Genomic DNA, 72089 nt, shown 5'->3' with positions numbered 1-72089 from the left:
GTTGATCCCATCCGGACTTGGGAACTTGTCTACCTTAATACCTTTCAGGGTATCTAAAACTTCCTCCATCTTTATGTCTACTTGACGCAGAGTACTCAGAGATGTATCCCTAACCTCAACATCCATCACATCCCTCTCCTTGGTGAATACAGATGTAAAGTACTCGCTAAGAATCTTATCATTGTCTCTGACTCCATGCATAACTTTCTTCCTTTGTCCTTGTGTGGGCCAAACATTTCTCTAGTTACCCTCTTGATCCTTATATATGAAAAGAGGTCTTTGGGATTTTCCTCAAAGCTGTTTGCTAACGATATCTCATGACCACTTTTAGCTCTCTTAAATCCTCAATATTTACTGTGAAATGTAGCTAGTGAAAAGAAAATAAACATTTGTTTGTGCGAGTGGGAACTCAGACCTTTTCAAAGCATTTTGTGCCAAAAAATATTTGAAAGCCGTCTCAGTGCAAATGAAATGCAAGAGAAGAAACCTCTTGGGAAGAGTAATTTTCAGCCACTGTCCCCCCGAAGTACTTCTGAGGTAGAAAAGTGTGAGGGATCGTACCAAAGGCACAACAGCAACTATGGGTGGTCTGAACATGCAAATAGTCTCAATTAATCAACTGGACAGTGATATTCTTGAATAAAGATTCATAGAATTCATGAGAGATTATTTCTGAGAGTAGGACGTCATGGAAACAACTAGACAATTGGGCGGCACGGTGGCTCAGTGTTTAGCACAGCACCAGGGTCCCAGGTTCGATTCCAGCCTCGAGGGACTGTCTGCGTGTAGTTTGCATATTCCCCTCCCTGTCTGCGTGGGTTTCCCCCCCACAGTCCAAAGATGTGCAGATCAGTTGAAGTGGCCATGCTGAATTGCTCATACGTTAGGTACATTACTCAGAGGGAAATGTTTCTTGGTGGTCTACTCTTTGGAGAGTCGGTGTGGGCCTGTTTCCATACTTTCGGGCATCTAATCTAATTTTGATTTGATATTATGTAACAAGGAAGGATTGGTGGATGAGCTTTGCCTTGGAAAGAGTGACCACAACGTACTGGAGTTTCACATTCAGATTGAAAGAGTAAAGACTGAGTCGTACATAAGAGATTTAGTGTTAGTCAATGATAATTATACTGGCCTAAGGAAGGAATTGCCTGTGGTAATCTTGGGGGTGGGGGTGGGGGGGAGGTGGGATACGGGGTTGGGGGTGAATAGAGAAAAGAACAGTCAAAGGCAGGACAACTGAAGAAAATTGGCACACAATTAGGGAGATGCTAAAGACCGAAGAGGAAATCATTACGAACAAAAATCATTCATAGCTCGATAAGGAAATAAAAGATAACATGAAGGAAAATCCCAGTGCATATCATACTGCACACTTTAGGCACACTGTGGAGGATTGGGCAGGTCAGTGGCCTTGCGGTGTTATCACTAAATTCTTATGTGTTAAACCCAGATAATATTCGAGTGACTTGGGTTCAAGTCCTGCAAGTGGCGGAGCTTAAATTTAAATCTGGAATTAAGAGACTGATGGTGGTTATGAATCGATTGCCAAGAAAAACTCACCTGGTTCACTAATGTCCTTTAGGGAAGGAAACTGCCATTCTACCATAGATTCACCACTCTCAGTCTGGAGTCTTTTCTCCTTATCTCCGTTCTGAAGATTTTCTATTGACTCCCAGGCTATGTCATTAAGCCCTTTCTCTCCTAACAGTGGAAGCATCTTCCCAACATCCAGTCTGACCAGGCAACCAGTATTCTGTATGCTTCAATTAGATCCACCTTCATCCTTATAAACTCCAGCGAGTATAGTCCCAGAGACCTCATATGTTAAGCTTTTCATTTGAAGGACCATTCTTATGAAGCCCCTCTGAACATACTTCGGGGCGGTACATCCTTCCTGAGTTATGGGGCCGAAGATGGTACACAATACACCAAATGTGGTCTGACCAGAGTCTGATAGAGCATCAGAAATCCATCGCTGGTGTAATATTCAAGTATTCTCAAAATAAATGCCATTACTCTATTTGCCTTTCTGACCAGATTAACCACCTGAAATAATAATCTTACGATGGACAATAATAAATTTACCATGGAGTTACAAAAATGAACAATGATTAAAGCATGCTGGGAAGTAGAACCCAACATTGACCAAAGTCTCTGTGCTCTTCCACATGCTGCAGAATCCAGACAGTCTGCAGCTCCCCAAAAATAGTTGCAAAGAAACCTGAAGCAACAGAAGTTGGACCTGAATGGGATAATGGAATGTCGCCCTTGGGCCAACAATGTGACAACACATGGTTGAGTCTGATTGATCAGAGTAAATGAACTTGATCATGTCATTGGCAGATCCTCCACACCCTCCCAAAAGGTGCGAAGACTCGGAAGGATAAGAATCATCGTAATGCTCCTCAGAGTGTGGTAACTCGAGAATAACCACTGAAAGAGAAGACACCTCCAAGACCATCAGAAGAACAAGACGACTTTACCAAGTGGAATCCGGTCAACGTCTAGTGGGGTGGTATGTGATCATCCAAAGTTAAGTTAAACCACACGATAATTTGTAGTGTTTTGCATTACGTTATAGTACGTTTTATTGTTCTAATATTAATTGTGTTCAATAAACAAACATTATTGTTTCTAAGAGTTGATTCAATTCTTTTGATGAATGTAAGATTTCAAACACATTGTGCGGCAGACACACCACATTCCTAACTACTGACTCAACTTGCACGATTACCTTGAGACAATCCTGGACTGGAACTCGCAACACTCTTTGTACTTCAGACTTCTGAATTTTCTCCCCAAGTATAAAATAGTCCATGCCTCTCTTCTTCCTACTAAAGTGCATCACCGCTCACTTTCTCAGGTTGTATTCCATCTGCCACTTGTTTGGCCACTCTCCTACCCTCTTTAAATCTTTCTGCAGCCTCCCTGCCTCCTCAATGATACCTGTCCCACTACCTATCTTTGGATTATCTAAAAGTCTCGCCGGAGTGCCCTCAGTTCCTTCATCTAGATTGTTCATGTACAAAGTAAAAAGTTTTGGTTCCCTTGCAGAACACCAGTTGTCATCGGCTGCTATCCAGTGAAGGATACTTTTATTCCCACTCTCTACCTTCTGCCAGACAGTCCAGCTTCTGTACACCTTGTCTCTGACACCATGGGGCATTATCTTACTCAACATCCTCCTGTGAAGCAACTTGTCAACGTCCTTCTTGAAGTGCAGACAGGTAACATCCATTAGCTCTCCTTGGTCTAACCTGCTTGTTACATCCTCAAACAATTCTAACAGAATCATGAGCATGACATTCCCTTGAAAAAACCATACTGACTTCACCCTCCTTTGCCGTGCACCGGCAATTATTCACAAATCTCATCCTTCACAATGGATTCGAGGAACTTACCCACGACTGGGGTTAGACTAATCAGTTTATAATTTTCATCCTTTGGCCTTATTCCCCTTTGAAACAGCGTGTCAGCGAGATCCAAGATGGCGGCGACCAAGTAGGTATGAGTCTGCAGAGCTGTGCACAAGTTTCAGGCAAAGTGGGGTACCCACCCTCACCTCACCTGTTAAATTGTTTAAAATAGTTTTTGCCAAGCAGCCTTGGCCATTCTACATCAAACGTTATAATTTGACGCTTTTGAGAATGATCAAAGGTAAAGGCTATCGCTGTTTACAACAGGCAAGGACCCCTGCCCACACCACCTCGCAGCAAGGTAGACGTCTGCGGCCGCCGCGGGGGACTCACCTGCAGAGGCGAGCCTGATTGCGGAGCTTGTTACACACTCCGAGAAAATATTGATGGGTCCATTGAAGAGACTCAGTCCAGGTGGGAGTCAGTCTCGGTCATGCTGCAGAAACATGACGGAGAGATCGAGAAACTCGGGCAGCATGTCTGAGATGCAGAGCAATGGACCACGGCCTCCGAGAATACTGCTGAGTTATCCATGGGTCAGCTCTGGGCTCTGGAACATCGAGTCCCGTCCGAAGAGGAATATATTGAAGACCTCGAAAGTCGAGGTCATCGGAAAAATATTCGATTACTGGGCCTTTCCGAACGGGAGGAGGAAGCCCAGCGTTTTGCTTTCCTGAAGCAATGGCTCCCATAGCTGCTGAAACTGGAGTCGGAGCTGGGGCAGGTGCGGGTTGAACGGGACCACTGGGTTGCTGTGCGCCGGCCCGGGTCGGACCAACGCCCCCACCCAGTCCTAGTTCAACTTCAACATTACAGGGAAAAGCAGATGCTGCTCGAGTCCTCCAGAGTGTTGGGGAAGGATCCCCATGTCATGATATACAAGGGCTCCCGGATAATGTGGTCTGAAAGAGGAAGGCATTTGATAAGGCGAAGATGGTGTGGTGGCGGGGTGGGGGTGGGGGGGTGAGGTGGGTTAGCTCCCACCCTTTTAACCTCTGTCTTGTAAGGTATTGGAATTTATTTACTCTACTTTGTAATGCCTGGACCGAGGGCATGGTTCTGGCTGGGAAACGTTACGGTGGGATTTTTGGAAGCTAGTCGTGCCCCTTGTGAACAAGGGGGAACGTCTCCTTTTAAATATGTTTTCTGCCATTTGTTTTTAGGAGTAGTTCTCAGTTGTTTTAATTTCACTGCTTAAAGAGTGTTTTTACGTGTGAATCGTTTTTGGTTTTTCGTCAATGTCTTTTGGGTGGGGTTATTCCTTCTGGGGGTTCTCGGGTTTGCTTGGACAATCATGTCTAGCCATTTGTTTAGGTGGTGCACCGGGAATGTCAAGGAGAGCTACTCACTAATCAAAAGGAAAAAGATATTATCAAGTCTTAAAAAAGAAAGAGTGGATGCAGCCTTTCTACAGGAGAAGCATTTACTTGATAAGGAGCATTCGAGAACGAAATAGGGTGAATTTGGCCAGGTGTTCTTTTCATCTTTGAGCTCAAAAAGTAGGGGAGTAGCCATTCTTATTCAGACGAATCTTCCCTTCTAAATGCTGAGCCAATAAAAAATGAGTCTAGATGGTATATAATGATTAAACACACTAATGTATGGAGAAGAATTTGGGATTTTGAATCTCTATCGGCCCCCGGCGCTCGCTTTTAAATTTGTGATGGAAGAGTTCTCCAAGCTGATGGCTCTCGGGGTGCACAACACAATTATAGGGCGAGATTGTAATTGTATCATCAACCTAGGGCGGGACAGAATACCTCAGATCTCTGCGGGCATAACTATGAGATCTGGGCAATTGGCGGATCTGAGTCGGGAGTTGGGGCTGGTAGATGTATGGAGGCGTCTTCGCCCTCAGGGTAGAGACTTTACTTTTTAATCTAACCCACACAAGTACCATACCAGAATCGATATGCATCTGTCCCCTCGACACTTTTGAACTCAATATTGCATTGTAAAGTAGGTAATATAACTATTTCTGACCATGCCACAGTATATATGGAGGTTAAAACCAGTAATGATGAGATAGGTTCCCGACATTGGTGTATGGACCCTTTCCTATTGACGGATAGTACGTTCATAAAATATTTCTCAAATGAATTTAAAACCTTTTGGATACCAACTCCAACATGGCCAGTAACCCTTCAGTGATGTGAGAGACTGGTAAGGACTATGTGCAAGGCCTGGTTATCTCATATTCTGAAACCCAGAAAAGACAAAAGGGAGAACAACAGCGTCTGCTCGAGGCTCACCTGAAGGCGGCTGAGACAGCGTACGTGGATAGACCCTCCCTTACTAAATTACAGCTGATCACAGCCCTTACCGTAACTTTGAATCTCACACTTACAAACAAAGCAAAAAGGGAGCTACTAATTGCAAAGCAGAGATTATTTGAATATGGTGACAAGCCTGTCAGGTATCTAGCATACCTTGCCAGAAAGAAAAACGCTCCCCAAGCCATTACGTCTTTAGAAAGAGTGTTGGTAACCTCACTTGTGATCGTAAGAAGATCACTGCAGCCTTTAGAAAGTTCTATTTCGAATTATATAGGTCACAGGGCTGTGAGGGTAAAACAAGGAAGATAGAGCCTTTATGTTTTTTAAAAAAACTTGCCCTCCTGGGCCTAATCTCAGAGCGGGTGTTGTTCTTGAATGACACCCTAGCAACTCAGGAAACGCAGGAGGCAGTGTGGCAGCTCCAGAGTGGCAAAGCGCCTGGAGCAGATGGATTCCAGGCTGAGTTTTATAAAGAATTGATTGGGGAATTAGTCGGGTCACTTATAATTATTCACATAGTCAGGGCTGCCTCTCGCCTACTCTGAGAGACGCAAATATTTCTCTCATTCTTAACAAGGAAAAGGCCCCAGATGACTGTTCTTCATATAGACCTATATCCTTGTTGAATGTGGATTTTAAAATTCTCTCAAAAGTGTCGTCATTAAGACTGGAGAGGGTTTTGCTATTTTTTATTAAAGAAGGCCAGATGGGGTTTATAAAGGGTAGCAGATCAACTAAAAGCATTAGAAGTGTTTTAAATATGGTACAAACCTGCCAGCAGGGAGCGATACTGGGATTAGCTACCTTCGGCGAGGCACAGAAGCCATTCGCTCAGGTAGAATGGCTATATCTCGTTTATATGCTGGAACAGTTTGGTGTTGGAGAGGTCTTTACTAAATGGGTTACAGTATTATATAATGATCCCAAAGCAGCGGTGATCACCAACAGTTTAAGTTCAGAAAGCTTTCGCGTTGGCAGAGATTGTCGTCAGGAATGCCCTCTCTCACCATTATTACTTACGCTAGTGATTGAGCCTTTGGCGGAATTTGTACAAGCTGACCATAATATAAAGGCTCCAAAGCTTGGATCCGGTAAGCACAAAATTACTCTCTATGCAGTTGATGTCCACCTTTCCTTAAATGATCCATTGACATCTGTGCCGCGCTTAATTCAAGTGATTAAATTATTTGGTATGTTCTCAGGTTATAAAATCAATTTGTGAAATCAGAGGCCATGCTGCTGGGAGTTCTTTCCGGTATATCCAATTTTCCGGATGAATCCCGTTTTGCTTTTCAGTGGTCACTGGGAGTTTTTCTTTACTTAGGTATCTTTAATAATCCAGCATTTCGTCAGCTATATAAAGTCAATTATACACATTTATTGGAGAAATTATGATAGGACCTTCAAAGCTGGGAAGATCTCCCGATATCCTGGCTCGATAGAATAGCTTTGGTCAACATGATTATCCTACCTGGCCTTTTATACGCTATGAAAATGCTCCTCTTGATGCTGCCGAGACAGGCATTGCGTAAGCTTTATGGTTAGTTCAGCTTCTTCATTTACAGTCATGGTCGGCCCATTATTAAATTAGAAAAGTTACAGCCTCCATAATTAAGGAGTGGGTTGGATTTCCCAGATTTCATGAGGTACCAATTGAGCTCTCTACTATGCTACATAGCTGGTTGAGTCTCTTGTGACCCACAATCAATCTGGTCAGATACTGAGGCGTCCCAAGCAAAATATCCCCTTATCAATCTACTATTTATGGACAAGGTGAGAGTTATTACGGATCATTGTAAAAATTCAACTGTATTAAACACAATCAAAGCCTGGACGTTAATGCGACAGGATGAAGATAAACTACAAAAATCCCCCTCCCCCCCCCCCAATACCCCTATAGTGGGACTGTTGGGATTCCAGCTATGGCTGACTGATGCTGTATTCAGAACCTGGGAGACCAGAGGAATCTCCTGTTTGGGAGACCTGTTCGATGGGGAGATCATGATGTCCTTCAAACAGCTGCGTCAGAAGATTGGGCTGCATAGCAAAGACCTTTTACGAAATTTTCAAATAAGAGACTTTATACAAAAGAAGACCATGTTGATAATTGATCCTTATAAATCGGATAGGGAAAGGAGAGTGCTTCAGCCGATGGATCTGCCCGTGGTCAGTATTCTCGACCACAAACTATTTAATAAGGTACCAAAGGACATGGAACCGTTATATAAAACATAGAGTCAAGAATTTGGGATGGAAATCTCCTGTGCGATGTGGGAGGACGTCTGGGACAACGCCAGGAAGACGCCTATCTGTAACTGAACTCAGGATATCCAATTCAAGATATTTCATTGGGCTCACATGGCACCTGAGTGAGTTGCAAAGTTCAAAGCAGGAGTATCTCCAATGTGTCCTACATGCAAAATAGAAGTTAGTACTCTCAAGGATTGTCTGAGGACATGCCGTAAGATCCGTGTGTATTCGGAGAGAGTAGCGAATGCCTTGGCAAAGGTTTTGGGTACTGAGATTGGGTGGGACACAACGCCTCTACTTTTGGGCTCCCCAAATTTCCCTTCTTCGGATGTATACGGGAGGAAATTATAGATTAGCCTTTTCTTTTGTCCGGGCAAAAACATTTTAGTGAATTGGATATCATAAGATCCCCGTAGACATTCAAATTGGCAGAGGCTAGTCATGGAATATATCCCCCTTGACTTCCTTACAAATATGGTGAACCAAAAGACGGAATTATTTTATGGAACATTGCACACCTTTTTGAACTACATTGACACAGATATATCAGCCATATTGTTCAGGACCTTTGCTTAGCCGAGGGGATGGTTCTGGCTGGATCAGGGGCTCCTGGGAGGAGGAATCCTGTGTGAATACGGGTTCTGTTATGACATAATATAATTTTTAAAACATATGCATCTAGTTATTCATTTACTTTTTTATTTTATTTTCTCATTTTGTTTAGTTTTAGTAATGTAGGATATCATATTTTACGGTTTGCTAATTTCGAGAATAGATTAGTAGTTTGTTTTTAAATTCTATGTTGGAGTTGTTATTATATTGTAAAGCAGAATACACTAGTTCGTACTATTTTTGTAATTTTGTAAAAATATTCAAAAATGTTCTTTTCATTAAAAACAAACAGGGTGTCACCTTCGCAATGTTCCCGTATTTTGGCACCCTCCCTGATTCCAATGATTTGTGGAATATCGCCATTAAAATCTCCACCAGCTTATTTACCCATTTAGTTTTTCGAGCAACTTCTCCTAATCAGCTCTGCCTCCTCACTTCCTTGAATTTTTCAGATATTATTCATGTCTTCCACCGTGAAATCTGACGTGAAATAATTGTTCAGTTTATCATTTATTATTTGTTCCACACTGCTATCATTCCAGCTTCATTTTCCAGAGTCCCAATATCCACTTCTGCTTCCTGTTTTTGCCCTTAATATATCTAAAGAGACTCTTTCAGTCATCCTTTATATCACTGGATAGCTTAACTTCATATTTAATCATCCCCCTCCTTATTTCTTATTTTGTTGCCCTCTGTTCTCTTTGTAAGCTTCCCAATCCTCTGGTTTTCCACTGTCATTTGCCATGTTATCTGCTTTCTCTTTTTCTTTTACCCGAGCCATACATTCCTCAGTCATCTGTGGATGCCTCATCCTCCCTGTACAATGCATCTACTACCTCGGGATGAATCTCTGCTGTGACTCTTAAATTGCTTCGAGAAACTCCCGCCATTACTGTTCCACTGTCTTTCCATGTCTTTGTTGGTGCCTTTGTACAGCTGTAATATTAATTCCAATTCTACTTTCTACCTCTCGAATTGAAGTTTAAGTTTAATCATATTAGGATCACTGCCTCCAAAGGATTCCTTCACCTTCAGCTTCCTTCTTAATTCTGCCTCATTGCTCAACTCTAAATCCGGTATTGTCCATTCCCTTGTTGCCTTCACCATAAGCTGCTCCAAAAAGCCATCTCGAAGACATTCCACAAATTCCTTTCTTTGCAAACCACCACCAGTCTGATTTTCCCAATCCACCAGCATATTGAAATCCTCCCACTCACTCTAACTTTGCCTTTCCTATATATATTTTCTATCTCCTGGTCTATCATGTGCCCCATCCACTGACTATGATTCAAAGGCCAGTACATCACTCCAACTATGGTTTTACACCTTTGTCGTTCCTCAATTCTACATACAGACATTCCACGCCATCTGACCCTACTTTGAGTAATGGGAACTGAGTGATGTGACTGAAAAACACTTTAGCTTTGTCTCAAATTTATAGTTTAGACATGGAATAAAATATTTCATTTTAAATTACTTTGAAATGTCGCCACAGTGCGTTTCTTTGACCAAATAGTCTGTCTGTATTAGGGAAGAATACAAACGTTTAAACTGTTAGAGAAGGAAGATAGGAAGAGGACACGACTAGATAAAGAGATATACGATGGAACAAATGAACAGGCAAGTAATAGTGTATGGAACATAGTAGGAAAAATGTGTCTGTGCTCAAAGATATTGGTGGGTTGAACAGAAACGCAATATATTATTTCAGTGGAGAAATTGGCTTTAGGCACTGAAGACCCGGGCACCTGGGTTACAAAATAAAAACTTTACGGGTTCATCAAATTTTTATGGAGGTAAGATAAATGTTGAAACTTTCTGAAACAGAATACATTTAAAAGTACGGGCGATTTTCTACAAATCTACAAGATAGTGGTGTAACCACATCTAGAGAGCGATGGCCACAATGATATGAAATGCAATCCATAGAAGATTCACTCAGCTGACTCCTGGGATTTATTTATGGAGGAAATCTTGAATTGACTGGACCTGGATCTTCTGGGCTTTAGGCGAACAACATGTGATCTTGTTTGACCCCAGAATATTCCAAGTTGTCTTTAAAGATGAATTCGAAACAATATTTCAGCTTCTGTGAGAGATTCCTATGAGTGGATGGATTATAAAACGGAAGAATATCTCTGTTAAGGAGATGGTGATTTGGTGTAATCATGTCATTGTGTTGAGTCTTTGTGCAATTCTCTTCCCACATAGCAATGGAGAATAAGTCATTAAATATTCCTAAGGCAGAGGCAGGCAGATTCTTGACTAAGGATAACGCACTACCATTGTAAGGGCAAAGAAGGAATGTGTGATTGAGGTCACAATCATATCATCCACGACCTTATCGCATGTCGGAGCTGTTTTTATTCCGTACTCGATGCTAGTTTCTACATTTCTGTTGTCTTTAGATACTGAAAAAAATTATGACACGATTGTCATGAACATGAAGACTTTTCCTTTCAGATTATCGGGCACAGCTTTCCATATGTGACTTTTAAACTGAACTCAAAAGCATTCAGGAAAGATTTATAATGTTGTCGAGAGGTCAAGAGCATAGTACAAAGGGAAAGCCACGCTTGAAACTGCTTTAGAATCAGATTATGTCCAATGACTGACTTTAATACAGTAGATTCCTTTCAGTTGTTCTTGGGAGATGTGTTTCATTACCAAGGCCAGCATTCTGTTGCCTGTGTTTAATTTCTATTCAGAAAATGGTGATAAACCCCAGGGGTTCTTGTGATGCAGGAACACTAACAGAAATGTTACAAAGAAAGAAACGGGGTTCTTAACAATTTGATAGTGAAGGGAGAATGATATTCCTTCAAATCCTGTGTGCCCTTGGAGATTGTATTCCTCACTATTTGATGCCCACAACCTATGGAAATAGTGAGACTTCATTCTCTGTTTCCATCAATTAAATGAATACACACATATAGCATAGAAACAGGCCTATCAGCCCAATACATCTATGACAGCCAGAAAACACCAAACTAAAGTATTTATAGTTTCAGGTCAGTGTCTGTGACCTGAGCTTTTGGTCTTTCGGTACATGCACGATATGGTTTCATAGAAATAGATCACATAACTTCAACGACAGCGATGTACTCATCGGATCAATAAGATGCCCTCATTGTTTAATAATTGTTGTAAAATCGAATTGTCTTTTTAGTTCATTTTGGGATTTTAATGGAGCTAGACCAGAATTAATTGCCCTTGAGTCGTTCCAGTCCAGTTGGGGTTGGTCCAGCACGTGGCTATTGAGAGGGAGTGCCAGCTACGCATCTCATGTGTTGGTTTAACAGTGAGTAAATATTACGGCTGGTGGATGGAGTGTTACACAAGATGCCATACTGTGATGAGAAGCTCGCTGGAAAACGAACTCTTTGTCAATATGTCATAAGGAATTTAGTATTCTTCAGAGAAATAGCAATCTTACACGAGAAGTCTATATAATAATGAAGCGAAGCCTGTTTCTATATTATGGGTGTCCTTAAAATAATGGGGTCAAATAGCTGAAATAATTCTGATGCCATCATTGGACAATTCTTGCACTGAGCATGTGAATTAACATGGATGTTTTCAGAGACGCCTGGACTGTCCTAGTTGGAGTAAGTACTGATACCACATGGGATGTTGCTGGTTTGTAATCTCGCCGCTTACTGAGCACAGTTCGATGGAACAAACCAACAAGTCTCTTTGGTTGCTGCCTCAGAATTCATCAGAACTTTCATGGCTGCCACCACAGGAAATCATGTAATAAAGACAAGGCCTATCGAGTCTGCACCATCCAATGCTGATACAAGTGCTTTATAAAGTTTGTGAGCTTTCCTTCCTTATCCACCCTCGCAGGCAATGCATTCTAGACACAAGCCATCGTCCAGATTCAAAACAGATTCAACAAATCCTTTGTTAGTGTCTTGCCTTTCAATTTAAACGTCCTTCTCCTTTATTTTTAACCCTTTGGCGAAGGGGAAAAGCTGCTGACTATTCACTCTGTTAGTTCCTCTCATGCTCGAGTACACCGCTAACAGGTTCAGTGTCCTCCCACAATGCACACAGGTTCAGTAGATGGACCATGCTAAATTATCCACCATGTGCTGCTGGGTGTGATAGGAATTGGAGACGCAGGGACAGGGTAGGGGGCGGGTTAGCCATGGGAAATGCAGGAATGGTGTATGAGGTGGTTCTGGGTGCTATGCTCTGCAGAGGGTCAGTGTGGACTCGATGGGCCAATGTCCTATAAAATAACAAAAAATAAAGATTAAATCAAACAAAATAAAATACTGAGATGCTGAAACAACAACAACAAAAAAAAGTGCTGGTGAAACGAAGCAGGTTTGGTAGCCTTTGTCGAGAGAAAATCGCAGTTATCATTTTGAGTCCACTCACCATGCATCAGATGTGGAAGCAGCTGGGAAAGACTGTAATGTGTGTTGGAGGATTGCATTGAATATGTGCAGAAATAGGGACGTAGAAAAAAATAAACCAAGGGACTGTGGATAATCAGCTTGTATGGAAATAAATTGTAAGAACATTTTCATTTATTGTTCACCTTTTCCTATATTTCTGAGTATCATGCCCATGTTGGTATATATCCAAGCCATTGTTTCAAGTGAGTTCTGTCCCATCTATCTCTCCATCCTCAGTGTGGTCATTTTCTTTTCTTCATTAATGGGACATGGGTGTTGGTGATTGGGCCAGCACTTTTTACTCTTTCCGAGTTGCATCTGAGAAGGTGCTGGGGAACTGCCTTTCGGAACCACTGCACTTCGACGTGCTGTAGACTGGCAGTGCTTCAGTCGGTCTGGTTACACTTCTTTGAGAACTTGTAGTGTTATAACTGACTGTCTGACTTGGCCAGTTCAAAGGGCACTTGAGAGTCTACCATTACTGAAGATCTGGAAACACATGTAGGCCAGACCAGTGAAGATAGTAAATTTCCTTCCCTGAAGGATACTATTGAGTCAGATGTTCTTAGTTTTTACAACCATCAATATTTAATTAGAATGTTAATTCCAAATGAACTCCCACCATCTGCTGTGGCGGGATTAAAGACCGGGTTTGTGTCATTACCATTGTGGAATATTTGTGGAAATCTCAGAATTTATAGTGTGGAGAAAATACCGCTAGACCATCACCTCCCCAGCATCTCCACCATCAGTGGCGGTGTTGCTGTTATCGTGTTGAGGTAAAGAAAATTGTGCAGTTACATTGTCAACTATTTCCATGGAGATCAGAACTGTTCATATTTCAGGGATGGCACAGAAATGTAACAATTTATCAGCCAGGAATAGAAACAGAGGAGAGGTAGGCATTTTATGCATTGATTGGTGTGCCATATATGTACGTATTGACTTGCACCTGACATTGGAAAGTCAGTATAGGTTGTCTGGATGGTTTTCTTGGATTTGTGTTGTCAGCTGCTGCATTCATTCAGGGGGACCGGACAGCCTGGCGTTCCTATTCTGTGCAAGGTACGGGGATAGATTTTACAGTGTTTCTGGGTCTTCGGAGACTCCGTAGGGTGGATCAGGGCACTACACTATCCTTTCTGAGATTTGCACAAATATTTCCCAATGGTGTACCTTTCCAATTCCCATCAACAATTTTGATTCAGGAACTTGCCAGGCAGGAATGGGGACCTTATCCATTATGCCAGAGTTCCATCCTCTCACGCATTTACGAGGTGACAGAGGTCATCTCTGTCCAGTGAGATGAACACATTGATTCTTTCAAGCAAAAGAAGCAAAAGAAAATCTTTTGGAAATATTAGAGAAGAGGGTGACTGCAAAAGTGGGGAACTTCAGAAAATGTAAAATTAGTAAAACTGAAGTACTGGAAAAAATTTATTGAGTTGAATGTTAGTACGCTGCTGGACCAGATGAGTGATGAATTTAGAGGGATATAGAGATAGGGTTGTAGAATTGAGCTTGCTGGATAACTCTTTTCGGAGCTGGTGCAGACACGATGGATCAATAGCATCCCTTTTTCTTGTCTTTTCCTTAATTATATGAGGGAGGTCAAAGTTCCATTTTCTTCAGTTACCCTGATACCATCATCTGTCAAATACTGCCTTGTTATCAAGGCCAGTCATTCTTTCTTAGTGTTCATATATTTCGTTGATGTCAACCGGTCGCGCTGAATGTGTGTGGTGTGTTTCCTTCTCACAGAGGGGAGTGACCGTCGGCACGAGAGGATTTTTTGATCACTATCTGGGTCCAGTATGGGGGAATTATTCACTTTATATCTAGGTCTACACCATGACCAATAAATGGAACCAAGAAACTTCTGTAAAGAGAGAGGAAGGGACTGTTTTACAGCAACACCCACTCTTTTCGGAAGAACGTTTTCCAATCCACACCAAATCATTCTGACTGTATTCAGGGGCTGAATGGTCACCTCGCTTTCTGTGCACCAGGTAGTAGGAGCAAGTGGTCTCCAACTGCTCTTGAGTAGCAGATTGAGAGGCTGAATAGAATGGGGCAAAATAGATCTGAGAAACAGGTGTGGGTCCCTGCTCAACAAGGAATTAAGTTGTGACTGATCAGATTGCGGTCCCAGTGCCACGTTCCCAACTGCAGATCATTATCTTTGAGTCACTTTCCCGTCAAATATTTAACTAAAACATCTTTGAGTAAATGCAAAAATGGTACCACGAACCTGTGGGCAGAGAATTCCCACTAAAATAGCCTTTTGAGAATTCCTCCTTATCCCTGTTCCTACCAAGGTTAGAGAGTCATTGTTTCTGTTTCTAGACCCATTCCTCCAGAGGTCACGACAAATTATCAATGTAACGAAGTGTGTGATATTGCAAAAGATATGTGTCTCAGACTGGGTCATGTTCAGCGTTAGGAACAAGTCAGGTAAGTTTCCTCAATTTAAAAAAAAAATCTCATCTAAAGCCAAAGCATCTTTACTCGAATTGCATAAATGGATACATAAATGCGATACAATTTGGACATTGACAGTATGTTAATCAACATGTATTTTCTATAAATCTGAGACATAGAAACACACACACACACACACACATACACACACACACACACATGTCTGGAGGCAGAACAGGAAAAAACTGAAACTCAACAGAACGTTTTCCAATACACGCCAAATCATGTCTGACTGCATTCAGGGGCTGAATGGTCACCTCGGTTTCTGTGCACCAGGTCGTAGGAGCAAAACGTTCCGAAGATCTTTGTCCAAATAACAGTTAATTTCATGAGAAAAGCAAAACTGAAAATGTTTCAATTGTTATTCTGCCCCTGAAATTATTCTATCTCACAGAAGCTGCTAACGCTGGAATTTCTCCTGGAATAATTTGATTTGGTTGAAATCCCTTTGCTGTAGTCAGTGGAGAGATCCCAATGAAGCCTCAGCAGGAACCCTCAAAGAGTGCTAAAGATGGCTGATTGGTATTCAGCTCTCATATGTCCCTGTAGAGAAGTACACGTAGAGATGGATCTATGGCTGTTTGCTTCTCCGACAGGTTATATTTTCTCCCTCTCTGATCGGAAACATGCATTAATGTGACCCGAACATCAACCTGGTTTATATCAGGTCTGGTTAAGCATTCCCCTGATTGCATGATTCCATCCCTGTTATCTGCTCCATTTTGAAATCATTTGTAGTTTATAATTTGAAGGCATGTTTATATGTGTTTGCATAATTCTGTACAATAAATTTATGTCTTCATAGTACCTGTATTAAAATGAGTATGTTGTTTTATAAAACTGAATCCTTAATTTTATTCTCTCATCCATTAGCTACGCCCCAATAAACTCTCCTCACGGGTTATATGGTTCAATATGAACATGTCTCATTCTCAGGCGTGAAGTGCTCTGACCTTTTAGAGGCCATGAGGGGCATGGAGGCGGGGAACAGCCAAGGTTATTTCCCAAGGCCGGAGAAGTCCAAATCAGAGGGTACAGATTTAAGGAGGGAAAAGCAAGATTATAAAGATACCTGAAGGGTAACATTTTTATGCAGTGGGTAATGTGTGTATGGAATGAGCTGGTAGCGTAAGTGGTGGAGGCTGGTACAATAACAACATTTAAGAGACAATGAATGGTGTATGAATAAGAAAGGTTTATAGCACTATGGGTCTAATGTTGGCAAACGGTACTCCATCAGATTGGAATATCTAGTCGGTGCAGATGAGCTGGACTGAAGAGTCTGTTTCCGTGCTGTATGACACTATGATTCCATCTGGCCTTCATTCTCGCAAAGAGTAAAGTGAAACATCTGTAAAGAGCTTCTAAAACAATTGCATATTTTTCTTTCAGTATAGTGTTTCATTACTACACACAATATATCCAATATAGTCTCAGCATTGTCTTGTACACATGCAGTAAAACATCCCGATGATTATACCCGGTAGCCTTTGCATGAAACAGCATCATTCGCTGCACTTTCCTAATCACTTGCTGCATCTGCTGACTAGCTTTATGTGGCTCATGTACCAGGCCGTCCAAATCCCTCTGTACCAATGAGCTCATCGATGTTTAACCATTTAAGTAGGTTACTGTTATTTTATCTTTTTAACACAATGCTGACTTCCCTTAACCCACATTATTCTGTTTTCTGCCAAATATTGCTCACTAACGTCCTCTGTGTATCCCATTGCAGAGTCTCCATGTCCAGTTAAATGACTATCTTGATGAATGAGCTAATTGAGCTCCAAGCCAATCAGTCCTCTCATCCAAGTCATTGGTATAGACTGTAACAAGATTATAATGTCACTCTGATCCCTGAGACACTCCACCAAGTTACAACCTTACAACCTGAAAATAATCATCTACCCCGAATGTTTATTCCCAGATAGTGAACCAGGTTTCCCCTGTTGCTGAGCAGAAGGCTGGAAAGGTTGGATGGCCTCATCTTACATTGTGTAATGTGCTTAGCGGGCTGCATGACTTCAATCTATTCCTGCATAACTCCTTTGAGGGCAGAATGGTCTCCTCCTGTCTCATTATCATGATGCTGACTGGCTGAATGAGATCTTTCTTTACCCCTGTAACATTATGGAGTGCTTGAGAGAACAACATATGGGTTAGGAGCAACAACTGGCAATTCAGCCCCTCGCACCTGCTGCACCATTCAGCATATGCATTGTTGACGTGATTGTAAATAAACATCACTTTCCTGTCTGTTCCTAATAAACATGGTTATCTTGTTCATCAAAGATCTATGGAACTCAACTTTGAGTGTTTTCAGTAACCCAGTCTTCACTGCTCCTTGCGCACAAGAACACCACAGATCTCACAACCCGAAAGAGAAACAAACATCCCTGTCTCAGTCAGAAATGGGAATGCCCTTATTCTAAAAATGTGTTCCCCTCAAATCAATCACCACTCTTTTGATATATAAGGAGTCGACAATCAGAAACAGGCATCAACCACCCAGCCCCTCAAACCTGTCCACATTCTCATTAACTCTCCTAAATCAAATACTCAGCCAATTCAGTCTCCACTGGCCTCGTGGAAAGACAATCCCATGCACCACAAGATCAAATGAGCAATGAACCCTGCAGCAGAATTCGACCATTCAGCCCATCTTGTCTGCCATGGCATTTGATCACGGCTAAAATATTTTGAATCCCATTCTCCTGCTTTCTCCGACTGACCATTGATAATTTATTAATAAAATAAGTATATATCTGTATTAAGGACAGTGTGTGCCTGTATGTGGGGCAATGTTCGTGTGTAAAAGTCTATATCTACGTGTGTATCTCTGTGTGTTATGTGTGTTTGTATCAGTATCTCAGTTTGTATGTACGTCTGTCTGAATCGCTGTGCAATGTTGTTTTTGAAGTAGATAGATTGAAATTGGAATCAAATTCTCTCTCCTCCACTCTCTCTGTCTGTCTCTGTTGTTCATAGATTTCATAGAATGTCTACAGTGTGCAAACAGGCCCTTTGACCCAACGAATCCACACTGACCCTTCGAAGAGTAACACACCCAGACCCATTTCCAAACCATCCTATATTTATCCCTGATTAATGCCTCTAACCGACACATCCATGAGCACTATGGATAATTTATCTTGACCAATTCACCTAATATCCACGTCGTTGGACTGTGGGTGGAAATCAGAGCACCCGGTGGAAACCCAGGCAAACACGGTGAGAATGTGAAACTCCACAAAAACTGTCGTCCGAGGGTGGAATCGAGCCTGGGTGCCTGGCACCATGAGGCACCAGTGCAAACCACTGAATTTTATGATTAGATTCTTACAATAACTCCCCCTGCTGGCCTCCCCGCACCACTGCATCAGTGACACAGTTTTTAACTCTGAGAAGATAATAAATCCTTTGCTGTGAATCTCTCAAATTGCATGGCCGTTTGATTTTTCAAGTAATATCTTTGGAAGCACAGAACAGTTTTGTCTGATACTAAGTGATGTTGTTCCTGCGTCATTACCAACACCACTGGGCCTTTTTCTGGACTTTTCAATACTTTCTGACGTAATTTTTAAGCAAAAAAAGTCACAGAATGAGAAATAAATTCACCTCATCCCCTGACAAAATGGTTCACTCAGGGGTGAGCATTTCCATTCGGACAGGCCCAAGTATATTTGCAACCATCCAGCTACCAGCATTGTGTTTGTGTGTTGGGGTGGGGTGGGGTGGTTTTGGGGGAGGTGTATGTGTTGATATTGCTGTCAGTTTGGTTGGTGATGTGAGATGCTGCCCTCTCTCCCACCCAGACCGAATCTTCGATGGTTATCACCCTCTGCCGCTGTTACTGCAGTAGGGTGCGGAGGCCTGTTGAGGGAGAGATTGTGTCATTTTAAACACTGCAGACAGTGTCAGACCTGCACCCATGTATAGATACTCACAGAGTCAAATGCAGATACACAGGTAAATTCGGCGTGGGGAGGTGTGGGGTTGGGGTTGCGGAGATGCATTTCGGGCACTCTACCTCTTCGCTCTTTCAATCCTATTCCGAGCTGTTTCTCCTTGAATAGGAGACGGTGTAGGTGGGGAGGGGAGGGGGTGGGAGTTGGTGACGTGTCCAGAGGGAGTCAGTCAACATTGTTTTATCCATACGGTTCTAGTAGTGAAGGAGCTATAGTAGAGGAGAAAGAGAGTGAAAGAGAGAGAGGGGGGAAGGTGCTGCATGCTATGTGGTGAGCCAGACCATGATCGCTGGGTCTGGCGGTGGGGCCTCCTCTGGGAGGAGAATGGTCCCCCTCTGTACTAGACAATCCAACAGGACCTCCGTGCCCCTGTCGACAAACCGTGGTGTAATTGCCCCTTATCTGCCATGCTCAGAGTAAATTGTGCAAAGCAGATCTCACCCGGGAAAGCTCAGCCATGTGCCTATTGGACTTTTAAAGATGGCAACAGTGCCAAAGATCACGAAATACCAAAGGGCATGCGGGTGATGGTGAGTATCTCCAACCTTGATGGGTGGGAGAATCGGGCTGGTATTGAAGGAGAGGGACACCATGGGATGGGGTGGGTAGCTAATGAGGTGAGTCCAATCAGATAGCAACAGGAAACTAGCTCAGCCTTGTGCAGACAATCCCTCTGTCACACTCAGTGAAAATGATACTGAAACAAATTATTGTTTGGTTCAACCCAAATGAGTCGAACCCTCTGCTGACCCCAATCCCAGTGACAACCCTGCAGCTGCTTGACCAATGCACTCCATCACAGAGAAGGAGCTAAACGTCACCTTATCCTTGGGAAATAAGGCAGTGGTGTGGGGGGTGGTTGAAATATCAGTGGGGGGGCACTTTATTTGCAAGTCATCATAATTCTATCAGTTTTAAAATAGAAATGGAAAGGGATGAAGCAGGTCTAAAATTTAAAGTTCTAAATTGTTGAAAACCAATTTTGATGATATTAACTAAGAATTTTCCAAAGTCGATTGGGACAGATATCCAAAGAGAAGGGGGGTTAGTTGACAAGTGAGAAGCCTTCAAAAATGAGATGTCAGGAGTACAGAGACATTTTGTCCCTGTTAGGGTGAAGAGTAAGGCTGGTACGTGTAAGGAATGCTGGAGGATTGGAGAAATTGAGGTTCTGTTCACGGAAAAAGGGAAGCATACGTCAGGTATTGACAGCAGAAATTGAGTTTTTTTTCTTACTTCATTCATACGATGAGGGCGTCCTTGGCTAGGCAAGCATCTATTACCATTCCCTAATTTCCCAGAGGGCAGTTAGAAGCCAACCACATTGCTGTGATACTGGAGTCACTTGTAGGCCAGGCCAGACAAGAATGGCAGTTTGTTTCCTGAAAGCATATCAGTGAACTAGATGGATTTTACCAACAATCGGAATGGTCATCATCAGCCTCTTAATTCTTGATTTAAAGTGAATCACTAGAAGAATCTGAAGGCAACTAGAGTACAGTTAAGAAGGAAATTGGGAGCATAAAAATGGGACATGTGATAACTTTGGCAAATAGAGTTAAGGAGAATCCAAATAATTTCTACAATTATGTCAAGGACAAAAGAGTAACTGTGGAGACAATAGGACATCCTTAAAGATCAGCAAGACTGCCCATGTGCAGGACCATAGGAAATGGGGAAGATACTGGACGAATATTTTGTATCAGTACTTACCGTGCAGGAGGATATGGAAGCTAGAGAACTTGGGAAATAAGTAGTGATATCTAGGAAAGTGTCTGCATTACAGAAGAGCTGCTGGAGGTCTTAAAACATGCAAAGGGAGGAAAATGTCCTGGCTTTTATTGGATGTACGCTAGAACTCTGTGGGAAGCTATGGGAGTGATTGCTGGGCCGCTTGCTAACATCAATAGCCACAGGTAAAGTTCTGGAAGACTGGAGGTTGGGGATCTTGGTGCCAATACTTAAAGGATTGATAAGGGCAATAAGGAAAAGCTAGTGACCCTGACGTCGGTGGTGGGTACGTTGTTGGAAGGGATTATGAATCATCGGATTTTCAGGTATTTTGAAAGGTACCGATAGATTATGGATAGTCAACATAACTTTGTGCAAGCAATATTGTGTCTCACTGATTTGACTGAGATTATTTTGAAGAAGCGATTAAAAAGATTAATTAAGATAGAATTTTGTACATTGACGATATGAACTTCAGGAAGGCGTTGAATAACTTTGTGGCTGGTCATCTGTTTAACAAGGTTGGTTCATATGAAAGTCATTTGGATGCAAAACTAGCTCAAAGGTAGGAGGCAGAGGGTGGTGGTAGAGAGTTGAAATGTCCTGGAAAAGGTTTGCAATGTTCCCCATGTTGTGCAGAAAGTCCAGTTTATGGAGTAATCCTCTAGCACGGCCTGCACAGCTCTCCATCTTAGCCATTACCTTACCCCAGTTTATGGTGTCTGGGCTGGTTCTCTGAAGCAGATTCAGAATTTGAGGCAACGGACCATTCCAGCAGATCTGGCAATGTTTTTATTATTTGTTTGCATTCTTGTGAATTGGCCCACTGTTGTCTCATTTATCCAGTTATTCCAATCTCCCATCTCCTTATCCATATTTTCAGCAAGTTATCAGTTGATAAGTTATTTGTTTTTTTCTGTATCTTTCCCTGGCCTTAGTTTTTGACTCCCTCCTGTATCGATTGCTGTCATTGTGAAGCTCAGAAACAGTGAAATGGTGTGTGTCAGGCTGTTGTTCATTTCCCGTTGTTTCCCATGTGGTTCTCCATGGACATCGGTGTTCCAGCCGCTTTGACTCATGTGTTTGAAATCTTGGTATGCGCCTGCTCACTGTTTGTCTCTCAGTTGATCGTGCAGTCAGTAACGCGAGGAAAATCCTGGAGTCTAATTTTAAAGGAACAGGCACCTAACTTGGAGCTGAGGGGCTTCTGACTGACTCCTGTTATTGAAAAGTTAGTGGAGGTGCTGGGGATGGTTTGCTGGAGGTTGTGCTGTGAGCTGCCTCAGACATTGAGGGAGATCTTAGGATTTGCTGACCCAACTCTGGGTCAGGGGGACTGTAGTTACTGGGTCTGTAACACGAATAACAAATGGAGCAGAGGCTGCAGAGAAGGAACACTCTGAAACCACGCAGTGAGTGTGTGTGTGTGTGGAAAGGGATGTGCTGTATCTGTCCGTGTTTTTGCCTGGACAAGCACTTAGTCTCACTCTCCCCGTTACATACACTGATGCACACTCTCCATATCTACTCCACACACATTCTCCCTCTCCCTCTCTCACATACACACACACACGCTCCATTCTGTCACACGCACGCATGTACACTCTCCCTCCCACACTTTGTAAATAAAACCAGTCTGACTCCAGATGAAGACGCAGATAGCGTCCAAACAAGGTGTCACGCTTAGAATACATTGTCTGACCGCAAGTGTTACTTCATTTACTTGAAGGTATTTCCAGGACTGACTTGAAATAAATTCTGTGATTTGCATATTAATCAATCAAATTTTCTCATCCCTTATTATTAGAGACTGGTTTGATCCTGTATCTCTCAAAATTATACCTTCTTGCCCTTCTCCCCCTGTTATTTCTGAGGAGCCGTTACTCACAGAATTGAATTCTTCATATACATCAGGTAATAAATCCACATCCAGCCCCTGCCTAGGCTGTGTACTCTCCTGCAGCTCCTCAGTTCGTGTTGGGGTCTGCTTTAAAACTTTCATTAATGTCACTGGCTTAGCTTCTTTTAGCAAATCTTTTCCCACAGCGCCTTTCATAACGATCGGCACTGTGACCATACGTATCCCTCCTTATAGTAGTGAAAACATCATTTTCCTAGTGCCCTTCTGAAACCACTGACACTGTAATTATCTGTGTTCCACTCCATTACAGTGAAAACACCTGAGACCTTTCACCTCCTTTCCACTCTCTTGGGCATCTTCTTTAACCTGTGGTAATCTCTTATTCTCTAGTCATTCTTTTATAGTGTAGCATCTCCCCTTCTCCCAAATTCTAACCCTCACAGGACGAAATTCTGTCTGGAACCTTGTCTTATGCAGCAACATGTATTCATCTGCTAATTCTCCTGCCCTTCTCAATTCCTGAACTTTCTGTTCCTCCACGTGAATTCTTATCATTTCTGGAAGTGATTTTTTTTATCTCCTCCAGCGGAAAAATCTCCCTTAGAGCCTCATAGGTCTTAGCTATCTTTAAAGCCTGCATCCATCTATCATAATGCCTATATTTAATTCTTTCGAACTTAACATAAGGCTGACATGGTTCCTTCCTTAATTTTCTGAACTGCTATATATATGCTTCCAGTACCAATCCGTAAGCACTTAAAATAGCTTGTTTGACGTCTTCATAATCTTCTGAACCCTCATCGGTCAGCGCAGCACATACCTCACTAGCCCTGCCTACCAGCTTAGTCCTAACTAGCATTACCCATAGATCCTTGGACCACGCCACCTGCCGAGCCAAATTTTCAAATGAAATAAAGAAGGGTTCAACACGTGGCAGAGTTTTGACACAGTTGTATATATCACTTACACCCCTTTTAATCTCCAACCTATTAACTTGACTTTGCTGACTAAATTGCAATTTTTCAAGTTCGAATTCTCTCTCTCTTTGCTCAGCTTAGAAATTTCCTTCTCTTTTTCTCCCTCTGCCTTTTCTGTTTGATCCACTAAGAACCTTCCCCTCTCTTTCTTCTCTCTCTTACTGTCTCCCTTTGTTTATCTTTAAACTGCATTTTCTTCAATTGTAATTTAAGTTTTTGTTTTCTAAATCTCCTGCACTTGTCTGTTTCTCTGACGCACCTTAGTGTCTCAGTAATTTCCTGACAATTTCTGTTTTACTCTTGTTCTTGGTTAAACCCAAAGCTAAGTTATTTGCTACTTCTAAAAGTTTGGCCTTTATCTTTCCTTCTAAACACCCTCGGCAAATGTGAGAATCATCTTCAAACCCCAGAACCTCTTTAACATTTCTAAGAGCCATTTCTCTCACTTTTAATTTTTCCAAATACAAGTCACCGAAATTAAACAAACTGTCTCCCCGACGTTTTATTTAAAGCTCTCGAACAATCATGTGCGAATAATTAAATCTACTGTGTGTTTTTCACAGCCCAAACCTCTCTAAATCTGCCCAAATCTCTGACTGGTTCTGTCGAAACCTGTTCAAATCGCAAATGAAAACCCGCAAAACCGTTACAACACAGGGAGAATCTTTCTCCTAATTTAAACCAGACACAGAGAAAAAGTTCACCTCATGTTGGAATCTGTTACATTTCGAGAGGCAATCATCTATTTACCGAGGTCACTATTTAAAGTAAAACTATTTCCTTCAGTTCAGTCGAACAGAGAATATTAAAATGAACAACTATTTAGAACTCCTTCAGTTAAACCTATCTTATACCTACCACACTACAATACTGGTCTGATGAAACAAAACACCACGATTAAAATTTACAAAAAAAACAGTCGGCCTTTTCAATTCTCCTTTGTCGATTTTGCTATGCAGATTTTTTTTTCTTTAGGTCGGCTTTGATGATGTTCTGTTGTAGAAACCTCTTGTAGACAGGTCAAATTTAGAAAGCTCTTCAGCCAGCAGTCTATCTTTGGCAGTTCTCCCCCTAAATGTTCAAGATGAGTGGTTTTAAAGCCCTAAAGATTGGATCATTTAATTGATTTTGAAGTCATAAAATACATTATATTTCAAATTCGATTGGACTTCAGTGTATTTGGGTATAATTTAAACTGACTGGCCCAATTTGAATTTGATTTTATTCCATGACAACTCATCCTCACTGTCGATTTCACAGTCAAATTTATATTTAACTCCTTTCAGAACAATGTGCACCTCTGCACCTTCATAACAATATCTTTTGTTTTCCGTAAATTTGATGATCTTAGTAAGTTCACATAATAGCATAATCTGTTCCATAAAAAGACCCCTTTAGTGTCATCCTTCTTTATCTAAATTTTTTCCAGTTATGATTCCAGTTACTAACAATGTTACTGGTATTCTTCAACAAATTAATACATTGTGTGTGTGTGTGTGTGTGTGTGTGTGTGTGTGTGTGTGTGTGTGTGTTTTGTGATTAATCTGCTATAATTAAACTGACATGAAAGAATGAGATGGTATCACATTACCATAAGATGAAATAAATGAGCAACGTTTCCGAGCTTTCTGATATTAAAAATCTAATTTATTCAGGATTGGAAAGTGAGCACATGACGTTCATGTACAGAGCAGAGTAATTTAATGAACATTTACTGGAATTATTGAAAAAAACAGATATTTAGTTTTCTCCGGAAAGATTAAATTCAGCATTTTTCAAGTCTGGGTTGCACATGTTCTTTTCAATATGCAATCGTCATCAGTGACAAAATCAAAAGTTGCTGGAAATGCTCAGTAGTTCTGGCAGTATCTGTTGTGAGAAAGCAAATTCAACATAGTGCAGCGAAATAGGCCTGGGATGTTTACTTTTCGCCAGTAGTGTTCAGTAATGTGCCGGTTAGATGCATTAGTCAGGGGTAAATGCAGAGTACCAGGGTAGGGGGATGGGTCTGGGTACGTTACTCTTTGGAGGGTCAGCGTGGACATGCTGTGTGAAACGGCCTGCTTCCCCACCGTAGGGATTCTTTGATTCTATGAATTTTTCATACAAAGCATGGTTAGTGCCAGGATCAAGAATGTATCAGAGCATGTTCAGGCATAGTGAACAACCAGTGGTCATGGTACACATTGGTACCAATGACATAGGTAAGAAGAGTGAAAGGTCCTGTAAAAAAAAAAGGTCGGGGAGCTCTGAGTGGGTTTAAAAGCAGGATCTCCAGGACTGTAATCTTGAGATTGCTCCCAGTGCCAACTGGAAGTGAGACAAGGAAGAGGAAAATAGTCGAGTTGAGTATCTGGCTAAAGACCTGGTCTGGGAGGAGGCTTTCTGATTTTTTGATGATTCAGATACCTTCTGGGACAGGTGGGAACTGTACGAAAAATACAGGGTTCACCTTAACTGGAGGGGCCCCAACATCCTGTAACTCGAGTAGACTTAACTGAATAATATAGGATGCTGGAAACCAGAGCAGCGGGTCAGAAACTGAGCAGAAAGTAGAGTATCGTAGAGTAAACAGGCAGAGCCAGTTTAATGATCATGCTGAAGGAAGGAACCATAACAATTTAAAAATGTGAATTGAAAGCTGGAGTAAATGATAGGCTCACTATTGTTGGGGATCAATAAATAAAGATGGAGAGCCTGTGCACAAAAATATTAAAAGAGAAAAACAAATCAACGGTATTTGGTGCCCCGATCAAGATGTCTCAGAGAATGTTCAGGGCACCCTGAAGGGGGATGGTGAACAGCCAGTGATCGTGGAACACATTGGTACCAGTGACAGAGGTAAGAAGAGTAAAAGGTCCTGCAAAGAATATTCAGGTAGCTCGGAGTGAGTTTAAAAGCAAGATCTACAGGATCGTAATTTTGGGATTTTTTCACTGTGCCACCTGGAATTAACACAAGGAAGAGGAATATAGCCGAGTTGAATATGTGGAAAATTAACTGTGTGCAGTATTTGGAGTAAAATTAATGAGCTGACAGCTCAAACAGAGATCAATAAGTATGGCCTCGTGAGGATTACAGAAATGTGGTTGCAGGAAGGTCAGGACTGGTGTGTTAAATGTCCAAGGGAACTCAGTATTCAGACAAGAAGGAACAGCTAGTAGAGTGTCTATATTGGTTAAGGATAATGTCAAGGCTGGATTACGAACTGATATTAGCACGTGGGATGATAATGATTAATCAATCTGTTTCAAAATAATGCACATGGAAAGAAACCCATTGGTAGAAGCAATTCCAGCCCACAAGCTCCCACCCCGGCAAACGACTTTTAAAGTAGTGAATAGCTTGAAGCAGGGAATATTGATGGCTTGAGACAAGGGCACAAGAATAATCAAGGATAATGTGAACATTCATATTTACTGGACCAATCAATTTGGCAAGGGAAGCCTCAAAGAATGGTTCATCAAATGTATGAAGGATAATTTCTTCAAGTAAAATGTCATCGAATCAAACAAAGAACTGGCTTTAGTATTACCTAATGAGGAAGGCGTGATAAATTATATTGTCGTACTGAACTATTTTAGAAGTAGTCAACCCAGTATGCTCGAGTTTCACATTCAAATTGAAACAGGAAAGACAGAGTCACATATGAGAGGTTTAGTGTTGGACAATGATAATTTTACTGGTCTGAGGAAGGGGTTGGCTCGAGTGGACTTGGCAAAACATTAAAGGGCAGAACAGTTGAAGAACAGTGGCAACTACTTAGGGAGATAATCAAAACCTCTCAATTGAAGTGTAATCCTGAGTGGAACAGGAATTGTTAAAAAGGTGAAATGTGATCCATGTCTTAACAAGGAAATTAACAATAACATGAAGGTGATAGCCTGGTTGTATTATCGCCGACGACTAATCCAGATAATGTTCTGGGGACACGGCTTCAAATGCCACCATGGTAGATGGTGGAAGATACATTCAACATAAACCTGGGATTAAGAGTCTATCAACGATAATGAATCCACTGCTCATTACTGGATACACCCATCTGTTTCATGACTCTCATTTCGGGACAGAAACCACAATCCTTACCTGGTCTGACCTACATGTGACATCAAACCCACACAAATTTGGTTGACGCTTAACTGCCCTCTGGGCCATTAGGGATGGACAATGAGTGCTGTCTAACCCAGCGACACCATCATCCTGTGAATGACTTAAAGAATAACGCTTACATTGTCAGCAAATGGTTACTAAAAACAAAATCAAAATGGCTACGAAGGAAAACGAGCAGAAATCATAAGAATTGATTAATAACACTTCTGCGAGTAGACAAAAAGGAAAAGAATGCTGTACCGAAATGTTGGTATTTTGGAGGATGAAAACGGCAAGGTAAAATGGGAAACTCAAAAGTGGCAGAGGCAAAACCAACATTTCCTATTTTCACTGTGGAAGATAATTTCTTCCCAAAATGTACAACAATTGCTAAGGATTTTGATGGAAGTACAATGATGAGGAAGAAGATATTAAATATATTGATGGGATTAAGGTCAGGTCAGGCCCTCGGCCTGCTGTCTATCATTTCAAGGAAACAAAAGAAGAGGTACTGGATGCATTAGTTATGATTTTCAAAACATTCCTGGATTCTAGAACAGTGCCGAAGTATTGGAAAATTAATAATGTGGCACTCGCATTCAAAACAGGAGATAGGCAAACAAATCACAAACTATAGACAAATTAGTTTAACCTCTTTCGTGGGGAAGTTTCTTCAACAACCATAAAGTAGGAAATAACTGAACACTTGGAAACACAAAAAAAATCAATTTACCAGTGTCAGCAAGGTTGTGCTTGACAAATCTGTTGGAGTTCTTTAAGAATGTAACCAACAATGTGAATAATTGGGATGCAGTAACTGCTGTACATCTAAACTTCAGACGGCATTTGACAAGATGGTGCATAAATGACTGATCTAGAAGGTTAGATTCCAGGGCTTAAGTGTAGAGTTTTGAATTGGGTAGAGAATTGGTTGACTAATAGAAAGCAAAGCATTAGGGTAAATCGCCTTTTCTGGCCAAGTGAAACTACTGTGGTGCTGCAGCGTTCAGTTTTTGGACCTCAATTGTTTGCAATCTGCCCAAATGACCTGGAAGGAGAGACTGAGTGCAGTAACTAAATTCACAGATGGCATAAAACGAGGCAGTAAATCAGGCTGTAATGAGGAGCTAAAGAGTTTACAGATGAATATTGATAATTTTGTAAAATGAGTCAGATTGATATATCTGTCCGATGGTGTTTAGTGTGGATAAGTGCTTACTTGAATTTCGTACCGCCAGAATTAATGTCTATGTTCTTGTGTTGCTCCATCTACAGTTCTTTGGATTTTATTCATCGTTGGTGGATAAGGTTACAGGAATCGTGGGGTTTGGTTGAGGGAGATGCAGGTTGCTCTGTGTGTGGGGAACATTACATTAATGTGGAGAAAATATCGCAGTCAGGCCTTGTTGATTACCACAGCAGGCCTGGCAACCAGATGGACTATCCTCATTCTTAATAAACCAAATCACACTGTTACAGCCAGACAGACAATCCATAATTAATATGCCCATTTCATAATAAAGGGACAAATGGCCATTTAGATCGCAAGTAAAGATTTGGCAAGTCCTTTTAGATTTAACGGCTATTTGAAACTGCAGTCTGAGAAGTGGGTGACGGGACAACAAAACACTTTAGCATTGTTGCAACTTTATAGTTTAGATATTGAGTAAAAAATATTACATTATCAACATTGTTGGAAAATGTCAATTATCTCCGTCTTATGAACAATATTTTGAATGCTTTTGGGAGACTACAAGCATTGAAATGGTTAGAAAAAGAAAATGTGAAGAGGATATAAGTAATTTAAAGAGTTCTGAGCATGTTAAGGGAACGGGTAAATATTGGACTTTGGATCATAGATGGGAAAATGTGCTGTTTTTATGAACATTAGCGAGTTGAATGGAAAAACAGTATTTTTCGGGAGGCAATATAAATCTTGAAATATTTTAAAACCAAACACGTATAGAAATAGGAAGTTTTCTCTACAGTTTACACATTAATGATGAGACCAGTTTTACTTTATAGTTACGGTGTGTCTCCTTATTATTGAGCCTCGGAGTAAGGGGAAAAGCTGTTCTCTCTTCACCCTGTCTATTATCCCCACCCATGTTGTTAAACACCTCCATCGGGAGCACACCTGATCCTCCTTTGGTTAAAATTAAAATCAAAAAATCGACCCTCCCTTTAGTTTGAGTACTCTCTTGTATTCTTACTTCTGAAATGTATCACGTTTATCAGTGTAAAATTTCATCAGCGATTGATCTGGCCATCTGAACAGTAGGTTTATACACTCCTGCACCCTCGCACGTTATTTCTGACTGTGAGTCACCATCTCATCCTTGTGTCATCAACAACATTATTTATCATTTCCCCCAAACTCCATCCCTCCAATTCTTACCATCATCTTTTATGAGCTTCACTATATAGCCTTGATTTTCTTCGTGCTCTTCAGATGTAGTTCACAGGAAAAGAATTGAGAATTCCATTCTCTTGTTTTTTTCCTATTTCGATGAATTTACAGCGTGATGCAGTTGAGGTTTTTTTTTTCTTATTTTGGACAAATTTTATTTTGGACATGGAGCTCAATTCCCGTTTTATACTAAACGCCTCTGTATGTTTATTCATAAGGCTTGCATTTAATTAATATTGGATTAGGTTTAGGTGGTTTTCATTGCAACATTTGTGTTTTATGTGGACCTGGATAATGTTCTTTCTATCCTTCCCTCCAACATTCAGAGCTGAATGAACTTTCCATCTGTACAATGGATACAGATTTATGATTTTGTTTGAAAGAGCTAGAGAGTTGATGATAAAGATTCAATTAAATTCTACATATATTGCCTCACGGCAGGAGATCAAATTATATCGTAAGTTGCCTTGAATTGAAAACAAATTATTAAAACATAAGCCCACTTTTCTTCATATTGTAAAAACAGGTCCAAAAAATGGTCTTAGAGCAGCATGGATCTTACAGCTGCTCTTGGGATTTCAGGCAGTCAAACATTTCATGTAGTTTTTTTTTGTAGTTGATATAGTTATCATAGTTTATTAAGGTAACATTCCAAAGCAAACAAAAAAATCAAAACAACTCATGACTTTCTTTCAAACGAATATTTTTTAAATATCTTTTTAAGGTTGTTTACGAAAAAAGAAATGACTATTTATATTTTAAATTTTTTTTATTACACAGCAATAGATGTTTTAGTTTTGAAAAGTTACTATTTTTTAAAAAAACAAAGGAGATGTCCCTTCCTTCCAGAGAGTATTACACATGCTCAGGTCCGGAGAAGACTTTTCTTCTCAGAATTTGTTGAAGAGGAATACTTTTAGTGACTTAATTAGTTGAATGGTTAGTTTTATTAAATTTTTGTATGTTTGAAACGTATAAGTATATATTTTTCCATTATCTGTAGGCAATGAAATGTAACATAATGTGTAGTAAAAGGAAATCCTGCTTTTAAGGTCACATTTAAGGGACAGAGAGGATGGCTGATAGATTTAGGAAAAAAACTCCAGCAATTCAGTCAGATAGATGGATGTCAGTCAGAAAAGATAGGAATATAGTTCAAAATTCTCTTGTGGCTACACCTCTATCAAAATGATTTTCAGTTTTTAGAACTACTGAGGGGAATTTTGTCTCTGAGGATCTGAGGAAAATGGAACAGCCATCAGTTATTGGACACTTGGAATGATTCTTATGTTCACCAGCGTTTGACAAGGTTTAGTAGAATTATTGCTACAATGAACTCTTCTGTCAGGGGCATCAACAGGAGAATCTATAGCAGTGACAATAGATTTAGGACGATTTGTTGCTTTCCCTGTGCTAGGATTAAGAACGTCTCTAAACTTTTCAAGCGCATTGTTAAAGGTGAAATTCAGTATCCAGAAATTATCGCACATAGCGGTAGGAGTGATATTTTAGGAAAAGGTTAAAGCAGTACGGAATTAATTTAAGAGGGGAAGTCGAAGATTAGAAATAAAACCTGAAATGTAGTTATTCTTGATTTACTCCCAATCCCTAAACCCAACCAGCAAGGAACACAAGGTTAAAGGAGAAAAATCAATGGCTGATGAACTATTATGTTGTTGCGGGATTTCGATTTTTGGGAAATAGGAATCTATTTTAGAATAGAAAATACCTGTTCAGAAAAGAATTGTCTAATGTAAACTGGGAAGCAACCAATATCTTAGCAGAGAGATTTGCTCATTCTATGTATGGAGACGTTATATGGATAGAGACAGCAAGGGGGATATTCCAAGTAGCATAACAAATTGTAGGATGAATGTAGAAGTTTATGAATATGAGGATAGCATGTCAATTAGAAAAGAAAGACGAGAGTGTCAAGAGTATACAGGGGTTCTGAAGCAATCAATTGCATTTATTTAAATGTAAGGTGTCTTACAGGGAAGGCTCATGAACTCAGAGCATGTTTAAGAACATGGGACTGGGGCATCATATTTATTACAGAAAGTTGGTTGAGAGATGTTCAATTCGAGAGTGTAGTGCTGGGAAAGCATAGCAGGACAGGCAGCATGTGGGAAGCAGGAAAATCAACGTTTTGGCAAAAGCTCCACATCAGGAATGAGCTGATGAAGGACTTTTGCCTGCAACGGCGATTTTTCTGCTCCTCAGGTGCTGCCTGACCTGCTTAATTTTCCAGCCCCACATTCTCTACTCCAATCTCCAGCATTTGCAGTCCTCACTTTCACCTGAGAGATGTTCAAGACTGACAATTCAACATTCCAGGTGTTAAGTGTCACAGAAAGGATAGAAAAATCATTCCTTTGGCTTTGAGGGGAGGTCTGCGCATTTTGATTAAGGAATAAATTAATGCTGCAACTGAGAAAGATATTTCTGAAAAATCATCCAGTTAAAATATACGGGTAGCATTAAAAACAAGACAGCAACGATCTGTTTGAAGAGATTGCACTAAATGCTCATTTGTGATAAATCGTCCAGTGAAAATATATTGGTAGAACTTAAAAATAAGAAAGGAAAGAGCACGTTAATGGTATTGTACCAAGTGTTCTCCAACAGTAAGAAAGAAATTGAAAAACAAACATGTAGTCAGATCTCGGATATATGTAAGCTTAATAAAGTTGTAATACAGGGGGATTTTAATTTTCTAAAAATTGATTGGAACTACCACAGCATTATAGGGTTGGATGGTGAAAAATTTGTCAAACGTGCTCACGAAAATTTTCTTCATCAATATGTAAACGATCCCCAGGAGATGGGGAATAAAATTCCATTCCTGGTTCACTAGACAGCAATAAACAAACAAAATTGAGTGCACCTCATATTTTACTACTTTCTCCTTTATCAATTTTAATGGTTCAAACACTAATTAAAATAGATTGAATTTGCTCTATTAATTTGGTGCATCCCTGATCATAAAAAGCGCAAATGGAGCGTCCTTAACCGAATCATCTGGATAATCCTGATCATAAGCCCTCAACATGATCTATATTGTTTAATGTTATCTTTGTCGTGCTCGCTTTAATTTTGGATGGTACGCAGTAGATTTGAATTGCTTTATCACAAAGACATTATGGTTAATAATTTATATATGTTCTTTGTCTGTATGCTTCTGGCACAAGATCATATGCAAATGTCCCCTCCTCATTCACCCCAAATCCCTCCTCTGATAGTGTTGTGAATACCTCATCAGCTCTACCTACAAGTTTTGTTTGGGTCAACAAAACCCACATTGTCACTGGCCACTGAAAATATTTAGCCACTTTCTCTAAGTGTCCATCTCTGAAGCTCAAATGCTCTCCATTTTCCTTTATCACCTGCTAAAGCTATTTGTTATTTTACTCTTTCCTCTGCTAAACCTATTCGTTATCTTTCTTCCTAGTCTGATTGTAGTCCTAGCTCAAACTGCTTCATTTCTGCTTCTAACTCAAGCTGCTTCATTCGCAATTGAAGTTTAGTCATCTCGACAGATCCTGATGGAGTTTCCAGCAAATTGGAATGCTGAGTTACTGCTACAATCATCTCATCTTTCCTCACATTCGGAGGTAGTTACAATTCCCTTCGGCTACTAATTCTCGCTGCTTGGACTTAAGTGCATTTTGTAAAACGCCCCAGCTCACTTTTTCCAACTTCCAAAGAAGCTTGGTTACTGCAAGAACCATCGCTATCTGAAGCTCTGTTTACTCCACAAATAAGAGGCACTAACACCTGCCACTCGCTATCTAAATACTGCAAAGGGCCCCCAGTCTGTTATGGGATACACCGAGCCCTCAAAACATTTTAAGCAGGTATCCCAGACCATAACTTTGCTGCTTGTTGAAGGTTAGTGTGTAGCTGATCTTCCCAGAATGAATTAGTTGGTGAGACTGTCGAGTTTTAAACACATAACATTTATTTACCAATTTACCAAATGAAACACAAGGAACTGAAAATATAATACCTGAATAACGTATCGTATCTGAAACCAGCAGGCTATTCCGATTAAAGGATGCTGTTCCAGAATACTTGCAACAATCCCAATAAACAAACCCCTTAGCACAAAGTGTAAAACTGACACAACCGCTGACAGGTTACAAGGTCAGAAGCGCAGAAGGAGGCAGAGAGCGTCCAGTGACCCTGACTCAACTAACCCCAGAACTGATTCAACCTGTCCAGCTAGGGAGTTGGCCAGGTCCTCTTGATTATGCAGGTTTCTTTTTAAAGTCATTAAAGGCTTCTAGATGAGGCATTATCTGTTAGGTATAAACAAAAGGACAACAACGAACCTATCAAAATGCTGACATATTACAATCTTGGGTCATTTAGAGTCTCTTTTAAGAAATCAAGGACGATCAAGGACTGGTTTTGCGACAGCATTCCACATTTGGCTTTGGACTGAATTCCAAATATGTTAGTCTTACTTCCTTGAAGTCAATAAACTGTATTATTTTGTTCGTGAGTTTATAGAAAACAATGCTTAATCGTATTGTGTGTTGAAGATTAACATTATCATATTAGAGCAATGAGAGGAATGTCCAGACAGATCTGCGCTTCCTGTTCATGTTCAGGGCAAAAATGGCCACTGAACATTTGTTGCTAGGCACCTGTTCAAGTCGTGGCAAAATCAGCATGTTAACAATATCTAGATTGTGTTTATTTTGGGTGGTCATGGTGGAGCGTTCAGGCAGTTATAGTACTGCAAATGGACAACACAGCCGAAGCATCGAGCCTGCGACAAGAAAACATCCATCATTTTCCCTCACAACTAACTTCACGACAGTAATTGCTGATGGAAGATGTGACCATTAGCCAGCGATGTCATCATTCAATTCAATCCAATTGTTATTGTGAACTGAAGGTAGCATACTGAAAGGAGTTAACTGGATCTGTTTCTTCAGTGAATGCGATTATGCACGGTGGCACAGTGGTTAGCACTGCTGCCTCACAGCGCCGGAGACCCGGGTTCAATTCCCGACTCAGGCGACTGACTGTGTGGAGTTTGCACGTTCTCCCCGTATCAGCGTGGGTTTCCTCCGGGTGCTCCGGTTTCCTCCCACAGTCCAAAGATGTGCAGGTTAGGTGAATTGACCATGTTAAATTGTCCATAGTGTTAGGTAAGGGGTAAATGTAGGGGTATGGGTGGGTTTCGCTTCGGCGGGTCGGTGTGGACTTGTTGGGCCGAAGGGCCTGTTTCCACACTGTAAATCTAATCTAATCTAATCTAAATGTCAGTCTCCATGGATCCTAATTATATCACTGGATGGCTTTCCTCTTCCATATGTAAAGGGCTTCTTGCAATGATTATCCCATTATAGCTGCGGATCCACAACCTCCAACACTAACAGGGATCAACTGTAGCAGAGACAGGGAGAGGAGAGATCCGAATCCGAGAACCATAGACTGGAATGTTCCAACAATGGATCCTAATCTGAGAACAAGAGACTGGAATGTTCCAACAATGGATCAGAATCTGAGAACAGTAGACTGGAATGTCGCACCAGCGGTTCAGAATCTCAGAGAAATCGAATGGAATTCTGGAACAATGGACAGGAGTTTATCTTACGGTCTTTACCTTGTTTCCTGGTTTTGGCACATATTACCATATCGGATAATAGGCGTACTGCTGATTATTCAGGCTGGTTACTATCCCATGCTCGCTATTGTTGGCGTTCCTGGTAAATCTCCCCATCTCTATCAATTTATTAATCCCACAAGCCATGGCGAACTTCAATGATATTTCTGTTATCTATATTTAGTAAACATCGAAACTTTTGTCTTCAGTATCAAATGCGAATCCATTCATTCTCAAAAAATTTCAGAGCTGCCCACACCCCCGCCCTCACAAACATCTGAGAAGAAGATTGTTCACAATCCCGAAGTACCTATTTTCCCCGAATTGATTTATGTCTTGGTATTCTCTCCATCACCAAAGCTACCCAGGACCAGCTCCATTATATTCCCAGACCCCATCTTGACGTCAGTGCCGGTGATAAATAAATCATTATCTATACCTTGGTTAAATTCAGACTTTATGCTTCCAGATCTTTTCTAATCACTTTTTCCATTACAAATGTTTCCATCACAATCTTGTTCTTGTCTGTAAAGTAAATTCATGACAGGGACACTGAATCAGAGTAGTAATGTCGCTGGCCACGTAATTCAGTGGCCCAGGGTACTACATTCAAGACACTGTTTCAAATCCTATTTCACAGAATGACAGAACATAAATTCAGATGACAGGAACAGGAAATAAAAGTGAATTTTACTAATATAATCCCATCACTAATTCCTCAATAAGTTTATCTTTCACTGTTGTCCTTTGTTAAAGTTATCCAGCATTATTATCTGGTCTGGATTAAGACTTAATCAGACCAACTGCCTTTAGGAATGGCCTCACAGTAAAAGGCATTTAGTGAGGTGAACAAGTGCTGCCCTTGCCAGTGATGCAGACATCCCATGTAAAAACAACATGAAAAGTTGATAAAAAAAAACAAAGAATGTTGCTAGAGATCAGAAACAAAAAGAACGAGAAAGTGCCAGAGGAACTGAAGAGATTTGACAACCTCATCTTGACAGAAAAATAGAAGTGACATTTCGAGTTCAACGACATTACATCAAAACTGAACGCAACGAGGAAATTGTGTGACTGGTGTTGGTGACAGGAATGTCTGTTGTGAAAGGGAGAAGGAGGGAGTTGAATAGATAAAGAAAGAGAGAATTAGAGAGGAAGAAACAAACAAAGGGATTGTTGATGAACAGTTTGAATGGAAATAAAAATCCATATTAATCTTATTTATTTTTCTCCTGTTCCCGTATTATTGAACTTCATGCCCTTGTAAAGTATACATCCAAGTCCCAGTTTGAATTGAGTTATGTCCCTTTGTCTCTCTTCTGTGAATGTGATCATCTTCCTTTGTTCATAAATAGGATGCTGGGACAGTAATTGATTTCCTTTCCTTAATGTCCTCAGAAGGTATTTGTCAGCTGCCTTCCTGATGCACTGCAGTCCATGGGCTGTAAGTAGTCAGTGCTGAGATCCGCCCGGTTTCATTTCATGGCAGACTTTGATGTAACAGAGTGGCTGGCTTGGCCATTTCAAATTGCAATTGTGTGTAAACCACAGTGCTGTGGATCTGGAGTCACATGTAAGACCAAAAGGTGAAGATGGTAGATTTTCGTCCCTGAAGGACATGAGTGTGCCAGGTCGTACAAATACAGTGGTTTAATTGTTTCATTTGATTTTCAATTCCTGATCCATTATTGAATTCAAATTCCAACATTTGCCGTGCAGAGATTCAAATCCGGGGTCTGGGTCATCATCTGTGTCCCTGGGTTAATATTCCAGAGATAACACAGCTAGGCCATCACCTCCTCAGCATCTTCAACCATCTCCATGGCAATAGTTTTGTGCTGTCGGCGTGGCTGTGCTTAAAGCGTAGCACTTTGCAAGGCAATTAAATGATTTGGCAAAACATTTTGTATTTATGAGAAGGCGATATGATGGGAAGTGCTCTTCGTGAAAAGGAGCTGGATGTCCTTGGTCATGAGCCATTGACAGAAGTCATACGGAGCAGTACGTATTCAGCACAGTAAACGTGAGCTGTCCTTTTTTGAAAAATGATGAAAGTATAAGAGTGAAGACACTTTAGTGAATTTGTAGAGTGATATTGAGACAGTATTTGGGGCACTGTAAACAGATTTTCTCTCCTTTTTAAGGAATGATCTCCTTGCCACAATGAGACAGTGTAACGTTACACAAGACTAATCCATGCGGTGACGGTACCATGGGGAGATTGTGAAGGAAATGAGTGTTTAACTTGTAATGCGACAAAAGAATAAGATGTGATTGCAATAAAACTTGAGTGTTATTAACCAACATTCATTATTTCCAAAACCAAACATTGATATCGTGAAATATAACGTGTTTTCCGCAATACATATTTTCACATTTGGACAATTTATGATTGGAAACGTTAAGAACCATCGGGGTCAAATGCAGGGAATGGAGTTAGCATGGATGAACATTTTAGTAGGAATGGGCCAGTTTGGGCTAAAGGGCCTGTTGAACTCTATTACTCTATGATAGTTTACATATCTGTGTGGAGCTCCCATGTTGGTTGCTTGTCCATGCTCTGAACAAACTCTCACCGTCTGAATGTACGGCTGGAGTGAGACCCTGCACTGAGCATCATGTTGTTCACAAACCTGTCAGCAGCCACACACTGATAGACTTCTGACATCCGTGCAGAAGATTAGTCTGTCTTCTCAGAGATGGAAGATGCTTTCTTGAGACATCGCACAAACCATCCAGTGTGTCTCCTTACCATCAGGAAACCATGTTAATGTAACGCACGTGAACCATTATCAAGGGAGCTAGGAGGAACAACATGGAGCAGTCTGTCTTTGCAGTCTCTACTTCGTTGGTTTGTCGTTTTGTAGCATCAATGACATCCTCCTATTTCAGACTCCATCCACCTGGACACCGCGTGCTGGCCTATTACCGGCCCTCGATGTCCTCATATCCAACTGCCGCCAAGACATTAACCATCCAACCTGTCTACCCCTTCCTCCACTCCAACCTCTCATCCTCACAACGCACAGCCCTCCACAGCCCTTGCTCCAATCCAAACCTCACCATCAAGCCAGTACATAAAGGTAGTTTGGCGCATTGACATTTACACTGCTGAAGCCAGACGCAAACTCGAAGACACCTACTCCTACTGCTCACTCGACCATGTCCGCACGCCCCAAAAACAAACCATCATCTCCCAGACCACACAGAACCTCATCACCTCAGGAGGAGATCTCCCACCCACAGCTTCCAACCTCATAGTCCGTGAACCCCGCACTGCCCGATTCTACCTCCTTCCCAAGATCCACAAGCCTGATCACCCTGGCCGACCCATGTCTCAGCATGCTCCTGCCCCACTGAACTCATCTCTACCTACCTCGACACTGTCCTATCCGCCCTAGTCCAGAAACTCCCCACATACGTTCGAGACACCACCCACGCCCTCCACCTTCTCCAAGACTTCCGTTTCCACAGCCCCCAACGCCTCATCTTCATCATGGATATCAAATCACTGTACACCTCTATCCGCCATGACCCGGGCCTCCAAGCCCTCCGTTTTTTCCTCTCCCGACGTCCCCAACAGTACCCTTCCACCGGCACTCTCATTCGTTTGGCTGAACTGGTCCTCACCCTTACCAATTTTTCCTTCGAATCCTCCCACTTCCTCCAGACCAAAGGGGTAGCAATGGGCACCCGTATAGGACCCAGCTATGCCTGTCTCTTTGTTGGCTACTTAGAACAGTCCATCTTCCGTAATTACACCGGCACCACTCCCCACCTCTCCCTCCGCTACATTGATGACTGCATTGGCGCCACTTCATGCTCTCGCGAGGAGGTTGAGCAATTCATCAACTTAACCAAAACATTCTACCCCGACCTTAAATTTACCTGGACCATCTCTGACACCTCCCTCCCGTTCCTGAACCTCTCCATCTCCATAAATGACGACTGACATGACAATGACATTTTTACCAAGTCCCATAGCTACCTGAACATTTCCACAGGACCCCCTTTCCCAAACCAACCTAGTCCCATAGCCCTACCTGCTGCAAAAAATCCACTGCGCATTCCCAATTCCTCCTCCGCCGTATCTGCTCCCAGGAGGACCAGTTCCACCACAGAACACACCAGATGACCTCCTTCTTTAAAGACCGCAATTTTCCTTCCCACGTGGCTAAAGATGCTCTCATACGCATGTCTTCCGCATCCCACACCTCCACCCTCAAACTCCATTCCTCTGACCGTAACAAGGACAGAACCGCCCGGTGCTCACCTTCCACCCTACTAACCTACACATACACCAAATCATCCGACGACATTTCCGCCACCACCAAACGGACCCCACCACTGGGGATATATTTCCCTCCTCAGCCATTTCCACTTTCCGCAAAGACTGTTCCCTCCGTGGCTACCTGGTCAGGTCTACATCCCCAACAACCCACCCTCCCTTTTGGCACACTCCCCTGCCACCTGCGCCCACACTTTCTATCTCATCTCCATCCAAGGCCCTAAAGGAACCTTGCATATCCATCAAAGTTTTATATGCACATCCACATATATCATTTATTGCATCCGTTGCTCCCGAGGCGATCTCCTCGACATTGGGGAGACTAGAAGCCTCCTAGCAGAGCGCTTTAGGGAACATTCCGGGACACCCGCATCAATCAACCACACCGCCCCGTGGCCCAACATTCTAACTCCCCCTCCCACTCTGCCGAGGACATGCAGGTCCTGGGTGCCGCTCCCTCACCACCAGACGCCTGGAGGAAGAACACCACATCTTCTGCCTCAGAATACTTCAACCCGAGAGCTTCAATTTGGTCTTCACTAGTTTCCTGATTTCCCCTTCCCCTACTGCACCCCAGTGCCAACTTTCCAGCTCAGTACCGTCCCCAAGACCTGGCCTACCTGCCTATCCTCCATTCCACCTAACCACTCCACCCCCTTCTCTGACCTTGAACCTTCATTCCCACCCGCATTCCCCCATTGGACTCTTCGCTATCTTCTCCCACTCTCTTCCCTGACCTATCACCTCCATCCCCACCCCCCATTTAACTATTGCACTGTATGCTACCTTCTCCCCACCTCCAGCCCCCTCTCATTTATCTCTGCACTCTGCAGGGACCTCTTTCTTCCTGATGAAGGGCTTTTGCCTGGAACGTCGATTTTCCTGCTCCTCATATGCTGCCTGAGCTGCCCTGCTTTTCCAGCGCCACTCTAATCTAGACACTGCTTTCCAGCATCAGCAGATTTTGTTTTTACCCCATGAATGCACAAATTGTGAAGGAGACTGAATAAACGTGAACCTCTTGGGAATCAGTTGTAAACTACCCACTGGTTGGGCCATTCTGAACACAATGTGGCTGGTGAAGATCAATACTCCCAGTCCCAGGATATCTCTGTAGGCGATCTTCCGGGTAGCTTCCTCGGCACGAATACCTTCCACTGCTTCAGCAATTTCTGATCCTCCATAGTTCGATCATAAGTCAGGATGCTCAGAAAAGATCGCATAAAGCATCAAAATCTGGACAACATTCAAGCTCGTGCTCTTAATATGTCACAGTACTACTGGAACCTGAACATTTCCACAGGACTAAAGATGAGGAACTCATGCGGCATCTAAAGCTGGTTTCACGAAAATACGAGAAAGCCATTCAGCTCATCGCAGCTATTGGATAAGAAGAGGCACAGATCGTTCACTCTCTCTGAACTTTTACACAAGATGAGATTTTGGTTTTAAAATGCAAATGTTGGAATGCAGGAGGTTAAAAGAACACAACAAACCAGGCAGCATCAGGAGAAGAAGTCCACACCTTGGGTATAACCTTTATTCAGGACTGGGGGTGCTTGTACAGATAAAGAGGCGAGGTGGGGGATTTGGAGGAGGCGGCATGGTGAGGTGGGGAACTCAGGTAAAGGATACCACCTAGATGCTCAATGGTAGGAATGAATCCAGTTGACAGCTGGACGCTATGTCCATAACTTTTGCTCATATCAATAGGCCAAGGTATATGTGTGGGTACTGTTTCATTCTCTCAGAGGGTAGCGACTGTTGGGGCTTCTCTATCCCAGACAGCCACACCTCTGAAATGATTTAGGGAACAGGGAGATGTTAATGGATTTTGACACATCACGGAGTTGAGGGCTACAAAGAATTGGACATGAAAGAGAAATTGCGTTCGGGAGAGATCAGCCCGGACCTTAAGGAGGGAATGGCAGGCTTGAGGGGCTATATAGCCTGGTGTTATTCCAGTATACCCCATAGTCCAGTCACTTTTTTGTCTCTTCCATTTCCTGTATTACTGACTACAAGTAGCTGAATAGTCAGATCTAAACTGGGTCTAGTTCTATTGACTCAAGGGGCTGATTGGTCTCCTCCTGTAACTGTATAACATGCGTCAGGGGCTGAGAAGCTTCATCCTGTTCAGGTGTGACTGAAATACACTTTCTCCAAGGGTCTACCAACCTTCGAGAAAGTGATCACTGCAGATGCTGGAGATCAGAGCCGAAAAGTGTGGCAGTGGAAATGCCCAGCAGGTCAGGCAGCATCCGAGAAGCAGGAGTATTGATGTTTTGTACATTCCTTATGATGGAATTATGCCGGAAATGTCGATTCTCCTGCCCCGTCGAATGCTGCCTTACCTGCTGTGCTTTTCCATCAGCACAAGTTTGGACGTCTACCGGCCTGCCCTACTCGACCTTCCTGGTCACGTCAGCAAAAAGTTTTAGGAAATTCGTCACGCATGAACTTCCATTCAAAACGCCTTGCCTACTATTCCTAATCAAACCCTGTCTTCCGAATGCATGCACATCTTCTCCCTCAGAATCTTCTCAAGTAATAAACCTACCACAGATGTTAAGATGAATGGTCTGTCTTGCCCAGGCTTTATTTTTCAGTCCTTCTTTAATAAAGGCACAACATTTGATATCCTTCAGTCTTCTGGGATCTCACCTGTGGTAACTGATGATCAAAGTTATCAGCCAGGGCCCCCGCAAATTCTTCTCTAGCCCCTTGCAGTGTTCTTGGATGTATCTGGTGAGGCCCATGAGATTTCTCCAACTTCAAACATTGTAGTACATCCAATATCTCCTCTACTGTGATATGGACTGCCCACAAGTAATCACCACTAATTTCCCCAAATTCCCATTTATTCATGTATTTCTCCATTGTAAATATAGAGGAGAAATATTGTTGAGGACATCGCCTATCCCTTATGGTACTACACATACATGTCCACTTTGGTCTTTGAGGGGTCCTATTCTCTCTCTAGTTAATGCTTTTCCTTTAATATACTTAAAGCACCTCTTTGGATTCACCCTGATCTTCTCTGGCAAAGTTATCTCATACACCCTATTCGTCCTCCTGATTTCCTTCTTCAGTGAACTCCGATATCCCCTGTACACCTCCAGGGATTTCCTTGATTCCAGCTGCCTCTACCTGAGCCATGCCTCCACATTTTGTTTGGTCAAAGCCTAAACATCTCTTGCTATACAGGGTTCCTCATTCCTGTCAACTTTCCTTTCACCCCCACAGGAACATATAGATCTTAAACTCCCACTTGCTGGAGCTCCCTTTTCTTGCAAACAGGCTACTCTAATCAACCCCTACAAACTCCTGTCTGAGTTCATCAAAATTAACCTTGTCCCAATTTAGGACTTGAATCTTTGGACCAATTTATTTCTCTCTCCATAACTATTTTAAAATTAATAGAAGTATGTTCACTGGTCACAAAGTGCACATCTACTGTCACCTCATTCACCTGTCCTGACCTATGTTTTAAGAGTAGGTCAAATTTTGCCCCTTCCCGGTTAAGACCATCTATATACTGCTTGAGGAAAGTTTCCTGACGCACTTACTTGATTCCATCCCATCGAATGGCTCAATGCTCTGTCAGTTCTAGTCTGTATTATAAAAATTAAAACTCCTATTATGACAACCCGAATTGTCCTGCACGTCTTCCCAATCTCTCTAGATATTTTTGTTCCTGTAATTCCTGTTGATTATTTGGAGGCCTATAGTACAAACCCATTAATGTCACCATCCCCTTCTTTTTCTTAGTTCCACCCACAAAGCCTAATTGGATGATTCACCAGTTATTTTATCTCTGATCACTGCTGTGGTACTCCCCTAAATCAGCAATGCAACCCCATTCCCTCTTGGTACATGGGCGGTACCACCTCACTAAAGCTCTTATCTACGAAGTTCACAGCATTTTGGATGATCCGGATTGCAGCCAGGTGCTGCTCCTGAACACGGTCTCCCAGGAGCTGCAGCTGGTTGCACTGCCCATACGTATAGTCATCAGGGACGGTGGAAATCTCCCTGAGCTCCCACATTCCGCAGGAGGAGCATGCAACTGCCCTAACTGCCATTTCAACTGCTGTCAGACTAGCGTTAAAAAGACTTTACTTGAGCTTACCTGCAACTTTGCTGAGTTGCTGCTCACTGAAGCCTCTGGAACCAAAGTATTATTACCTACTCTGCAACTAACAGCACGTCAATAGACCACTCCACATTTTGTTTTAGAGGGAGACAATACAAATAGGAAGATAGCTAATGATCCGCATCCATGAACACCAACTAGTCACGAAACGACACGACCAGCTATCCATAGTAGCCACACACACAGGTGACAAGCAACATGACTTCGACTGGGACAACACTACTATTATAGGACAAGCCAAACAGAGAACAGCCAGGGAATTCCTAGAGGCATGGCACTCATCCACAGATTCTATCAATAAGCACATCGACCTGGACCCAATATACCGACCACTGCAACGGACAACTGGAACTGACAACCGGAAGCGGTCGATACAAATCACTGTAAATGCCGGAGGACACATCACAGAAGAGCTTCACAGGAGACTCCCAAGCACTGAGACAGGGGACGAAACGTCTGAAACACAAATTCCCAGCTCGGTAAACAGAACCACAACAACGAGAAGCCGAGCTACAAATCGTCTCACAAACTTTGAACATGTAAAATATTTATGTTCTGAGCAATAATTAGACTACATAATGATGCTGCCCTTGCAATACTTGCATTTTAAATGCTTATACTGCACCAAATAATCAGATATTCGCGAGCATTTACAATGGGAAATAATCGGATACTGACTTTCATTCACATCAGACACATGATAGAGTGCAAAAACTTTAAAGTACAAGAGGTGGCCATTGGCCACTGTGTGTGCATCAGTTCCAGGAGTGTCTCCCAAGCCCCTCTCATTTGCCAGACATATTTCTGCAGCCTGTTAAATTCACATTTCCAAATACATACCCAGCTAGAGTCATAGAGATGTACAGCATGGAAACAGACCCTTCGGTCCAACCTGTCCATGCCAACAAGTTATCCCAACCCAATCTAGTCCCATCTGCCAGCAACCAGTCCATATCCATCCAAACCTGTCCGATTCATATACCCATCCAAAAGCCTCTTACATGTTGCAATTATACCAGCCTCCACCAAACATCTTCTGGCAGCTCATTCCATTCACGTACCACCCTCTGTGTGAAAAAAGTCCCTTAGGTGTCTTTTATATCTTGCCCCACTCACCTTAATCCTATATCTCCCAGTTCTGGACTCCCTGACCCCAGGGAAAACACTTTGTCCATTTGTCCTATCCATGCCCGTCATAATTTTGAAAATCTCTATAAGGTTACCCCTCAGCCTCCGACGGTCCAGAGAAAACAGGCCCAGCCTGTTCAGCCTCTCCCTCTAGCTCAGATACTCCAACCATGGCCACATCCTTGCAAATATTTTCTAAACCCTTTTAAGTTTCACAACATCTTTCCGATAGGAAGGAGATCAAAATTGCACGCAATATTCCAAGTATCACCAATATCCTGTACAGCCGCAACATGACCTCCCAACTCCTGTACTCAATACTCTGACCAATAAAGGAAAGCATACCAAATGCCTTCTTCACTACCCTATTTACCTGCGACTCCACTTTCAAGGAGCTATGAACCTGCACTCCAAGGTCTCTTTGTTCAGCAACACACCCTAGGACCTTACCACTAAGTGTATATAATTCCTGCTAAGATTTGCTTTCCCAAAATGCAGCACCTTGCATTTATCTGAATTAAACTCCATCTGCCATCTCACAGCCCATTGCCCATCTGGTCCAGATCCTGCTGTAATCTGAGGTAACCCTCTTCGCTGTCCAAAACACCTCCAATTTTTGTGTCATCTGCAACTTACTAACTGTACCTCGTATGCTCGCATCCAAATCATTTATGTAAATGACAAAAAGTAGATGGGCCAGCGCCGATCCTTGTGGCACTCCACTGGTCACAGGCTTTCAGTCTGATAAACAACCCTCCACCACCAACCTCTGTCTTCTACCTTTGAGCCAGTTCTGCATCCAAATACTACTCTCCCTGTATTCCATGAAATATAACCTTGCTAATCAGACTACCACGGGGAACCTTGTTTAACGTCTTACTGAAGTCCATATAGATCACATCTACTATTCTGCCCTCATCAGTCTTCGTTGTTAATTCTTCAAAAAACTCAATCAAGTCCGTGAGACATGATTTCTCACGCACAAAGCCATGTTGACTATCCTGCATCACTGCTGAAAATGTGTTGCTGGAAAAGCGCAGCAGGTCAGGCAGCATCCAAGCAACAGGAGATTCGACGTTTCAGGTATAAACCCTTCTTCAGGCATAAGCCCTGAAGAAGGGCTTATGCCCGAAACGTCGAATCTCTTGTTCCTTGGATGCTGCCTAGCCTGCTGCGCTTTTCCAGCAACGCATTTTCAGCTCTGATCTACAGCATCTGCGGTCCTCAATTTCTCCTCCTATTCCGCATCAGTCCTTGTCTTTCCAAGTACATGTACATCCTGTCCCTCAGGATTCCCTCCAACAACTTGCCCACCACAGAGGTCTGGCTCATCCACAACTCTCCCAGGCAGTCCATTCCAAATCCTAACGACTCTTTCTGTAAAGAAGATTTTCCTTATCTCACTCCTGGCTCGCTTGCTGATAATCTTGAAATTAGAACTCCTTGATGCTGTAATGCCAACTAACGGAAACGGAGTACTCCCGTTTTATATCTTTTCATACTTATGAGCACCGCAATAAGTTCACATATTTGTCTTTTCTGCTCCAGGAAGAATAAGCCTTGCATGAACTGTAACAAGCACTACTTCGGAAAAACAGGCAGAAAACTAGACATCCGGATACGTGAACAACATCTAGCCAGAAAAAAAGACATAACCTACTCTCACTCGTATCCTTACATACAGATGAGAAAGTATACCATTTCGACTGCATCTGCACATCGATCTGGGACAAGCCAAACAGAGAGACGCACGAGAATTCCTAGAGGCATAGCATTCCAATCTGAACTCTATCAACGAACACATCAATTTTGATTCCATCTAACACTTTGAGAAAAAGAACCGGACATAAAATCACCAATACTGGAAATTACATCACTGACTAAAGGAAACCTAAATACATAAATAGCAAGTGGGACATAACACCAGCACTTCACCAGAGGCTCACTGATAATGCTCCCTAGTATAGTGATGAACTATCTGTGAATGAACTCTCCAGCTCAGCGAGCAAACTGACATCCAGAAGAAACACAATTTCTCTCATCCTCCGAGTAATGTGGTGTCTGTATGTCTGTCTTCTGAATGTGTGTGCGTGGTGGGGGGATGAGAGAGAGAGAGAGAGAGACAGACAGACAGACAGACAGACCAATCCTCTGTAATGTCTGGATTACTCCAAGTGCCATGTGGAAAAGATGGAAGGATGGGGAAGACAGTATAGCTTAATATGTTGTTAACATGATACTTCAGTGGTGAGTGTTTCAGATTGTTGGATCATTGGAATCTCTTCCAAGACAAGTGGGGACCTGGATAAAAAAGACAGTTTGTATCTTAAGTGGACGAGCACCAACATCCTTGTATGGAGGTTTGCTATTGCGAGTCATATGGATTTGAATAAACCAGGAGAGTGAGAACCAAAGCAGCAGATCAGGAACTGAGTAGAAGGTCGAGGTGAATAGGACATCAGACACGGCAAGTCTAATGACCATGCCGAGAGAAGGAATCATATCAGTCCAAAATGTGAGTTGGGAGTTGGAATAAATTATCGAGATGAGGTGCAGGTTTTTCAGAGATTCGTCAGTAAGGATGGAGAGGGCGGGGGATGTGAGGGAGTGAGGTGTGTGAGATCAGGGAGATAGTGCACAAGAAAATGCTAAAGTGGAAAAAGTTTGTGGGGGTGAATTGTGTGAGAAACAACTGGCAAAAAGCACAGGAAAACTTGATGTTTGTCAAAGTGAATACCTGGGAAATAATTTATTATGCTTCAGAGAAATAACACCCTTCTTGCTAGAGGTCTGCATTATAATGGAGGAAAAGCTGTGTTCAAGTTATGGCTGTGACTATAATAATGGTAGCAAACAGCCAGAAAAATATCAGTGCTGTTGTTGGACAATGCTTGCAAAGACCATGTGAATTACCCTGGATGTTCCCAGAGATGGCTGGGCTGACTTTGGTTGAGTAAGTGCTGAAGCTGCATGAGATGATGCTGGTTTGTATTATAGCCACTTATTGAGTACAGTCAATGGAACAAAACAGCAACTGCCATTGCTTATTGTTTCAGAGTATAACAGAGTGCTCATGGCTGCCACCGCAAAGAATCCTGCAATGAAAAACAGGCCTATCACGTCAGTGCCAGCAAGTGCATATCCAAAGACTTTTTAAACGTTTGTGTGGTTACCTGCCTCAACCTACCTCCTAGACAACGCATTCCAGATTCATACTACCCTCTCAGTTCGAAAGACATTCCACATATCCTCTCTCAATCCCCTGCCTTTCGCTTTAAAAGTGTATCCCTTTGTTTTTGATTCTTTAACTAAGGAAAAAATCTGTTGTCTGTTCATCCTCTCCATACCCTTTATGCTCTTGTACACCTGAACCAGGTTCCCTACTCAACCTTCCCTGCTGCAAAGAAAAAACGAGCAAATTTAGCCCTCCTCTTTCATACATACTTTTGAGTACTCACTTGTCTTGTTACTTCTGACTTGCATCTTCCCAATTTATCGGTGTTAAATTTCATCAGGCCATTGATCTGGATATCTGAATAATCTGTTTCTATCTTCCTGTAGCCTAACACTTTCCTCCTGACTGTGATCCACCCAGGTCATCTTTGTATCATCCATAACATTGGTCATCATTCCACTGCTCCCCACCTTCCACATTCTCACAATCGTCATTTCTGAATATCACAAACAAACTCTGATTTCCTCCCTGTTCTCCAGATGTTATTCAGAGGGTAATTTGACAATTCCAGTCTCTTGCTTTTCCTATTTTATTCATTTTATGAGTGATGTATTTAGCACATTTTACGAGGGAGCCACAAGTGCCATTTTCGACACAGAGTTGAATTCACCTTTTACACTCTGCCCCTCTGCATGTTTTATTTAGAAACATTGTAAATAATTTAGGATAAACTAGGGTTTGGCACCTTGCAATGGAAGGTTAGTATTTTGTGTGGAACTGTTCTTTGTAACATTCCCTGCTGAAGAAAATTTTTAATCTGCAGGATGGACATGTAATCATTCATTGTTTGTTTAAATCAGCGAGTGTGATGAGCATAAATATTCAAATAAATTCTATGTTATGGGCAAACTGCAGAAGATCAAATCATATTCTCATATCCACCATGAGTGGAAGCAAATATATACTGCAAATAAAATCAAAAATATTGAAACAGCACCGTAGGGGACAAAGAAAAATGTCGTCTGCACTTGATGGAGATATAGAAATATATAGTACATGTCCAACCTGAATCAAGTGGACAAGAATCAAGTGATAGAAGAGAAAGTACAAGGAATCCTTTCTACATTTTGAATGGAAACCAGAACCCGATTTTCTTGTACAGCGATGTTTTCTCATCCAATCCCGCTTCCTCAAAAACAGGCTTTTTCCTGTCACTAAAACTTCATCTGCCATTCTTCCTTCTCCGTCCTACTCCTTCCTTACTCTCCTACTCCCCTTGCACTACCCCTTCTGCTGCTACATACTCTTCCACTGATGATCTCCCTTCACACACTTCTTCTGCCACTCCCACTGTAAGTTACACCATTTCCCCGATTACTCACACTTTCTCTGGCCATCCCTTCCCCTTTTTGCTTTCCAACTGTGATAATGGGAGCCGCTGACATCTGTGCTGCTATTTGTCATCAGTCAATGATGAGATTGAGATGATCAATGTCCAATAGGAACAGACAATAGTGCGTTTCTGTCATTGTCTGATGCACCGTGAACAGGCTGGTTTTGATCCTCATGGTACAGAGTGGAGTTTCTTTCTGTCTCTCTGTCACAGCATTGAACCAAACATCTTTATCACAAATAAGACAAACCTCTCCTCAGAATCAGAAATCCATGCATCAGTTTTCCCTTAAAAAATGTGAGTAGAGTGAGCACATTGTTCAAATAGGCCGTGTACTATGCTTTGTTTTTTTATTCATTTCACTGATTTTCCAATGTCAGTTAATTTGAGGTCAGAGTAACTTGCGTTACATCAAAGTAGTATTTGACTCATGTGACATCAGGGATCCTGAGTAAATTGTGGTCAATGGGAATCGCGGGAAATTCTGCACTGGTAATTTCGTCACTGAACAACGACACTTTCCCCAGAGCTATTGGGAATGAGAAATAAACTCTGCCCTTGCCAGTGCATTCATAAACCATGGATAAATTTGTCCTGGTAATAACATCAAAATATATTATGTTTTCAGATTGCTCTAAAGTCTACAAAAGTAAGACCTTGCTGTTGAGTGTCACTCCAGTGAAATCAGGATGTTACAATAAGATTACCTTCCCAATTATTTTCAATCAGTTACTTTCTGAGGACTGATCGTGCGACACCAGTACTACTGAGATCAACATTTTCTCTGTCCAGCAGCAACGCATCATATTGTCACAAGGCTGCACCACTCCACAATTCTAATTTATTCACCGGCTTATTCGTCGTGCTAACCAGATGTACTGGGCATACAATTTGCAACAACGTGGAGATGCCCTTGACCCTCTGGAAACGTCCTCCACTCCCATACCCTGTCCTCTGACTCCATGCCCTCTCTCAACTCTACCTACTGTCGTTTATTCACCATCCCTCCTGAACTTCCACTCTCTGATGCTGAAGGTTCTGTACTTAGCAAATATCTAAACTTTACCTCTCTGTGCCCCCACTTTAAAGAATTTTAGGCATGTCATTAAGTTGAGATCTTCCGCTGTCTTCGCCTCAGAGCCCATTTCTTTTGGCAAGTTTCCTCTCCCTGTCCCATATACCCCGTTACCCAGCTGCAACACTCTCCGGCCACCTGGACCCCTCCCTCTGACCTTTACCTGAACTAAATCGGTTCATTGAGAAATCTCCAAATGACATTGGTTGCCTTAATTTCTCTGCACTCCCCTCGCCAAATCCAACCTGTCACTGTCCGAACAGCCTACACTCCATGTGCTTAGATCCAACCCTAACTGTGTTACTCAGCCTGTCCCTATAAGTCTGCTGGACTGATTTCGAAATTGCAGCGGTTGAATGCCCTCTCTCAGATACCACCTCTAATCTCCTCCTGCACGATGACCCTACCACGGCACATCATGGCATTGTATCAACTATGATAACTGAACATATTTCATCTGAAGATTCCTGCCCCACTCACCTTACCCCACTAACTGCCCCTAATTTGATGGTCCTCTGATAGCAGTGCTCGCTTCTATTTCCCCCAAAAAATTCACAAACAGAACTACCTGGGCAGACCCATTGCTTCAGCCTGCTCCTGCCACACAAAGGAAGTACATGGATATACACATATGCGTGTTTCTTCTTGGGGTACATCGACCATTCCCTGTTCCAGTTCTATTTCAGCACCCATCCACCACTCTTTGTCCGATACATAGATGATATCATCGCTGCTGCTTCTCTATCTTGTCCGGAATTGGAAAAGTTCACCGATTTCGCTTGGAATTTGAACCCCTCTTTCACTTTCATCTGGTCTATCTCTGACTCCTTCCTTCCTTTCCTCAACATCTCTGCTTCCATTTCTCGGGATAGACAAGCCACTGATGTCCAGTATTAACCCACCGACTCGCACAGCTTCCTGGAGTATTTGTCCTCACACAAAGTTTCCTGCGTAGACTCAATTCCATTCCCCCAGTTCCTCCGTCTCCACCACATTGCTTCTGGTGGTGCTAAATTCAACAAGGAGGCCTTTGAAATGTCCACCTTATTCCTCAATCAAGGGATTCCCCATCGTTGTTGTCAACAGGGTCCTCAACCGAGTCTGACCCATCTCCTGCACTTCAAGCTTTTCACTCCCCTTCCCTCTAGCAACGGAGTTTCCCTTGTCCTTACCTACTATCCCAGCAGCATTCACATACAGAGGATCATCAGCCCGCATTTCCTCCACCTCCAGCGAGATGTCCCCACCTGCACATATTCACCTCTCCCCCATTGCCCACCTTCTAGAGGGATCATTCCCGCCACGACACACTGGTCTACTCTTTATTCATTCTCAACGTAGGTCCACCTCACTTCCCCTGCCGAAGGTGTAACATTTTCCCATTTACCTCCCTCCTCATCAGTATCCAAGGAACCAACTATGCCCTCCAGGTGAAGCAGCACCTTACTAACATTTCCCAGAATTCGGTCTACTACGTGCGCTGCTCACAATGTGGACTCCTCTACATCGGAGAAATGAAGAGTAGACTGGGTGACCGCTTCACAGAACATCCAAGTTGTACTGCTGCAAATGACTCTGAGCTTTCAATTGCCTGACAGTTTAACAGCCCATCCTGTTCCCTGGCCAATATATCGGTGTCTGGCTTGCTGCAGTGTTCCAGAAATGTTCAGCGCAAGCTGGAAGAACACCTCATTTTCAATTGTGGACCCTGCAGCCCTTTAAACTCATAATCAAGTTCAATAATTTTCGAGCCTGAACTCCCCTATGTCCTAGCCCCCTACCCATATACCAGGCCGAGTTGTCATATAGCTTTCCATTACTCACACTCTATTGTTAGCGACTAACAGTCTCCATTAAGAGCTATCCAGTCTCTTCTACATCTAAACCAACATTTTCCGTGTTACCATCAGTTCTGAGGAAGGGGCACTGGACCTGGAACGTTAACTCTGATTTCTTTGCACACATGCTGCCAGACCTGCTGAGCATTTACAGCAACTTCTGTTTTGTTTCAACGTTTTCATCGCAAGTTCTCAAAATGCAATACGTCATCGATATTTGGAGCCCTGTCAAAAATAGGAACTTTCTAATTTCTCATTTAATGTCCATAACAAATTATTCGAGATTCAACTGAGATAACAGCTTTGCTGCTATCATTCAGATCAGACACTTTGTCACAGTTCAGAAAGAAGAAAGAAATCAAAAGAGCTGGAGCGAAACTCAGTAGATCTGGCAACGTCTGAGCAGAGATGCAACAAATTAAGCTTTGATTCCATCATGACTTTTCAGAACAGTGTCACATCATACGAGATATGTTAATTCTGTTGCTATCTGCAGATACTTCTTCATCTTTTTCGTTCTCCAGCATTTTCTGTTTGTTTTTCACGTTTCCATTATCTCTATATTTCATGTTGTTTGACAGGTCGACATGTTGACCTTGGTAATATTTGGACAATGTGGCACTTTCTTGTTTCTGTAACAGTTCGTGTGTCTGTGGCACATGAATTACAGCCGAAAGCTGTTTCTTCTTTAAGATAGAAAGTACAAAAACATTCTGACCATCTAGAAAATTTCTGGAAATCTCTGGAAATCTATTTTGTTTGAAAATGCATCTTGGAGGCAGCTGAACTTCATGAAATAATTTGATAATTTTTGATGATGGAACACTCTGTGTCCTTCATTTAACTGCTTGTCTCCCCAATCTCCAAAAGCTTTCAATGCATAACGTAGAATTATTACAGCAAAGGTGGTGAAAATTCAGCCCATTGTCTCTTCCAGTTTGGAATGAGCGATATTTCGACTGTTATTGCCCTGTATTGTCCACGTAGCCCTGTCCATTTTGTTATTAACATCTGCTTTTAATTGTAAGCATCCTGCCAGATATGAACAATATGATCAATCTCAAACAAAAACAGACTTTGGAGGGAAAGCTCAGCAGGTCTAGCTGTATCTGTGAAGAGACATCAAAGTTAATGTTTCAGGTGCGGTGACCCTACTCAATCTGTATTCCCAATGATTAAATGGTGTGTATATAAAATATAGTTTACTATATCACATTTAAAGTGATCCTGTTCAGTTCACATTGTCATTCAGCATTGCATCTCCCAAACGTTGGCTGGCTCCTTGTTGTGAACTACATTCAATTCTATCTGACGTTAAGAGTGATGATGACTGGGGAATATCATTGTACTTGCCATGCAGTCTCCACAGCCACTGCCCCCATTCCGCCCAAATTCCTAGCTCAACCTGATCTGATAAGTTTCAATGAATAAGTCCACTTTTGGTTTTGGACTGTTTTACACCAAGTAAAACTGCATTAAGATGTTTGTCAATCTGTATAAATTAATTACTGAAGCATATTATGAAGGGAAGGGAGCAGTGAGAGCAACATCCAGACAAGTCGACACTTCCTGTATATGTTCAGGACAACTGTTCCCAGTGACAGTGTGTTGGCTGGTTTGTTCCCGTGGAGGAGAGATCAGCACAGTTACAACATCCTGGTTGTGTTTCTTTTTTTTAGTGGAGGGGCAGAAATTCGGGGGAAGATGGTTACAGCATTGCATACGTACAACAGAGCAGAGTCATGTAGCCTGCAATAAGAAAACATCCATCATTCTCCCTCACAACTGACTTCACTAGAGCAATTGGTGATGGGAGATGTTACCAAAAGCCATCGATGTCAACATCCAGTCCAGTCCAGTTATATTGCGAACTGAATGCGTTGTATTGAAAGCTAGAACTGTTTGTTCAGTGACTGTGATTGATGTCAGTCTCCATGCAATGCAACTGTGTCGCTGGAGGATTTCACTCTCCTATTGGTGATAGTGCGCTATCCCAGTGTAGGAGCAGATGCATCAGCTCCAACAGTAACAGAGATCAGCAGCTGCACAGTCGTGGAGAGGACAGATCTGTATCTGTGAATAATGGACTGGATAATTACACCAATGGAGAGGAGGTTTTCCTTGGGTCTTTTCAACATTTCCCTCTATTGAGAATTTCTACCATATCGGATATTAGCGGTGCTGAATATCATTTTGGGCGGGGTGGACGGTGTGTTACTAACATATTCTCGCTATTGTTGGTGTTCTCTACCTCTGTCCATTCATTAATCCCATAAACAAATTTGAACTTCATTGCAATTTCTCTTATCTATATTTGTCAAAGAAAGAAACTATTATCTTCAATTCAAATTGCTGTCTCCATTCATCTGAATTGCAGATCACTTACAAACATCTGAGAACAAAACTGTGAACAACCTCGAGATCCCCTTTTGCCCTGAACTGATGTATGTCCCATGTTCCCTTTGTATATAAACCTGTCCACTACCAGATTCTAACATCCCCAATGTCCATCTCTGTATCAGTGCTGTGGCTGAACAACCCATTGTCTGCGCTTTGGTAAAATTCAGACTTTATATTTCAAACTCTCTTCTGGCCACTTTTCCACTTACAAGTATTTCAATCACAAAATCGTTCTTGTCTCGGACGTTACTTCATGATTATTACGATGTATCTGAGTAGGGATGTCGCTGGATGTAATTCAGGAGCAAAGCTTATTAAACGAAAGACATTGTTTCAAGCGACTTTGAAGATTAAGCCAAATAAAAGAAGATGTGAAATTGCATAATAAATGCAAAGAAAAGAACAGAAAGTGCTGGGAGCTTTTCTGAACTGAAAATAGTTGGAAAATAGTGTGAATAATGCTGGTGACAGGGAAGTCTGCTTTGAAGGGGAGGAGGAGTGAGTTAAATCGATAGAGAAAAAGAGAGTTAGAAGAAAATGAGCAAACAAAGCGATTGATAATCAGCTGGGATGGAAATAAAATGTGAGATTCACTTTGTTTATTTTTAACTTTTCCCATCTTCCTGAACATCATGTCCATGTCGGTACATGTATATCCCGCTTTTCAAAAATTCACTTTTTGCCACTTCAGTTTCCGAAAAACCTCTATTACGTTCTGTTTTCGCTAACCAAAAGAAATCCGATGAGGATTTCACTTTTTCCAAGAAAGATGATTTTTTCCCACATAATTTAATGCTACTTCACTTTACGCCATATCAGGTTATGAAAGGTTTTGTAGGAACCTCTTCTTTCAGATACCGAGGGAAACCTGTATATAGCTAAAGAAAATGAGGTCTGCAGATGCTGGAGATCACAGTTGAAAATGCGTTGCTGGTTAAAGCACAGCAGGTCAGGCAGCATCCAAGGAATAGGAAATTCGACGTTTCGGGCATAAGCCCTTCATCAGGAATGAAACCTGTATATATCTAAGATCACGTTTAAAGCGATTTGATCTAACTTGTCTGTCTTCCCTGAGTGTCGTCATCTTCTTAAATTCATTAATGTGAAATAGGTATCGCTGGCTGGGCCAGCATTAGTTCACTTTTTTGCTTGCCCTTGAGAAGACCTTGAGACTCAATGGCACTTACAAAGAGTGAGGCACTCAAGGTGACAGCTGCACAGGAGGTGTGCAAAGCAAGATCGACTTTCACAAGATTAATATTATTTGAAAATTTACAGATTTCAATGCGTCAGTGTAATTACGGTAGGGAAGAAGGTATTCCTGAGCATGCTGGTCCATGTTTTCAAGCCTCTGTATCTTCTCCATTTTGGAAGAGGTTGCAGGAGATCATTATCGGTTTTGGAGAGATATTTGATGTTGCCCGCCTTTCGCTGACAATGAGAAGTATAAATGAGTGGAAGGTTGTCTTCCATGATCGTCCGGGCTGTGCACACAACCGTCTGTAGTTTCTTACGGTCCTGGAAAGAGCTGTTACCGTCAAACTATTATGCACAGGAATAGAATGCTTTAAGTTGCCAGTATGCAGAGCACTCAGAGAAGGCAGTTCCAGTATATGTAGCAATTGGCTGTTAAATGGATATCCAAGTTCTGATTGCTTTTCTGACAACAATTGAAATTTAACCAATAAATTTAAATTATGTCCAAGATACCAAAACACAGTTGAGTTTATTTTGTTGCCAACATCCAACCAAAGAACCATCACCTGCTTCCAAAGAATAGAGAAGCCATTACCATCACAACGAGGGAGAAACAGACAGACACGTATAAGAAGAGAGAGAACACAGCGACGGAAACAGAAGGACAGGAAGTAAAACAGAGAAAGGAAACAAAACAAGAAACAAACAGTCACATGGACAGGGAGAAGGGGAGATAGTAAGTTCAGGGAAAGAAACAGAAGACAGAGAAAAGGAAAACACAAGGAAACAGACAGTGTGAGAGAAATAGTGAGACACAAAGCACACAGTGAGCTGGGGATGGAAAATGGGAGGTGCTGGGGATGAGGACCAGAGAGAGCTTGGAGTGAGCTGGGGGGAGGGAGATGAGGATTTACTTTGACCAGAACCAAGGTGTACAGGCTGATCATAGTAAGCAACGATGCGCAGAACGGTGGCTGTAAAACATGCCTGAGAGGCATGCAGGTTACGCTGCACAGAGCGTGCGCAAGGCGAGATCAACATGAACAAGATCACTATTATCTGAGATTAGAGAGTACATTCATTAGTCTAATAACAATCAGGAAGAAACTTTTAATGAACCAGCTGCTCAGTGTTTTCAAGCTTCCATATCTTTTAGCCTGATGGAAGAGGTTGGAGGAGACCATTACTGGGGTGTGATTGGTCTTTGATAATGTTAGAACAACACATTCCAGCACAGAAACAGGCCATTCGGTGGTCCAAGCCTGCGCCGATCCAAATCCTCTATCTAAATCTGTCGCCTATTTTCAGGTTATGAGCGTCCATTTGCTCCCTGTCAATTTATGTATCTTTCCAGAAACATCTTAAATGGAACCACTGGTCACAGTTCTCCATTATGAGAAACTCTCTCCCACTACTATTCTCTGCCTCCTGTTGCCCAGCCAGTTCTTTCTCCACGTAGCTAGCGCAGCATGTGACTTTCACTTTCTCCATAACCCAACCGTGGGGAAATATACCAAACGCCTTCCTGAAGTCCATGTACATGACATCAACAGTATCTCCCTCATCAATCAACTATTCTATTGAGTTGTTAAAACGTGACCTTCCCTGCACAAAGCCATGTTGCCCATCACTGATAAGACTATTTTCATCTAAATGAGAGTAGATCCTAACCATCAGTAGATACTCTAGCAGATTCCCTACCTCTGACATTAGTCTCACCGGTCTATAATTGACTGGATTATCCCTACTGCCTTTCTTAAACAAGGGATTGACAATTTTCCAGTCGTCCGGGGCCTCAGCCGTGTTCAAGGATTCTGCAAAGATATGTGTTAATGCCCCAGCTATTTCCTGTCTCCCTTCCCTCAGTACTCTGGGGTAGATATTGACAGCCTATCTGCGGCAAAGAGCCATGTAAATGAAATCAATGGTTGGGATGTTAGAGTCCGTGTAGGTCATAGCTGTGCACCCAACCTTCTGTAGTTTCTCACGATCCTGAGTAGAGCAGTTGCCATACCAGGCTGTTATGCACCGGGACAATACGCTCTCAATGATGCATCTGTAGAAGTAGCACATGCTGGATTTTCTGTATCACCTCAGGAAGGAGAGGCATTGTTGAATATTCCCGACCGTCGCACCTATGTGGGAAGTTCAGGACAGGTGGTGAGTTATCGTCACTCCGAGGGACTTGATGCTCTGCATTCCCTCAAACGGTTGATGTAGATGGAGTATGTTCCCATCTTTCTTCATAAAGTCAGTGATCATTCCTTTACATTGCCGGATTAGAGAGAGAGGTCATTACCAACACACCATGCCACCAAGCCCTATATCCCCTTTCTACATTCTGACACATTATTGTTCGATATCCGTACTGCTATCGTGATGTCATCAGCGAACTTGTAGCTGGCGTTGTTTGGAATTTGGAAACTCAGCCGTGGCTGTATAGGGAGTACGTAGGAGGCTGAGAACAGAGCCGTGGTTGAACATGGAGGGCATTAGGGGGCTTAGGACATAGCCATGGGAGTACAGGGAGAACAGTAGGGGGCTGCTGAAACAACCGTGGGTGTACAGGGAGTACAATAGTTGTTTGAGGGCACAGTCGTTGGTGTACAGAGAACACCCTAAGGGGCTGAGGACACAACCGTGGGTGTACCAGGAGTACCATAAGGGGCTGAGGGCACAGACGTGAGTGTGCATGGAGAACAGTGGGGGGCTGTGGACACAGCCGTGGGTGCACAGTGAATACAGTAGGGGGTTGAGGTCACATCCGTGGATGTTCAGGGGAGTACAGTAAGGTGCTGAGGGCACAGCCATTGGTGTATTGGGAGGACAGTAGTGGGCTGAGAGTGCAGCCGTGGGTGTACAGGAAGTATTGTCGGGTGTTCAGAACACATCCTTCAGCAGCTTTAGTGTTGACTGTTATTGTGGAGGAGGTGGTTTTAACCTATCTTTACGATTGTGGGTCAGAAATCTGAGGAGCCAGTTGCAGAGGATGGAACCAAGACCAAGGTCGCGGAGTTTTGTGATTAGTCTGCAAGGGATAATGATTTTGAAGGTGGAGCTTTAGTTAATGAGCAGGAGTCTGGTGTAGGTGTCCCTGTTGTCCAGATGTTACAGGGATGCGTGCAGGCTCGGATATTGCATCCGTTGTGAACCCGTTACATCAGTCGGCAAATTATAGGGCAGCAGGGCAGGCCGGGAGACTGGCGTTGGTGTAGGCAACAAGCAGCCTCTCAAAGTAATTCATGATTATTGAGGTCGGAGTCACTGGATGGTCGTCTCGAAGGCCATGCTCCGTGCGCTTTCTCACTTACAAGGATGATGATAGCCTTCTTGAACCAGTTTGGGACTTAGCCTTCTGGAGGGAGAGGCTGAAGTTGTATGTGAATACCTCTGCTAGTTGATACAAAACAGGATCTGTGTGCTCAACCAGAAACACTGTCTAGGCCCATCACTTTCTTTGATTTGACTCATTGAAAACTGACCTTGCCTGCAGCGGTGACAACACACACAGGTACATCTGGGGCTTTCACGGCTAGTGTCAGCCCTCAGTGACAGTCACACAGTCATTTATGACCGACATCCCCTCCCCCCACCTCCCTCTGTCGTCTTCAACACAAAATGACATTGCTTAGTGTGAGCACCACACAGTCAGCATTGAGACTGATTGCCATTAATAGACTGGGATCGTGTGCCATCAATTTCTGTGTCACCATAATGCGGTAAATTCAGAATAAAATGGTGGGCAGGGTGTCAGTGGCAGTGGTGCAAGGAGTGAAGACTTTGCAGGTGTAATTCCAGTCATGCTGCTTTAAACTAAATGGAGTCATGCATCTTGAGCGTTGCGCCTTTTCAATGGTGGATAGTCATTAGGTAGTCAGGAAGTGCCAGTTATTCGAACCATCTGACCTGGCGGCACTTTTACTAGGTTTGCAGATGATACAATGATGATTGGATAGGCAGGTGATATTGAGGAAGTGGGGAGGCAGCAGAAAGACTAGGACAGATTAGGACACTGGGAAAACACATGGCTGATGGAACACAACATGGGAACGTGTGAGATTATGCACTTCAGTAGGCGGAATACAGGCAGATACTATGTTCTAAAAGCCTTCATGAAATCTGAAGCACAAAAGGAGTTTGGAGTCCTCACCGTCTCTTACAGTTAATGCGCAGGTGCAGTTGGCAGTTAGGAAAGCAAATGCAAGCTAACGTTCATTTCAAGGGAGTGTGAATACAAGGGCGGCGACATACTGCTGAGAATGCAATAGGCTATGGTCAGACAGCATTTGGATTATTGTGAGCTGTCCTGGGGAATGATCTACGGGTGTTGGACATGATCTATCCTGGGAATGATGGCTTGTCATATGAGCGGCAGTTGAGGGCTCTATGTCTGTACTCAATGGAATTTAGAAGAATGGGGGGGGGCGCAACTGTTTGAAACTGAGTGATTACTGCAAAGATTGATACAGCAGAGTTTAGAAGATATTTACATTAGTTTTAGAGACGAAGACAAAATGGCACATTTTCAAAGTGAAGAGATAGGCTGATGGCCTAAATCTATTGCTATATCTCATGCCCTTATGGTCATACAGTCTATTATTCAGTGCAGAATTGTAAGTCTCAGACCTACTCTTCTAACCCTTGTATCTGTATGTTGATTTGACTTCACCCTCTGTTCAATGGTAACCCCTGTAATATGAACGGTGGGAGGATTCAGTGTCAGCCGGTAGAGCAGTAATATGTTGAATATAAGTTGCTATCTGTGAGTCTCATCTGGAGGGAGTGCATTGTCTCTACGATGATTGTCATTTTCAGTCTGGTATTTTTGAAGGATCGATCCTGCTACGCTAATATTGTTGAATTTAACAAAACAGGTGAAAGTTATCACAGCGCTCAGCAACAATATTTCATGGAACACTGATCACCCTTCTAATAACAGAAAGGTCTAAGATGTTCATCATTAGAAACAGTGCTTTCCTGTTCATGTTCAAATCAGACAACCTATCCCATCGAGGTGCTCAAATTGGAACTACTTAAACTTTTGTTGTGGTTCTGTTCATCGAGCTGGGAATTTGTGTTGCAGGCGTTTCGTCCCCTGTCTAGGTGACATCCTCAGTGCTTGGGAGCCTCCTGTGAAGCGCTTCTGTGATCTTTCCTCCAGCATTTGTAATCTGCCGCTTGCGGTTGTCAGTTCCAGCTGTCCGCTACAATGGTCGGTATATTGGGTCCAAGTTGATGTGCTTATTGATTGAATCTGTGGATGAGTGCCATGCCTCTAGGAATTCCCTGGTTGTTCTCTGTTTGACTTGTCCTATAATAGTAGTGATGTCCCAGTCGAATTCATGCTGCTTGTCATCTGCCTGTGTAGCTACTAAGGATGGCTGGTCGTGTCGTTTCGTGGCTAGTTGGTGTTCATGGATGCGGATCATTAGCTGTCTTCCTGTTTGCCCTATGTAGTGTTTTGTGCAGTCCTTGCATGGAATTTTGTACACTACATTTGTTTTGCTCATGCTGGGTATCGGGTCTTTCGTTCTTGTGAGTTGTTGTCTGAGAGTGGCTGTTGGTTTGTGTGCTGTTATGAGACCTAGTTGTCGCAGTCGTCTGGCAGTCAGTTCGGAAATGCTCTTGATGTATGGTAGTGTGGCATTTGTGAGCTGTTTTGGGGTTTTGACCCAGCAACAGTGAAAGAATTGTGATATATTTCCAACTCAGGATGTTGACTGGTTTGGAGGGGAGTTTGAAGGCGGTGGTGTTCGCAAGAGCCTGCTGCCTTTGTCATTCTAGACGGAAGTGCTCGTAGGATTGGAAGGTGCTGTCTGAGGATCTTTGGAGACCACGGGAGGAGGTCAAAATGGATCATCCACTCGAAACTTCTGACTGAAGAATTCTGCAAAAGCTTCAGCCTTATCTTTTGCACTGATGTGCTGGGCTCTTCCATCATTGAGGATGGGGATATTTGTGGAGACCCCTACTCCGGTGAGTTGTTTAATCGTCCAACACCATCCAAGATCAGAGGAGGAGGACTGCAGAGCTTAAATCGGATGCATTCATTGTGGGATTGCTCAGTTCAGTCTGTCCCTTGCTGTTTATGATATCTGGCATGCAAATATTTCTGTTTGGAAGCTTCAGCAGATTAACATTTTATCTTTGTATATTCCTGGTTCAGCTCCTGGCATGCCCTCCTGCATTCTCCATTGAACCAGAGTTGATTGTCTGGCTTGATGGTAATGGTTGAGTGGGGGATATTATGGGCTGTGACATTACAGTTAGTGCTTGAGTACATTTCTGTTGCTATTGATGGTCCACAGTGTCTTATGGACGCTCAGTCTTGAGTTGCTAGATCTCTTCAAAGTCGGTGCCATTTAGCGTGGCGATAGTGCCACACAACACAATAGTGTTTATTCTGAATGTGACCTTGAGACTTTTACCGATACTCTCATGGACAGATACATCTGCAGTTGGTAGATTGGTAAGGATGAGGTCATGTATGATTTTTTTTAACCCTCTTGCTCTTTCCCTCACCACCTGCTGCCGACCGAATCTAGAATCCACGTCCTTTAGGACCCGACCAGCGTGATCAGTAGTACTGCTGCCAAACCATTCTTGGTGGTAAACTTTGAAATCTCCCATCCAGAATACACTTTGTGCCCTTTCCACAGTCAGTGTTTTCTCCAAGTGTTGTTTAACATGGAGGAGCACTGACTCAGATGAGAAACGACGTTACGTGATAATCAGTAAGAGACATCTTTATCCATGTTTAATCTGAAGCCATAGGACGTCATTGGGTCTGGAGTCAATTTTGGGGACTCCCAGAGATAATACCTACGACTGTATCTCACTGAGCTGCCCCATCTGCTGGACCAGTCCAGCCTTTGGAGCAGGACATATCCAGGAATGGTGAAGGTGGTATCTGGGTTATTTCTGTAAGGTATGATCCCGTGAGTATGACTATGTCAGGCTGTTGCTTGACTAGTCTGTAAGGCAGTTGTCCCAATTTTGGCACTACCCCTTAGATGATAGTAAGGAAGGTTTTGGACGTTCTACAGTGATATTTCTAATGTTGACTTTTCCAGTGCAGAGTTTGATGCCAGTTGGTCCAGCCGGTTTCATTTCGTTGAAACTTTGTAATGCTTGGTACAACTGAATGACTCACAAGACCATTTCAGGGGACGATTGAGAGTCAATGACATTGCTGTGGGTCTGGAGTTGCATGTCTGCCAGACCAGGTGAGGATGAATGGATATCAGAGATCCAGATATTCTGAAAATCAGCAATGCTTTCCTTTTCATAGGTAGATTCTTAATTCCAGAGAAATTTTAAAATGATTGAATTGAATTTCCACCATCTACAGTGGGGGAATTCGAACCTGGGTCCAAAGAACAGGAGATGATTTTCTGGACTGATAATCTATCGGTAATATCGTGAGGCCTACTTGGAACCATATGTTGTACTCAACTGCCAATTCTTGTGTTACCCTGTTTGTCATTCATTATGTTATTCAGTAATCTCATCAATCATTAAATCCTGATTCAAATGCACAGACATGAACGTCCTCTCGACTGCTTGGATTTCATTCAATCTGTTTCGTTTGAACAGGCATTTCAAGGCAGCTGCACATCAGAAAAGAACAGGAAGGAAGAATGGCTGACTGTGCACTGTACGTGTCACCAGACCAGCATGTCTGTCCAGGCACCTAAAGTATTTATTGTGGATCAGAGAACCTCAGAATTATTAGAGCACAGTTGGAGGCCATTCATCCCATCGAGGTGTCACAAGCTCTCCAACAGCACAAACAGAGATAGAGAGAGTGTGTGGAGATAGATGGTGTGTGAGAGAAATAAACAGAGAGAAAGAATTTGAAGAGAGATAAACTGAGAGAGGATAGAAAGGGGAGTGACTAACTAAGTGAGAGAGGTGTAAGATGAGTTTGAAGTTAGACAGATCAGGAGACCGCATTTGAGTATATAAATATGGGCAGATAGAAATTAGAAGTTTTATTTAGAAATTTCTCTTTGTCTGGGCGCCATACCCTGTCAGCACTATGCTGATACTGGCTGTCATTCCAGAGTATTTATTTCCAAAAATATCACATAATTTACTGACAACGAAACAGAACCCATTAGGCCAATAGATTGGTTCCATGCGGAAAGCAGAGTTTTTAAATAGACTGTGCCCCAAGAGCAACAGGAAATGATATCACCACCCCCCCTCCCCGTACTGTATGAGAGACTAGGCCAGAGAATCTCAGTGAGGAGCCTCACTAACTGAGGGGAAATAAGCATCTCAGCTGTGGGTGAAATAATAATCGATAAAGTTTGCACACCACTTACCTAGTTTTGTAATCCTCATTTCAATTTATATAGCACAGTATCAGGTGTGCATTCTATCAACCTTACCTCTTTGTACTTTGCATATATTAGTATATGCAGAAAATCATGTTGTTTCTGTTGTTGCATGAATGCATTTCATTAATATTGTCTCTGCTATTTTCTCATTGTAAATGTATCCTTGAATCTGTTCTTCATATGAGTTATAAAGAGTAACGTTCCAATACTGGTGACTGGAGAACAGCACTGTCCCTCTACCCACTCTAAACAAACATGTCCCCAGTCCTCTCCATCTTCTGTCTTTCCCCAATGTCATAATCACAATGTAATTGAAGTCCATTAAATGACACTTCACCACAGTTCGTTAACATGGATACCATCAACAACATAACCCACACCTGCCCTGTCTCATTCTGGAATAACAATTTGAATTATGTTTGTCACTTACAATTCTCTGTTAACATGTCCATGCCATTCGTTTGTTGTAACCTAGGTTTTCTTAGGCACACTTTGCCATCAGAGCATGGATGAAAGATGGTCTCTCAATGTTTTACAGATATTGCAATGACTGATCTGTAGTTACAGGATTTATTTCTCTATTTATGAGCAGAAAAGCACGTTTATGTTCCGTCAAGCCTCTGGCATTACTTCCATGTCCAAGGTAGATTGAATGATTACACACAATCAATCTGCGATCTTCAACATTCCTTCCTTCAGTCACATTCACATATCACACCTAGAAAGCATAAAGGTTCAAAGTTATTTTGAACTTTAATAAAACAGTATTGAATTCCATTCGGTTAACTGGAGTTATTTGTTCAGTGATTGTGATTGCGTCAGTCTCCGTGGATCCTAATCATTCCGAGAGAGTTTCTCTCTTCTATCAATAAGGGAATGCTTTCAGTGTTTTATCCCATAGTATGAGCGGGAGCACAATCCACACCAGTAGCAGGGATCAGCAGCTCCAGAGAGGTGGAGGAGAGATCAGTCTGTGAGAACATTAGACTGAACTGTTCCAACAATGAACAGGCGTTTATCCTATGGTCTTTACTGGCTTTCCCAGCCTTGGATATCATTAGCATATCAGATTGAAGATGCACTGATGGTTATTCAAGCTGGTTACTATCCTATTCTTGCTATAGTTGGTGTTCCTGGTAAGTCACTCTGTCTGTCGACTGAACTGAATTGATGCTGATGATATATAAATTTTGTAAAAGTGCAAGTCAACTTTTTCAGTTCCAATCAATTATTTCCTTGGAAATAATAACTAGCAAATTATTATTGACAAATTACTCCAAATATGCGAGGATGAAACACACTGTTCTCAACCTTCTTGATTCATTTTCTCCTGCAAAGTGTACATCTCCACATCATCCCCACATACCAATCCTGTCCAGTACAAGCATTAAGTCGTCCAAGTATCCTCCTCAGCCTCAGTGCAACTTCGGAATAAACCATTGTTTGCACCTTTGTTAATTCTGGATACATGTTTCAAGCCCCTTCTTACCACGTGTGCGTTGCACAGTAATTGAACTTGAGATGTTTAACATTTTTCTCTGTGCAGAATCTGAAAGTTTGGAAGATAGTGTATGGTGTTCACTTCATTGGCTTGTAATCTAGATTCACAGAACAACAATCTGTTGATACCGGCTTGCCTGATGCCCATTAGAGAAGGCAATGGGTCATACTTCCCTGGTCAGGTCTCTGTTTAACTGCAAATTTACAGCAATTTGTCTCACTATTTACTGTCCTGTGGAACAGCTAAACCAGCCACTCAGTTCAAGGTCAGCACAACATGCTGGCCTGACCAGGACTGCACACGTCCCGTGAGGGAAAAAAACAAAAGTGAAGGCAGCTCCCTTCCTCTGCCTGTTTCCCATAATCCGACACCTGATTGCCATTCAGGTAGGTGGCCATTCACTGTTTGAGACGCATTCTTTGTGATTGAGTCTCTCCTTGGGAGTGATGTCCATCTCGATAGGCACCTCTGGTGTTGGCTTTTTTGATGCTGACCTACAGATGTAAGGATATTTGACTTTCCACATCAGTGTTAATGCATTGTAAATGAATGGTCTCCTTTGTCACATGAAGGAAACGGAGCCAGCTAAGTGAGGGAAAGGAATTATTGCGATCAAACTTGAGAGATTTTTTTTGAGGCAGTATTTGGGGTATTGTGGACAGATTTTCTCTCCTTTACAAGGAGTGATCTCCTTACCGCAGAGAGAGTGAACAGGGGTTCTACCAGATTAATCCCTGGGATAATGGCATCATGGGGAGTGAATAAATTTTGATCTGTAGTGCTTTCAAAGAATAAGAGATGATTGAATTGAATACTGAGTGGGATGGGTAAGCAGTAAATGCATTTAAACAGATAATGAGAAGGTGATAAATACCATGTCTGCTGTTTTACTCAGGATGCCTGATTCTGGATAGTTTAAGTGCCTCTGAGGACGTTACGCCCACCCACCTCAAACTCCACTCCCCACGGTGATTGAGAGGGACAGAGAAGTCCAGGTTTGGAATACACTCTCCCCACATTAATACAGTGCAGTTGGTGTGTGATCCTGCACTGAATGTCATATTAACCACCACCCTGATAGCAGCCACAATACGTTCAATCTAAAACAGTTTACTATTCCCACCAGGACTGTGCACACAACGACACTGGGCACTCCCTCACCCGCTGGGGACACTGGGGTAAAGACCCTGCCATTGAAAGGAACAGAATAATTACAATCCAATTTAATAGCAAATCAGAGTAAACAGGCTGAATGACATCCATCTGCTCTGTCATTTTGTAGTCTTCTGTTTATCCTCGTCAATCTGCAAATAAATGGTCCATATGTCTACCTTGTCAAACAGGTTTGGTGGAGGTGATAGATATAAGATCCTCTGGCCATTGGACTGAGTCAGTGGGCTCCACCTTCCTGGTAAATGAGGTCACACTTACGTTTTTATAATCACGTTTATCCACTTTAAAAAAAAGGCCTTGCTCGAGTTCTGCTGAAAGGATATTCGAATTTTGGAGACGCTAGAATATGTCACGTGCCAGTGAGATTAGGCAAAGGATGGTAGTACAGTTAAATACACGGGCAAAAAGCTGGTAGCACTTCTGATATGTGGATGATTGGGATTGCCGACTCGGTAGGCAATCGGTAGCCAAGGAGGACGGGATGGACCTGAAGTAGCAGCAGGCTTTGATGTGTGGATCTTTGGGTGTCCCGGGTCAGTAGGATATACACAAGAAGGACGGGATGGACCTGAACAGGCAGCAATCTACAATATGTGGATCATTGGGATTCCCGGGTCGGTAGGATTTGCACAAGAAGGACGAAATGGACCTGTACTGGTGGCAATCTCCTGGCAGGCAGGTTTCCGATTGTCACTCCGGAGGGTTTAAACTAGTGTGGCACTGTGGAGTGGGAACCAGAGCAGTCGGTCCACAATACAGTGACTAATGAGGAATTGGAGACTAAAAGTAGTGCATCTAAAACCAACAACAAAGAAGGAGAGGGCGCTGAAGACAATGGGACTAGCAACCTGAAGTTTTATTAGTTTCATGTGAGGAATCTGGCAGGTAAGTACTTGGATATTGTATGAGTACATATAACTACAATGTAAATATTACCAAGAATTCGTGAGAGAGGGACAAGAGAGCAATCAATCCAGTGGGTCCAGAAATACTTGCTGAATATGCAGTGAGTGGCTGGAGACAGTCGTTTAAAGTGAAATAATTATTCAGCACTCTATCGAAATCGGACCATGTGGAATGCAGGTACAGATTGAACTGACAAAGGAGGAAACTGGAATTGTCTGTCTACAATCTTTTCTGTTTTACTGATAGTCTTTTGTAATCTCCTGTCACCGGAAAATAGCAGCAGAAAGTACTTCAGGGAAACTCAAACCAAATATCAGGTATGTATCTGATGTGCTTGGCGGAAGTGCATTTATTTCAATGCAAGGATTATTATGGGTAAACAGTTGAATTTAGAGCCTGAATCCCTACATGGGACTACGATGTTGCAAACATTATAGGGACTTTGTTGAGAAAGAGACAGGACTGGCTGCTCAACTTTCCAGGTTTTGTTTTAGATGATATAGACGGGAAGCTAAAAGAGAGAGAGGAGTTGCATTACTAATCAGGGAGTTTGTTACATCTGCACTTAGGACGTACTGGAAGGCTCATCTACTGAGGCAACAAGGAGAGAGCTCAAGATATGATGGATGCATGTGTTAGGATTGTACTGCGTTCCCTCCAACTGTCACCGAGAAATTGAGGAACAAATATGTCGACCGATTATGGAAATGTGAGTTGCCATAGTGAGGGACTTTAACATCCCCAATAACATTCCCCTGGGAATCATTTACAGCAGGAGGCTGAGACGGGGTAGAATTTCTTAAGCGCACCCAAGAAAGTTATTTGCAGCGGCATGTGGATAGTCCAACTACAACATGGGCCACACTGGACCTCATAGTAGAAAATGAGCATGTCCACGTGACTGACCATTCAGGAAAAGATCATTTTAGAAACAGTGATAACAATGCCCTCAGGTTTGAGATAGCTACGATCATGGAATAAGTCAGGATCTTTGAAAGTTAGTAAATTGGAGGAAGGCAAATCCACATCAGGCAGAAGCGAGGGGCTGTTAATTGGAAGGAGCAGCTGTCAGGAAAATCCAATCCCATGGCGGGACTGTTTATTAAATCCTGATTTCAATATCGTCTGGTGAATGTCCTCCCAACTGCTCGAATGTCAATCTATTTTGTTTGAACAGATATTTAGAGGATATTGCATGTCAGAAAACAGGAAGTGATAATGAATGATTGTGCACTGTGTCCTTCGCAGGACCAGCTTGTTTCTCCAGGCACTGAAAGTCTTTATTGTGGGTCAGACAACTTCAGAAATAATATGGCACAGACGGAGGCAATTTAGCCCATCCTCCATCCACAAGCTCTCCAACTGCACTATGCGAAAGCAGAGAGAGTTATTGGAGATACAGAGAGAGGGAGAGATACAGACAAAGACACATATATATATAGAGAGAGATAAATAGAAAGAAAGTATGTGAAGGGAGGTCAACAGAGTGGATAGAAAGAGGAGCGACTGACTGAGTGGGAGAAACGGGTGTTAGAAGAAAGTGAACCTGGATAGATCAGGAGTCAGCATGAGGAAAATAGACAGAAGATGGACATTTTATTTAGATATTCCCCTGGACTGCAAGCCCTTTGTCTGGTGCCATACACTGTGAGCACTGTGCTGATACTAGCTGTCATCCCAGATCATTTATCTCCAAAAACATCACAGAGCTGGGTTTCTGACAGTTAAACGGAATCAAATAGACCAATTGATTGGTTCCAGGGAGAAAGTGGATTAACTTAAACAGACTGGGCGAACAGCAGCAGGAACTGACAAGCCCCCGAAATACTGTGTGTGGGACTGGACCAGAGAATCTCAGTGAGGGAGATCACTGTCAAAGGGAAAATCAGCATCTCAGCTGTGGGCCGAATAATGATTGATAACGTTTGCACAGCACTTCCATGGTTTTGTAATTCACATTTCAATTTATACAGCTCAAGTTCATGAGTGTATTTTACCAGTCTCATCTGTTTGTACTTTATAGATTTTGGAATGTACAACAAGTCATTTTGTACCTGTTTTTTGTGTTGCATATGCATATTGAATTATGGGGGAAGAAGGGACTTGTTCTGATGGTATGGTCTTCATTTGAACAATGTTGGGACCAGAGTCCTAACAAATCACGAAATTAGGGCTGCCGTCAGATCTTTCAACTAACCTTTAGGTTTGGGTGGGATTTCAGTTATAGGGGAAATTAGAAAACTTGAATTCTAAGAGGAGGTAAGAGTGAAGAACGCAGGAGAGTTAAATGAAATCTCGAGCACAGGCACAAATATGACACAGTGTATTGAAAGTGTAAACAATCAAACTTCAAGCACACTGGACAGACAAATGAAACTCAGAGGATGGACAGTTAATATAGGACTGTGAGTGTTATATCTGCATGCATGCCGTATAAGAAATAAGGTAAATGAACTTGTAGCGCAGATTGAAATTGGCAGAGACGTGCTGCCAAGGAATCAGGATTGACAGCTGATGCATTCACGAGTATGCATCCTATCGAAAAGATAGGTTGAGTCGGGGGTAGTAAGAATGAAAATAAATCAATCGTAAGAATCCTGGTCTCCTTGCTATCGGAAGAATGTTGTGAAACTTGAAAGTATTCTGAAACATTTACAAGGATTGGACTATTGGGGCTACATGCAGAAGGGGACTAGGCTGGGGTTGTTTGCCCTGGAGCTTCAGAGGCTGAGGGGTGACCTTATAGCCGTTTAGAAAATCACAAGGAGCATGCATGGGATAAATAGACAAATTATTATCTCTGGGGTGGGGGAGAACTACAGGGCATAGGTTGAGGTTGAGAAGGGAAAGATTTAAAAGTTACCACAGAAGCAAGTTTTATTTTATCATTCACAGGGTGGTGTATGTATATGGAAACAACTGCGGGAGGAAGTGGTGGACACTAGTCCCATTCCAACATTTAAAAGGCATCTGGATGGGTATGCAAAGAGGAGGTGTAAAAAGGATACAGGCCAAGTGCTGGCAAATGGGGCTAGATTAGGTTGGGTCATCTGATTGGCATAGATGAGTTGGACCGAAGGATCTGTTTCCATTCTGTTCATCTGTACAGCTGTACAGCTCTCTGACTGTACAGCTCTCTGACTGTATGACATAAAATAGGGTAATATGGCACAAAATCGGTCTGGGTAGAATTGAGTATCCCCAAAGGTTGAAAAAAGAAATATAGATGTTTAATGAAACCTTTAAAGAGCAGGTGTGCATGCTGGAATGGATAGAGGTGGAGGAAGCTGATGTTCTGAAAATTTTGTCTAACATTAAGATTGATAAGTCGCCAGGCCCTGACCAGACTTGTCTTCGGCTGCTTTGGGAAATGAGAAACGCGATTGCTTCGCCACTTGCGAAGATCTTTGC

This window comes from Hemiscyllium ocellatum, chromosome 46 (genome assembly GCF_020745735.1).
Source record: "Hemiscyllium ocellatum isolate sHemOce1 chromosome 46, sHemOce1.pat.X.cur, whole genome shotgun sequence".
Lineage (NCBI taxonomy): Eukaryota > Metazoa > Chordata > Chondrichthyes > Orectolobiformes > Hemiscylliidae > Hemiscyllium > Hemiscyllium ocellatum.
Note: the sequence above shows the minus strand (reverse complement) of the source record.